The 72089-nt window shown below is 41.0% G+C and overlaps 1 protein-coding gene across 1 annotated transcript; it reads right to left on the bottom strand.

The window, feature by feature from the left end:
* Window positions 1–16619: 16619 nt before the first annotated feature.
* On the bottom strand, window positions 16620–68871 carry RNASEH2B (ribonuclease H2 subunit B). The gene is made up of 11 exons (XM_065412118.1): window positions 68757–68871; window positions 52553–52624; window positions 50348–50455; window positions 47151–47227; window positions 37114–37231; window positions 30345–30409; window positions 28447–28552; window positions 25072–25153; window positions 21899–21941; window positions 19417–19497; window positions 16620–17088 (listed from the first exon to the last, which is right to left on the bottom strand). Exons 1-11 carry the CDS (start codon window positions 68869–68871, stop codon window positions 16981–16983), a joined length of 975 nt encoding a protein of 324 aa, XP_065268190.1. The 3' UTR covers window positions 16620–16980.
* Window positions 68872–72089: the final 3218 nt, after the last annotated feature.

The raw sequence follows: 72089 nt of genomic DNA, 5'->3' as shown, positions 1-72089 counted from the left end.
AGGAGAGTGCTCGTCACAGCTCCCAAGGTGTGCTTCATTCCCACTGGAATCCAGAAATTCTAGGCCTTCATCCCTGTTATGCAAAGCACATTGGCCAAAGCAGCTGTTTGGTTAAGTAACTGCCTTATCAGAAATCTATTGAAATGATACTTGACTAGCAAGGTGTTACTGTAAATACAGTATTCTGTTCTCACCTCTCTTTAGAGAGCTGGACACTATGACCATGCTTTTAAAAAATGGGTGCATATCTTTACTCACCTCATTATAAACTGTCTGGTTTTCAGACCTGCTGAGCAGCCTCAGATCTCTCTGCAATCAATGGGAGCAGGCAACAAGCACCTTTGAAATCAGGCTAATTTTATTAACTTGTCGATAAGTTATTATTTGTATGACAGTAGCACGTTATGGCGCCAACAGAGCCCAAGGCCCCATTGTTCAAGGTGCTATACAAACATACAGTAAGAGTCTGTCCCTGCTCCGAAGAGCATATGGTCTAAATAGACAAGATCGAGAAAGGTGGGAGAAAGAAATTATTATTTATAGGTGAGGATTTGAGGCAGATAGGTGCTCAGTGGCTTGCCCAAATGCATACAGGATGTCTGTGGAGGTCAGCCATTGAATTCAGACTACCTGAATCTCAGGCAGGACTGTAATTACAAGACCAACGTTCTTTGCCGCTATGAATTTAGAAGCCTAACTTTTGGCAGCCAGTTTTGAAAACATGGGCTTATTTTTGGACACAAATTTCCTCAATATCTTCCCCTCTAGGAATATAGATTTCTAAACACTCCAATCTCCCCAAGGTTTGGGCTACAACATTAAATCCTGCAGCACAATGTTGGCTTAGCACTTTCAGGAGTAGCACAGGGGTTTTCTCCACCTTTACGGTCACTGCCTTTATGTTATGCTGTCTGAATGTTCGAACGCCTGACTTTGAGTTCTCCTGGCCCTTGCCACTGAATTATAAATATAGTCTAACACATCATTGTTCAGGTACAACTTCTGTATTCGTTTCAAGCTGCCTCCTTCGCTTCAGCTTAAGCTGTACATAGGCAAAAAAACAAAACAAAAAAACCATCTGAATGAGCTCATTTCCCCCCTCTCATCTCAGACATTCAGCCTGTTAGGCAGGGTTACTGGAATAAAGCAGGGAAGCTCTTTTTCCACAGCAAGCCATCTGGCTGACATAGACTCACATTGATGCTAATCTGTTGGTTTCGTTCTTTTTATTATTTTTTTTCCTGAGGAACACTTCATCTGCAGCTGTAAATTCAGACCTGCTCCCTCTGTGCACAGAGCATTCATTTTGCACACATATTTATTACCACATTATGCCCCATTGTAGGTGTCAGGAAATCATTGTTATCCTTGGTGCGTCTACGTTGTTCTAATGTCAGGGATGTACTTTCAAATGGAAATGAAGCAATTATGTTTCACATGGGGAAACCTGACAGATGCATAGATTTTTACACCACTGGCAATGTCGCTGTCACAAAAGCAGTCATTGCTCCCGGCGGACTGCCAAAGAAATATAATGTATTTCAAGAACAGGGGAAAAACGCAGGAGTAATTAAGTGTGCGATGAGAGTTCATAGATCATGTAGCTGTTTAACTTCAAAATGTGATAATGACATGACAACGAGATCACTTAAGTCATCCTTGTAAGGAGGCTTAAAGGAACCTATTAAAATACAGACAAATGCTTTCCATGACATCTTTGCCCCACTCCAATTTAAATGAACACGATCAAGTATGTTTAATATTTTTTCTCCTGTTAGGAATTTGTTTAAACAGGCTACAGTGCAAAAACAGGCGCTGTAGGCAATGCTGCACATCAGACTTATTAAATAACGCCTTTTCCTTTTATCATACATCTCTCGGCGTTGTAAGTTTCTCAGGGCAGGGAGCATTAATGTTATTTGTCTATAAAGGGCCATGCACAATTCTGGCACAGTATATAAAATAATTAGTGGGCTTTCCACTCAGCTGTATGTGTGTTTTTTTAATTGTAATGCGACACACACAGTATATGTTGGCTGAAATTCATTTCAAATCCTTCTGCTGTACAGTCTTCCCACTTGGTTATTTTTTTGTTTGTTACAGGGTTTTATTCAGCAATCTTTTGTGCAGCTCTCATGTGCCCTTGCTCAGTAGCCTCCTGCTGCTCCCAGGTTGTACCAGACCAACAGCAATACGATGCTGGCCGTCAGCGAATGCAGACATACGGGGTTCTTATCACTCCCCTATTGAATTCAATAGGAATTTTGGGCCCAAAGAATAGAATATATTTAAAAAGCTCTGCTTCTAAAATAAATATGTGAACCAACACAGACCAGTAAATGTGTGTGTATTAAAGCAGGCTTATGTGCACAATGATCAGGTTAAATGGAAAATTGTAAGTATTCTATAAAATTGATCTATTTAATAAATTTAGAGACACTCACATCCCATAGCACTATCCATGGGCGATGTACTCATTTAATGGGCATTTTATATGGGCAAATCCTGCAGTCCTCACTCAGGCAAAACCTCTCATTCTTTGTATTACAGTAGTACAGAGAGACCCAAGCAGAGATTGGGGCCCCATTATGTTAGGAATTGTAGAAACACAACAAAGCCCAGCCCCAAAGCCTTTACAGTTTTAATAGACAAGACAAAGGGTGGGAAAAAGGAAAGATTACTATTGCTGTTTTACAGCTGGGGCACAGAGAGTAAGTAACTCGCCCAAGGTCTCTCTGAAAGGCTGTAACGGAGACAGGAATTGAACACAGCCAGGTCCACTGGCCTACCCAGCCTCACCCTCTCTGAGTTTTGCCTGTAGAAGGGCTAAGACCTGACTCTGAAACCTTATAGGGATCAGGCCCAAATGGAGATTGGGTGCTCAGTACCTTGGCTCCTGTAGATAGAATTCTGCTATTATGAACTGTTTATTAGTAAAAGAAACACTTTCTGAAGTTCTAATTCATTCTAAAGCATTTCAGTATCACAAAGAACTACCAGTAATTATTATATTCAGGGCCTGTGGCAATCCATGATTTTATGGCTGTATAATTGTTTCTGGCTTCACTATATCTGGGATGCACACATCTCTGACCTTGTCTCCTTCAGTACTCCCTCCCTTCACCCTCCCAGTAATGCTAGCCTTGACACCCCATTTTATTCCTTCTCCTACTGTCACCTCCATGCCTTCTTCCTGGCTATCCCATGGAAGACCTGTAATCACTAAGCCACCATGTGCTTCCTTCTTACATTTGCTCTTAGTGTTTCACAGTAAACATGGATTTATGGAAAACAAATCCTGTCAAACTAACTTGATTTTTTAAAATTAGATTACAAATTTGGTTGATAAAAGTAATATATTGCCAAAATAGACTTCTGTATTAAGACATCTGTCTTAGTACTGCCCAACATTTTGATTAAGAAACTAGATGGATACAAAATCAACATGGCACCCATTGAATGGATTAAAAACTGGCTGACAGGTATCAAAATGTAATTGCAAACAAGCAATCACTCTTGGGGGTGGTGGTATTTCTAGCAGGGTTCTTGGCCCTACACTATTTTACATTTTTATCAATGATTTGGAAGAAAATATAAAATCATCACTGATAAAGTTTGCATATGACCCAAAGATTAGGGGGAGTGGTAAATAATGAAGAGGACAAGTCACTGCTACAGAACAATCTGGATTGCTTGGTAAACTGTGGGCAAGCAAACAATATGGCCAACTGTAAAGTTATACATATAGTAACAAAGACAGCAGACCATGTGACACTGTAGTCACACCCTATACACTACTGTAATAATCTTTGCACAAAATATGCCTTGTGTGTATCATTTGAAAATAAATAACTCACTGATCATTAATATTTGTGTGTGATGTATGTACATAATGGGTATTAAGGTTATGAACTAAAGTGTGTGTAAACCGGGTATGTCAGGGGAATTGTGAAACAGGGTCTATCCTAAACAAAGGAATGTGTGTTTACCTCTATTTACATATAAGCAGTAAACAGACATCAAGCTAACAAGGGAGTGGAGGCAAATGTCACACTAACAAGTGGGGGAGAAGACAACCAGAGCCATCCCTTGGGTATGGTGAATTGGGGCTACCATCCCAGGCCCCGCACTTTGTGGGGCCCCATGAGCAGGGAGGTGAGGTGGGAGGCAGGCGGGCGAGCGGGGTGAGGAGGCGAATGGGGAGGTGAGTGGCAGGTGGGGGGGGGGGGGAGAAGCCCCCCTACCAGAACCTCCCCCTCTCCTCCCCACAGCGCTTCCTGCCTGCCAGCGGGCCCCACCGATCAGCGCCTCCCCCTCCCTCTCACTGCTTACCACGGCTCAGATGTTTCGTGGCATCAGGAGGTGTGGGGGCGGGGGAGAGGGGCCAGGGTGCAGCGCACTCGGGGAAGGAGGCGGAACTGGCCAGGGAAGAGGTGGGGTAGGGGTGGGGCCTTGGGGGACGGGGTGGAGTGGGGGTGGGGGTGGGGCTGGGCAGCACCCCCTGGCAGATTAGAAACTGGGTGCCTATGTCCCAGGCCTTGCACGCCCTAGGGATGGCCCTGAAGACAGCACGGTGTCTACACCCAGCAGGAGAGAGAAGCTTAGTCTGGGTTTTACTTTACAGAAGAACCCATTTCAAAGGTTGACTGGTCTCTAAAGACGGGGCTGAAGTTCAAGTGATAAGCAACTGAATCAGCTGATTTATAACACAGTAATATTGTATTCAAAGCGTATGGAATGAGGTCTTTCTTCAAAGCTAGTGACATACTGGTGATTACTATCGATGTGAAATGTATGAACACCAGAGGAGGAATTATGAATACTCATTGATATTACATTTTAAAGCATGGGGCCAAACAAAGGAAGGGCCAGTTCCCTGTACAGGAGGGGCGGGGGCAGCTATTTACCTGTCTCTTATGTGAATTAAGCATGGTGGAATCAAACCAATGGAAGCTCCATTTACATACAGGGGGATGGGAAGCCCACAGGAAGGGAAGAACTGCATGAGGCCAGCTTCCTGGTGGACACAGCAAGCTGAGCACACCAGGAGGGCTTCCTGCCTCCTGAAGCAAAGTCACTGAAATTTGGGAGATACAAGCAAGGACTGAAGCCATCTTTGGCATCCATCACTAGACAGACACAGGAGGCCAGAGCTGTTGCAAACTGAGAAAGATGGGTCCTTCAACCAAGCAGGGTTGAATACTGGTGAGAAACCTGCTTAGGCAAAGATCTTTAACCTATGACGAAAATGGAAGCCAGGACCTTGTACTTCTGTGGAAGGTCCTGACTAAGGGAAAGTCAGCCAGGACTGGGGAGAAGAATGACTGATAAGAGAAACCATCTTGAACAAAGCCTGCATCATGCTAGATTGTTTTAGACTAAGTATATTTTGTTTTGTTTTACTTGTAACTTTCTATCTTCACTCCTTATACTTTAAACCTATGTATATTTGGTTAATACATTTATTTCATTTTTACCATAAACCAACTCTGTGGTGTGTTTAAAGGGAAGGGTATATTTACCCCCAATTAAGCTGTGATGCAGTTTGGTCTCTTTACAGGAGCAACAAACCTTAGTATGTCTCCGAGTTGTCCAGGAGAGGGCTGGACACTTCAGGGCACATGGTTTGGAGGAAATTTGGGACTGGGTGTGTGTTGTGGTCAACTGGCTGGTTGTAACCAAGGCTAAAGCCAAAGTGTGACTGGTTTGTTGCAAGCAGGCTGCTGGAGACAGAGCTGCTGGGCTAGGGCTGCAGGTTTACACAGATGCGCCGGGTGTGACCTGTGTGCTGGTAGGCTGGTTGTGAGAAGCCCATGTTGGGAGCTACAACAGCAAAGCATTGTGAGACACCCAGGGTTACAGGGCAGGCAGTGGTACAACCCCTCACCAATTTGGATTGCACCCCCAAACCCTGACCGGATCATGACACCATACTTACAGGATGGGGGAGTCTGCCCTGGGAAGCAGAAACTGAAAAGGACTGGTGGAGGGGGCCTGACAGGGTGAATAATCAGCTGAACATGAGCTCCCACTGTGATACTGTGGCCAAAAGGGCTAATGTGATCTTTGGATGTATAATAAGGGGAATACTGAGTAGGAGTAGGGAGGTATTTTACCTCTGTATTTGGCACTGGTGCAACCACTACTTGAATACTGTGTCCAGTTCTGGGGTCCACTATTCAAGAAGGATGTTGATAAACTGGAAAGGATTCACAGAGAGCTATGGGAATGAATAAAAGATTGGAAAAACCTGCCTTACCGTGAAGGACTCAAGCAGCTCAATCTGTTTAGCGTAACAAAGAGGCGGGTAAGGAGTGACTTGATCATGGTCTATAACACCTACCTGAGGAAAATAAATTTTATAATAGATGGCTCTTCAATCTAGCAACGATATAACAAGATCCAATGTCAGGAAGTTGAAGTGAGACAAATTCAGACTAGAAATAAGGTGTGAATTTTTGAGAGAGAGAAATTAACCATTGGAACAATTTACCAAGGGTTGTGGTGGATTTCCCATCGCTGGAAATCTTTAAATCAAGATGGGATATTTTTCTAAAATATGTGTTTGCGTTCAAACAGGAATTAATTCAGTCCTATTCAGGAGGACAGACTAGATGATCACAACGGTCCTTTCTGGCCTTATAGTCTATGAATCCACGAACCTACAACATGTGAGTTAATTCACAACCAACATAGAATTAGATATTTCTACAGCTCACTAGGGGATTTAGCCATACAGCTCCCAGTGACACCAGTGACAGTTATGTGGCCAATTCAGCCTTGAAAATCTCAACTATTACACACACACGTTTAGCAGAATGCGTGTACCAGCACATCCCAGATTGCCCATGTTTTAAGCCCCACTTTGTCACCCCTTTCTCTATTTTGTTCATTTACTACCCTTATGCATTATGTCATGTCTAAAATTAGACTGAAAGTTCTCTGGGGACAGGGATAGTGCCTCCTATCTGTTCTTTAAGGGGCCAAGCATGACTTGGTCAACTGTAAAAATAAACAGTGCCATAGAATCAGTCAAAAAGCTACAGAAAATGGCCAAGAAAGGCCTTAGAAGTGTAGTGGCCCCAATTATAGTAAAGAATCACTGGCAAACTCATTTATTTTGATTGGCTTATTGGTTTAAACTAGAACCCAACCATCTGTTCCAATAACATATTAAGTTCAAGCACAGGATAGTACAACTATTGTAATGAGTTATAGCTTTTTAAAAAGCAGTACTAACCTACTACCTAATGCTTTTCACATATTCTAGACATGAGATTGGAGGAATTGCCTACTGTGGTTTGATTGTTTCCTGATATAGTAAAATACATGGAAAAATTGAGGGCTGGAAGCGTGTTGGACTAGGAAGAATTCTATGGGGAGAACTGGATCTTGGATCACTTTTTATGCAACCGCCCCCAATCCTGCCTAGGACACCTCTCTTCTCATCCTCTCACTCCTTCTATTTCATCTCTCCTCTTGCTTTTCTTCTTCCCTTGCTGCATAAATGCTCCTGTCCCTGAATCACAACTTTTGGCAAGTTCTCCTGGTCACTGAACAGTGGCACTGAAAGGGAAACTTAAAAGAGTTAGTCTTAAAAAACAATCACAACTTGCCTTTGAAAGGAAAACCACACTAGACAATCATCCTACAGTTTGCCTCTTGGTCTAAGCTGTGCTTTCCAACCACTTGGCTAGCAAAAGAGAGACAGATGGCAATGGGCTACGTCAGCAGTTCTTTATTGTAATGAAGCCATTTCAGACTTTTCTACTGCACTCACTCCTTCTTCCCTGTTTTAATTTCCCTACAACTCTCAGTCATTGCCACCTAGTGACTTAGTATGGAATTGTAGCTTGGCATTTATTGATGCCTGTGTTGGAACAGCATAAGACAGGTAGGCTAAGGGTATGTCTTCACTACCCGCCGGATGGGCGGGCAGCGATCGATCCAGCGGGGATCAATTTATTGCATCTAGTCTAGACGTGATAAATCGACCCCTGAGCGCTCTCCCGTCGACTCCTGTACTCCAGCTCAGCAAGAGGCCCAAGCAGAGTTGACGGGGGAGTGGCAGCAGTCGACTCACTGCGGTGAAGACACCATGGTAATTCGATCTAAGTACGTCGACTTCAGCTACGTTATTCACGTAGCTGAAATTGCGTAACTTAGATCGATCCCCCCACCCAATGTAGACCAGGGCTAAGGCTGTGTTACACTACAGGTTATGTCGACATAACTTATGTCGCTCGGGGGGTGAATAAATCACCCCCCTGAGCGACATAAGTTATACCGACCTCAGCGCTGGTGTGGACAGCGTTATGTTGGTGGGAGAGCTTCTCCGGCCGACATAGCTTCTGTCGCTCGCGGGGACTGGAGTAGTTAAACTGATGGGAGAGCTCTCTCCTGTTGGCTTAGAGCAGCTACATTACAGAGCTTACAGCAGTGCAGCTGTATCAGTGCAGCTATGCCGTTGTAAACTCTCTAGTGTGGCCGTGCCCTAAGATTCTGCCCTGTGTTGTGCACCTGTGTTAGACGGATGGATGAGGGAGAAGCAGGCACAGAGAACTACTGTATCTACTGGAGTCCTTGCTAAATTCCAGACGTTGTGGTAGCATCCAGTAAACTCTGATCCCATGGACATGTTTGGCTAGCATGGCAGCAGTCAGGCCCTTTGCCCCTTATATATACTATATACTGCAACACATTATGACCCGGGAGATAACAGCAGTTATACTTGGTGTTTGCTAAAATCAAAATGATACAGTAGTAACTTCACTTATAAAGAACTGCGGCAACTTTTGGTTGTGGAAACAAACCGAGATATTAATCCTTCAGTAATCACATTCTAGATACAAGCCCAACCTGCAAACTTTGACTCTGGCTCTAGACCGAAACTTCCCAATCTTAAGGGTTGTTCAGGTCTGGGATATTGGGTCAGCCTCATCTATTGTGTGCCAGATTCTATCCCTCCCCACCCCACCCATACTATTTACAGCAGCAGAAAGGGGAGCTTATATTTCCTCATCATTTTAAAAAGGGCAAGAGATGATGTCTCCCAGCATCTCCAGTAGGGTTGCATGTCCTGTGCAGATGAAGTTTGGTAAAACTCAGGCTGAATTAATGCATTTTTAAGAAGTATTTTTAATTTCATTTGTAACATTGTGAGTTATTGCCATGCAGACCAATGACTCAGCAATGTACTGATTGTCTTATTGCTTAGTAATAAATCAAACTAGGGTAATTTTGGACTTTTTGTAGAGACCTATATATTGTTTGTCTTTTTATAAATAAATCAGACAGAATATGCCTACCCCTTCAATGATGCAAGTTTCAGTTACCGAAACTCAGCAATCATTTTGATCAGTTGCTGCCAGTTGGTTTAACAATAAAGAAAAATATTTAAAAACTAAAACATTGGTTATTTTTGGGGTCATTCAAATATTAATGAATCAGGTTGGAAATGTATTTACAGTCTCATACTGGGTCCCCACACAACAAAAAAACCATCACTTTTCAGCAAGATGGCTGTTTCCAGTAATAAGCACCAAAATGCCAATTACAACTAATAACTTATAAGTTTACAGCGAGAAGAATGTGTGCGAGTTCTATTCCTGACCCTGACTCATCATGCATGCCAACGGCAAGCTTGGGCCAAATTTTTCAAATCAGCCTCCGATTTTGGGTGACTCCATATTTGAATGGCCAGCTTGAGATAGCTTGTTTGTGGTGGTCTTAAGTGCTGAGCACCTACAACTTGAGCTGAAGTCACTGGGAGCTGCAGATGATCAACACCTTTGCAAAGCAGACCACAAGGTCTGTAACACTGAGAACCTGAAAACTGAGTAACCCAAAATTAGAGGGCAATTTTGAAAATGTGGCCCTTCCCTTCTCTATCCATTTCCCACATGTGTAAAATAGGGATAGTAGTTGCCTACCAACACAGGAGTATTATTTTAACTACAATACAATCTCTATTTTCCAAATGTCCTAGGGGACACTGAGTAAGTTCAGATAACTGAGGTTGTGGATAATCAAGGCAATTTTCAATGTAACAGACATTGGGAGACATGTCCTTGCTTTAGATAACAGAGTTTCAGAAAACTGAGCTTTGGATAAATGAGGTTGTATTATAGGCCTTCGTTATAGTGCTTTGAAGATGTAGAACAATGAAAACAAATTTTTTTGTTGTTGTTCCTACTGGGCTAAGCACAATGTGGGTGTTGTTTTCCTTTAATGTTATTGATAACACTGATTTCCTGCTCCATCCTTCATGGGAATAAATGCACATATCCTAAAGAAAAACATACACAGCTGAAAGATGCATAGGTGAAGAGATCTGAACCTTGTTTACTTTCTTGTTTGGTTCTTGTTAACACTAATTCAGAGATTTGACCACCAATGAACAATGACACCTTTGCTTAGCACCTTGTTCTCTGGTGTCTGAAAATGAAAATGGAGTAAATTAAGTCTCCTGACAGTTCCGATAAGTTCTTGTCAGCATTTAGCACATATTCATGGAGACACCAAAATAATGTTTTGGCAAACATACAGTTCATTCCCTATGTCTGATTAACAGTTCTTTGTTAAAGTCAGAGAAAAGAAACTGGCTACCACTACAGTACAATTCAGTATGTACACATACATACATTTTACTGGGTATATGGTGGTGATATCTATGTGATAAATTTCATGGATATCATATGACCTCTTCCCATCCATCCACCTCAGAGGCACTTATTCTAGCATTCCAAACCCCTGAGCAAATTCATAAATAGACAGATGCACACAATACGCAGGCATCAGTACAGAAAAGTACTTAAGCATGGGTCTAAGTGTATTACTGAATTTGCCATCGTGAACCTTTAGATTTGTACCCACTTACACCATGATTAATTTTTTCCCCTGTATATGTTAATAAACTTATTTTTTGACTCCACTCAGTTCAAGAATTGACCACTTGATTACCTAGCACAGACTAAAATATTAGTTTACTGTATTTTATTTTCCATGTGAAACTACTGCAATGACCAGCAAAGGCTATTCCATAAGTTTCCACGGGTAAGGATATTTCTTTGTCCTACTTAAATTAAAAATACAATCCAGCACACAAACTGAACCATACCCTTTAATGAAGTATCCTGTATTATTTATACATCTCATATTTTGAATATAAGTTAGCAAAAACAGAAAATGCAGTTTAGACTCTCATCAAATTGCTGAATCCTCCACACAAGAATACCTTGAAAACTATATTAAAATACACATTAACCAGCCATGACAAGTGACAGTGATCAGTGCTAACTAGTCCAGTGCAAAGCCAATAAAAGAGACAATATCAGTATAGGATTCTAAAAGGATCCCTGAGAGCATTCATAAAATAACTTATTTCATAGAAGAGTCTTAAACATTTAAGGGCTTAGTCCTTTCCAATCCTTCTTCCCTATTCAAAACTAGAGCTGGTCAGAAACTGAAACGAAAATTTAATAGTCTCCTCCCTCCCCTCCCCCTTTTATTGTTGAAATATAGTTTCCCAGAAATATCCCAATCAACTCTACTCAGAACTCTCATTGACTTCCCTGGGCATGACACATGATTGCAGAATTGGGCCAAAATATTTTCCCCCTCAACATTACATTTATTTGCAGTGTTGTTGTAGTCGTGTTGGTCCCAGGATATTAGAGAGACAAGGTGGATGAGGTAATAACTTTTAATGGACCAACTTTGGTAGGTGACAGAAACAAGCTTTCAAGTTTACAAAGAGCTCTTCTTCAGGTCTGAGAAAGGTACTCAGCATGTCACAGCTGGACACAAGGTACCAAGCTCAAGAGCGTGTCAAGTTTGTCCAATAAAAGATATTACCTCACCCACCTCGTCACTCTCATACACATATTTAGGCTTTATGTAAACATATAGGTCACCTGCTTAAGTGCTTTGGTCAATTGGGCCCATAGTTAAGATTCATAGAAATATATGGCCAGTCATTTTAAAACTGCTGTTAATTACTAGTTTACAACAGCTATACCGCAAAATTTCATGTTAACAGCAGTTTGGTAAAGGCAATCATTTTTGCGAACACATACCATATGCCTGATAGAAACAGTTACAGTGCATGTGACTAAGTAGTGGGTTTTGGACCACATAGGGCAGTTATGGCCTCTCATATAATCCCGCTGCTATTCTTGCACATACAATCTACGTTCTAAATATTCTCAGCAGGATAGTTTGGTTGAAACTCAGTCCCCTAAAATTTATCATGCATGCACAGAAATTAAGATTTTCTCATTATTTGTTGGCTTTCCACTGCCCCCATATAATCCAACAAAATGGACTAATCTGTAAAAAGGTAAAACCATCTGTTTAATTCTAGTATCATAAAATGCACATTTTCAGTATCTTATCCATTATAAAAATATTAGCTCTCAGCCTTATGATCATATTTTTATACTCCTGCCTTTATAACGAAAACACTGATTCAAGCCTAAACATTGTAGAATGATGCAAATCAAACTACTATAATTTCAGGAGGTTAGGGTGGAGCTTACTCACATAATAGATTTTTAATTTATTCCCAAATTCAGAATTTAGCAGCAAGGGAATTTTTTTGCCCAATTTTTAATGCTTTCCTATCAGTAATGAAAATTCTGCTTCCCAGCAGAGTTTGGAGCCTACAACATAAGAGACGCTCCTCAACAATGTACATAGATATGTAACCGAATCTTCTTAAAATTGAAATAGTCACCACTTAATCAGAAGTTTTATAAAAGAGTGAAAATTATTTAAAATCCTACAGAAACATGGCATTTTTTAGGAGCTGATTCTCAAACCTCTGGCCTTGATCCAGCAAAGTACTTAAGCATGTGCTTAATTTTATGCACGAATTTTATGGATATCACAAATGCAAACGTGTCAGTGGGACTGCTCATGAATTTCAAGTTAAGCATGCGAGTATGTGCCTTTGCTGGATCAGGGTCAGAGTGCTCAGCACCTTGTAGGCTTGAGCACTTGGGCCCTCACCAAGCAAAGCATTTAATCACATGAGCAGACTCACTGGACTACTCACATGCTTACATTTACACATGTGCTTAAAGTACCTTCCTGAAAAGGCCTTACAGAGCAATATTGTATTAGCTATAAAATTTGAAGCCGCATATAATTAACACACAGCTTGTTCAACAATGTTATCTGTTGACATTAACTGTTTCTTAAAGCTTAGGGGATGCCTTGTTCTAAGAATTCACTTTTAAAAAGCACATAAGAAAAAGTTTTTAAAAGCTGCTTTGAGAGTATGAAAAGTGATATAACCAAGCCTCATTATGTTCTTCATTTCTTCCTCTGACATCTTTTTACTGACATCTAGAGAGAAAAGAAAAAAACAAACAAACATCAATCTATTCAAATAAGAATCAATGCATTTTATTCTCTCTCTTAAAGAAGCTGGAGAAAGCCACAATCAAACTTCTGTATACAAACATCACTGAAGTTCCTTAAATTTCAGATCCAGATCCAAGCTTTGCTGTTTAAGCCCTCTTTTCCATGGAAAATAAAATAATCAAATAGTCACTTCCCAAATAGAGCTAGTTTTATTATTTTAGACTGCAGATTATGTGAAAGTCCAACCCTGAAAGATCCCTGAGAGCTATCATTTCCATCCACAGGATATTTTCCACACTCAGTGAGGTCACTCCATTTGTGATATGCAATCTTAAAAAATGCGGTCTATCCCAAACAACAGCCATAAAAACAGGGAAAAACATCAGATACTTACATGCAAATTTAGCAAAGACATGTTAATCCAGGGGGGAAAAAAAGTAAAACCACGTTTCTGTAGCAGTGCTGGGATACTGTTTAGTAACTAAACTAACCAAGCAAAAAATGTCACAGCAACACTTCATAATGACCATTCTGCTATTGCTGGCCTTTCATTGTTACTATATTTAAATCCTCACTGTGGTCGGAAACATTATTTTATGTATCTGGCACAATATGCTTTTTATAATTTCTTACAGCTTCGTGTTAAGGAAGTTTCAAAGTTGCAAAATGTATTTTATTCTTTCCTAAAGGGAAAGGATATTTAAAAAAAAAATCTTTTTTTTTTTTTTAACCTGAAAGCTCTACTGCTTTTGGAAACAGCTTGTCATGCATGAATTTCTGCTGGACCAAAGACATTCACTAATAAAATTACTATTGTTATAAGTTACTGCATGGCTGACAGCTGTAGTTGAGATGTGACATACTAATGCAGAATGCATCTGTGCTCACAGGAAGAACTCCAGACTTGCCCTGGCGAGCAGGGATGAATGTAGAATTCATGTACAGAAAATTGGTGCACTAGATAAGAAGTCAAGATAGATACTTTCCATCTGTAACAGACTTGTTCTGTCGGTGACCTATCCCCCACCCATTCAGAAGAGTTAATTTGACCTGCCTTTTTAAGAGCAAAGTTCACAACTCATTTAACTCATGTAAAGGTTTGCTTTTAAAACTGTATTTCATTGGCGCTCTGACTTTTAAAACTTCAAAGTGTAAAACCCAGAATCAGTGTTTGCTTTAGAAATCCACTCTCCATGCTTCTGCCCTTTCTTACATTTCTATCCTCAGCTTCTCCTATAACACCTTCCAATCTCTGTGTTCCATTCAAGCTTTCCTCCTGACCATTCTCTTCATTCACTCCCAACTCTGTGCCCTCTTCCTCACTGCCTTTTCAATGCTTGAAGCAGACTTCCAGTTAACATAACCCAAGCTTCGTCACGGTCTTCCAAAATACTTCTAAACCACCACAGATTGCTTGACGCATTCCAGTTATAATAGCCATAAAAGTTTGCTTTTCCCCACTTGGAACTCAAGGGTGGGATTTTCCTAAAGCACTCATCATTGGCCTAACTACTCCCACTGAAGTTAATTGGAATTCTACCATTGACTTCAATGGGAGCAGTTAGGGTAATAATGAGTGGTTTTGAAAACATCCTTAGACTCTAGGTCACAAATGTTTATGTTTAAAACTCTTACCAATTCACAAGAATGTTTCCTACAAGCTGATCTTTAGTATTCCATATGGTGCCACAATGCTGGAAATCACTTACACTCCCAGGATAGAAAATTAGTACAGCAAAGTGACAAGGGAGGTCTCAAAAGAGTTGCTTATAACTGACAGGAAGAACACAGACGTGATGACATCTGGTCTTAATTATTAAAAGTTGGTTAGTTGACAGATATTGACTTCAGAATGGTACAGGAACCTCTGCTGAATGGTCCGGTGTAAAAGGGCTGAAGACAGTTATAGACCAGAGTGATCAGAATGTCATGGCTCTGCATGGTTTTCTTTCTTTCTTTCAAACCCACCATGTTCTGAGATTTATCTTTCGCCTTGTTTCCTACAACTTATTTGTAAAGCAGTGAACAAATATAAACTATGATCAGATTAACATGGATTATATTGTACGTGTGTATGAATTATTTCTTTATTTCATTGTCATGTCAGTCCTTCCATCCCAACTTCCTTACACAGCAAAACAAAAGTTGGGGCACCCAAGAGTGGAATTTTAAAAAGCATCTAAATGACTTAGGAGCACAATTTCAATTAAAAATCAATGGGATTTGTGCTCCTAGAGTAGGACTGGGGGAAGTTTATTTACTGAAAAATGCAGAATGTGTGTTAAGTTTGCTGAACACTTTTGACTGAACTGAAAAAAATCAAAACATTTTGGTAATGTCAAAACAAAATGTTTAATTTCCACTCGAAAAATTGTTTTGATTTTAGGCATTGCAGAAAAGAGCTGGATCCACAAAATGGCTGGGGAGGAGAAGGTCCTTCTGCCTCACTTGGACACTTTAGCCAAGTGGCTCACGTGGGAGACTGGGTTCAATTTCCCTCTGTGCCTGATGCGGTGACCTTGAGTCTCCCCCATTACAGAAGAGCGCCCTAGCCACTAGGTTATGGGATATTCTGGTCTGCAGCTTTCTCAGTCTCTCCTGTTGAAGCTATTCCACTGTTTATAAAGTACATGAATAATCAATGAGCCAGAGAGAAAGACTACTGGCTGGTGGTTAGGGCACCCCCCTCCCCTTTTGCTTATTTGGATTTATTGAGATTTGGTCATTAGGCTTCTTTGAAAATCTCAGTCTTTGTCTTTAAATAAACATTTGGCAACTTATTTTGGTAAGAAGCTATGATTCTTGGAAACAAACAGTGAAAGACACACAGATTTTTTAGCAGATTTATCACACAACTTTTCAGTGATCCTATAATTTTTCAAGAAGGTGTAGAGGTGTATATACAGGGAAGCACTATGGGGGCATGTCTACACAGGGATAAGAGACTCACAGGCCAACCGCGGCTGGCCCAGGTCAGCTGACTCAGGCTTGTGGGCTAAAAATTTCTGTGTAGCTGTTCAGGCTCAGGCTGGAATCCAAGCTCTGGGATCCTGTGAGGGTGGAAGTTCCCAGAGTTCAGGCTCCAGCCTGAGCCCAAACGTCTACACAGCAATTTTTTAGCCCTGGAGCCCGAACCAGCTGACCCAGACCAGCCATGGGCTTTTTATCTCTGTGTAGACATACCCCAAGTGCCACAGCTTATCTAAAACTCAGCATACTTCTATGAATACAGAAAACACAACGAACATTTGTTTCATACATCAATTTATTATGCTATATTAGTTTTGTTATTTATTGCAATTACAACAAAAACAACGCAGGAATTCTGGTTGCAAAGATAACATGCCCTAAGCAGCTCTCACATCATGTGTTTTGACCAGGGCTAATAAGGAAACCTTAAGAAGCTGCTCTAGTCTGATTTTATACAACAACATGTAAATCTCAGAAATGTAACACACTCACTGAATCCAAAAATCCTGCTTCAAAATCCTCATTAGCTGACGGACTAAATAAACCAACAACAAAAAAACTCAGGGGACAAGGGTTAGCTTTAGAACAATAGTAACTACAAAAATAATTATGTACCAAAATATATGTTTTAGTTTCAAATCTTTATTTTGTTGCTTTAGTTTTTGCACTAAAGAAAGCAGACATGGTTTTCATTCCAGTCTTGTCAACTTTGGCCAGAGCTTTCTGAGCGGCAGACATCTTGCTAGTTGTCTGTTAAAGAAATGAGGTAAAAAGAGAAAAAAAGAAAAATTACTGAGCAAATCTACAGGAGGGGATGCTAATCTACAAACTCATACATACTGAAATCAATTAAAGGTTTGCTTGGTTTCTTAGTCTACAGTATGCCACAGGGAAAGATGATGTGGGATAAAATTGAAGGAAAAAAAACTTACAATACAATGTTGAGATTTTTCAATAGAAAATAGTTGTCATGAATTATCTAACCACAAAGACAGAGAATCTGTTAAAAGAACAAGGAAGCAAAATCTCTCTCCCTCCTGCAGAATGAGGTATCCTAACTCAAATGCTTACATTGGATAATCCTGGAGTGTACATTAACAGGAATAATGCATGCAACATAACAGATGCATACTGTACCCTGTGACTCATGATTATGTTGTCAGCAGGCTGAATTACAGCCTTGCATTACAGATAATGAATAATTCACACTGATTTACTATCGAAATCTTTTAGAACAGTGAAATAAAGGGAAAGAGAGGAAAGGACACGAACGATGAAAGAGGTAACCAAGATTTGAAAAGCATGTTGAGGCCACTGGGACAGCTTCCTAGAGACTGTTACACCTAACACACATTTTATGTGCCACATTTTATAGAGCTGACCTCTTTCCTTTCTTGCATTTTAAAATAGTATGCTTCACATCTCTAGCCTTTTTCCCTATTAAGAAATCTTTGCATTGACCTTTCCTTCTGATAGTCCTCCTACTGTAGGACTTCACAATTTCACTCAATTTGGGTTCAACTATGATGTTATGGACAGGATAATGATATGCAACCAACAGTAAGACTGTCTGCATTACTTACAGTGCAAACAAAAACACTGCCAAAGTATTTTAAAAGTGCAGTACACTGAACAGAACCCACGAGCCAATTCATCCTTCCCAGATGCTTTTAACTACATATTTTGTTATTTCAGAAGTAAATCAAATTTAATATTAAAGCTTTCTTCAGACTTTTTTTGTATCTTTGTGCCAAGATTCAAAACTGCATGTACATTGTATGGGAGTGGGGAAAAAATGGAGCTTTTGAGTCATTTATCACAAGAATTTAGGGGCACTCCTGTACCTACTTTTAAGGCTGTGGAACGCCCCCTTGGAATGACAAAATGGTAGACTCCATTGGACTTCCCTGAAAACTTGCATTGAAGCTGGTAAATTAGGCAGCTTGGTATTGATTTACTTTATTAACCCACACAAACAACTGCATCATACAACGTCTGTGGATAAATTAAGACCTGTTTGAAAATGTCTGGGAATTTAAATCAATGTTGCCTCCCTTGTCCCTTTTTTAAAATAATACAATAGCAAACTAATTGCACTACCATTTTCCATAATAAATAAATAAATAATAATAATCCTTTACATTGCTGTAGTAGCTTTCATCCAAGGGGCTCAGAAAGCTTCATAAACATTCACTAAGCCTTATAACATTTGTTAAGTAAGTGGCTATCTAAGGCCCACCACTAAAACCCAGTCACCTTTGCAGTTATTTAACATTACACTACAACCCTACACAACAGTTTAGGATGGGAAATTAAGACTTATCATGTCAAATGGAAACTGCAGGTAGAGTTTAAAGAAGCAGAATGTAATTGCTTTCACTAAATTTTTTCCAGGACTCTTGAATCAACACTTCTATGGTACCTCTTATGAAATGTGCCATGATAAATGGTGATAATATATGGTCACAACCTTCATTTTAAGCCTTTTTGATTGCTTCAAAATTTTCTGACCTGCCTTATTCACAAACAATTAAGTTTCTCAAAAAACTATTGACTGCTTTAGAAGATGTAGCAGGATCAATACATTAAGGGGGTAAAATACCAGGAAGAGTAAAAGGACAGTGCTGCCGTGAGAACAAATGGATATAAACTGACCAAGAGTAAATTTAGGCTGGAAATTAGAAGAAGGTTCCTAACCATCAGAGGAGTGAGGTTCGGGAACAGCCTTCCAACTGGAGTAGCAGAAACAAGGAACCTAACTGGTTTCAAGATGGAGCTTGATAAGTTTATGAACAGGATTATATGATGGGGTTGTCTGAGATAGCAGGGAACTGGACTCAATGACCCAGGAAGTCACTTTCAGTCTTTGGTTCTTATCAAGGTGAACCCACCTACAATACAGTATATTGATTTTTATTCAGAACATGTTGAATGTACTTTCCAAAAACATCTATTTTATATTTGCTTTTCTGACTAAGAGGCAAATTGCAAAAAAGGGGGCTCCTGTATAACTATTTGACCAGTATTAAAACACGCTTTAACAAAATGTGAGCATGCACACACATAAAGCACATGTACCTTTTTGTTCTTGAGATCACTGCTGTTAAACTTAGTATAGTCTTCTTCTGCTTCCACAGGTGCATCTGAGAATTTTCTTTTCTGAAATGTTAGAGTGATGAAGTTGCTCTGTCAACCACTACTGTGATGTACACACATTGAACGTTAACGCTGAAAAGGCCTGCGGGCTTTCTGGTGTAAGCTAGACACTGAAATGGCACAGGCAACTGAACAAGTAATATGCAATATTCATAACAGTCTCCTCAAGAAACAGGAGGATAAACAGTCTCTCTTCACTATTTAGAGAAGTTTGGTTAGTTTTGTAGGAAACACATTTTCTTCTCTTTTGCCCACAGAAGACTGATTTATAGAATCACTTACAAACACATCTGAATTTCCATCCTTTGCCTTTAGTTTTTAATTCAGAGACTATGTGACTCATCTTTATGGATTAGTGCTAGAAAGTATTATCTACTGGCCAAGGAACAGGGGACAAAACTCAAGTCCTCATGGTCTCTTGGGACTGGAAAGCACCAAGCAATCCTACACTGGGAACAATGTCTAATCTGTTTGTTGCATACAACCTCTCTTGGGATCCTTACCTTCCACAATCTGGTAACGTTCAGATGTTGACTTGTTTGACATACATTGACTTGTTTTTGCTCAATGCTCTCCAATTTTAGTTCAGTGACAATCTAAGAGCTTAACTGTTCAAGTTGCTAGCTATCCTTAACTACTATTGAAGTCAATGGAACTCAAGGGAGTTCAGCACTTGACATGATCAGGCCTTAAGAGTGCATGTTTTTTCCCTAAGCTGTGTGTATTTGGCATTTCACAAATGTAATGAGTGCTTTTTTTTTTAATTTTTTTTTATTTTCAGAGACAATTACCATTGCCTTAATATCCTGTGAAATCTGAGCTGCGGCCTTTCTAGTTTCTGTGCCAGAGTGAGTGATACTGCAAGTAACTTGAATGGTAACCATTCCATTTTAAATCCCTATTTTTCACTCTATTTATTGGCACTTGTGATCTCTCTCACTCTGGCACAAAAACCAGGTCTGCATCTTAGATTTCTCAGGCCCTTAGGACCAGATCCAACAGCAGCTTTTTTTTTTTAGTTCAATTGGAGTTGGAGCAGGCCCTTTGGGAGGTAGTTTTCTTAAATGCTGCACTATAAGAACATTTTTAAATGACAGCCTAACAATAAAAGATGATGTCCCTCTTTTGGAATCTTCATGTTTTTAACTTTCAGTAAAACTTTTGCAGTTCAGCTCTAAGTGATCTTAAGTATTTTGCGTGGCTATGTATTATGATCTGTCGGTACCAGACTTCCTACCCTGAAAAGATATAGTGATTACAATGCAAGTTTGGTGGTTACAATTAATGGGATGGTTGGCATATGTCACATGAAGAATTCAGACTTCCTCAAAAAAGCTTGTAATGGAAGAGTAAGCTTTGTAATATCCCCCAGCTAGTGGACATTTCTAGCTAAACTCTAAGGCTCCTCTGTCTCTCTCCCTTCGGACATTTATTTTAGATTATTATTTAACAAACAATTACTTTGTACTAGTAAGACACATACATCAGATCTGTCTTGATTTGTAGGAACCATACATTTTGTCCTTACAAACACCTGCTTTCACATAAAAGAAATTTTAAAATAAGCTAAAACAGAAGGTTTAAAGCAAATCAGATTTCACCTAATTTATGGCTTGGTCCTCTGAAGCAGTGAGATAAAACATATTAAAGTAGCATTTTAGGCCCTGAACCTACAAAGATTTACACATGTGCTCAACACACCGTGAGCAGCCATGTGGAAGTCAATGGGACCGCAGACATTATTTCACAGTCAAACTATTGAACAAAATTCTAAAAATGGCTTTAGCTGTAATCACACTGCTGATTATTTTTAGAAGTCACTAGACCTTTCTAAAAACAGATTCTCAGCACTATCCAAACAGCATAATAGACATTCATACATATTGTATAATCCACATCACAAGAAGGCTCAACAGAGTTAGTGTAACACCTAATGAATATCACTCGGCTCAAGACAGAATCAAAGGAATAAATTGTGGCCACAGTTACTTCCATGTGGTTGGATAGGTGTAACGTTTATGAAAAAGACATGAGGTCATATAGTTCCATCAACCTACCAACAAGAGAGGCTCAAATTTTTTGATTTTTCATTATAAAACAGTAAAAAATTATTGACAAAAATTGTTCCTGGTTTTTGACTAGCTACAAAGATGACTGAAATTTTGATGAATAAAAAATAGAAAAATATTTGGCAACATTTTTGTGATCCACCTCCCCCTATATTTCTGATCAGTGCTACTACAATGCAGGTTTGCTCCTTACTGCGGATTTTTTAATGCTTTGTCCAGTCTAGTTTTAATTGCCTCAAACATTTGAGAGAGACTAATCCACAACAAAACATATCTATCAAGAAGTTTTATTGTTATTCTATCTTAAAATTTTCCCTATCTTACTATTTTCCTACCTTTAGCGGGGGGTCTGCTTCTGGACTTGTAAGTTCTGGAAGCCTTCAGAATAAAAGATTTTAAGTTACAGTTTTCATATAGAAACAAATTAATATATTGGAATAAAACTTTTGAATACGTTAACTTCAAATTACATTACTCTCCCACAAAGAGGGCATCAATGCTAATCCCATCAGTCACCCTCAAAATATTTTCCACTTCATTTCATATTACTTTTATGACACACTAACGATGAGAGCCAAGTTTTCGAAAGAAGTGGCTAGCGGGGTGCCCATTAGGTTTAATCATCTTAGGTGACAACTGAAAGGGGCCTGAGTTTCAGAAAGTGTTGAGCAAACACCCTCTGAAAATCGGTCCCCTTTAATGGTGTCAAGTCAGACACCCAAAACTGAGGAAAACCCAAATCACTAGTTACTTCTGAAAAGCTTGGCTATGATCTGTGAAAGGATATTTTATGGACATTTTACACTTCTGAAGGGTAAACTGCTAGTACATTCCTAGGCCCTGATCCTACAATATGTTGCATGCAGACTGCACATGCACAGAGCCCCAGCAAAGCACCAGGGGATGCCACAGTCTTCTTGCAAACAATGAAGTGCAAGATCAGGGCCCTAATCCAGGATTACCTTCTGAATTCACCTAAGACACAATATAGGTTAGATTTTAAATTAAGCCCCAGAAAAATTGCGTTGGGATGGAGATAGCAGCTTATTGAGTGAGAATGGAGAGGCAGTGTAGCTTAATAGCTAGAGCACTACAGTGGAACCCAGGAGTTCTAGGTCCTATTCCTGGCACTGCAACTAGCCCACTGGGTGACTTGGGTAAGTAACTTCACCTCTCTCTGTCTCAGCATCTCCTCTATAAAATGGTGATAACAACAACGACCTTTGTAAAGCACTTTGAGATGAATGGATTAAAAGTGCTATGAAGGGCTAGGTATTATTATCATAATTATTAGTATATTTCTACTAGCAAAACATGCTGTTTACATTCACAACGCCAACCTAGATTTAATAAAGAGAGCTCCACTCCTCCTAAGAATGGCCATGCTGGGTCAGAACAATGGTCCATCTAGCCCAGTATCCTGTTTTTCGACAGTGGCCAGCGACAGATGCTTCAAAGAGAATGAACAAAACAGGGAAATTATTGAGTAATCCATCCTGTCAACCAGTCCTGGCTTCTGGCAGTCAGAGGTTTAGAGGCACCCAGAGCATGGGGAGGCGTCCTTGACCATCCTGGCGAATATCTATTGATGAACCTATCCCCCACGAACATACCTAATTCTTTTTTGAACCTGGTTATAGCTTTGACATTCACAAAATCACATGACAAACAATTCCAAAGGTTGACTGTGCGTTGTGTGAAGAAGTACTTCCTTTTGTTTGTTTTAAACTTGCTGCCTATTAATTTCATTTGGTTACCCTGGGTTCTTGTGTAATGTGAAGGGGTAAATAACACTTAATCACTTTCTCCAAACCCTTCATGATTTTATAGATCTCTATCATATCCCCCTTAGTCATCTGTCTTCTAAGCTGAACAGTCCCAGTCTTTTTTTAATCTCTCCTCATATGGAAGCTCTTCCATACCCCTAATCAATTTTATTGCCCTTCCCTGTACTTTTTTCTAATTCTAATATCTTTTTTGAGATAGAGTGACCAGAACTGCACATAGTGTTCAAGGTATGGGCATACCAGGTATTTATATAGTGACATGATATTTTCTATCCCTTTCCTAATGGTTCCTACCACTGTTAGCTTTTTGACTGCTGCCGCACTTCAGCAGATGTTTTCAGAGCACTATCCATGATGACGCCAAGATCTCTTTCTGAGTAGTGACAGCTAATTTAGACCCCATCATTTTGTACGTATAGTTGGGATTATGTTTTCCAAAATGCATTACTGTGCACTTATCAACACTGAATTTCATCTGCTATTTTGTTGCCCACACACCCAGTTTTCTGAGATCCTTTTGTAACTCTTCCCAGTCAGCTTTGAACTTAACTATCTTAAGTAATTTTGTATTGTCTGCAAATTTTGCCACATCACTGTTTACCCTCATTTCCTGATCATTTATGAATATGTTGAACTACACTGGTGCCAGAATAGATCCTTGGGGGACCCGCTATTTACTTCTCACTATAGTGAAAATCGACCATTTATTCGTACCCTTTGTTTCCTATCTTTTAACCAGTTACTAATCCATTGAAGAACTTTCCTCTTATCCCATGCCTGAAGAACCTTTGGTGAGGGACCTTGTTTCAAAGTCTTTCTAAAAGTCCAAGTACACTATGTCCACTGGATCACCTTTGCCCACATTTGTCGATACCTTCAAAGAATTCTAATAGTCATGATTTCTCTTTACAAAAGCTGTGTTGATTCCTCCCCAATATATCATGTTCATCTATGTATCTGACAATTCTGTTCTTTGCTATTGTTGGCACTGAAGTTAGGCTTACTGGACTGTAATTGCCATGATTGCCTCTGGAGATTTAAAAAAAAAATTGGCATTACATTAGCTGTCCTCCAGTCATCTGGTACAGAGGCTGATTTAAGTGATAGGTTACATACCATAGTTAATTGTTCAACAATTTCAGATCTGAGTTCGTCCAGAGCTCTTGGGTGAATACCATTTGGTCCTGTTACTTATTACTGTTTAGTTTATCAATTTGTTCCAGAACTTCCTCTACTGACACCTCAATTTGGAACAGTTCCTCAGATCTGTCAACTAAAAAGAACGGGTCAGGTGTGGGAATCTCCCTCACATCTATGCGATGAAGACTGATGCAAAGAATTCATTTAGGTTCTGGGCAATGGCTTTGTCTTCCTTAAGTGCTCCTTTAGCACCTTGATAACTCACTGGCCCCCCAATTGTTTGGCAGGCTTCCTGTTTCTGATAAACAGCAAAACATTTTTTTAAAGTAAGTTTTTGTGTCTTTTGCTAATTGCTTTTCAAATTCTTTTTTGGTCTGCCTACTTATACTTCTACATTTGACTTGCCAGAGTTTATGTTCCTTTCTATTTTCTTCAGTAGGATTTGACATTTAATAAGTGACAAACATATCTCTATCATTCACTGTAACTTAATGGTCAAAGTTACAGTATTCAATAGAAAAGGTCATTTGCAGAGCCATGTGTGTCATATAAAGCTAACAAATAATTAAAACAATACTTACTGTAAGTACTTAGATAGCTCAGCACTCAGATCTTCAGGAATATACTCTGATATTAAACCATGGGCATATCGTACATAGTCATCTGAAAGTTAAAAAAAAAAAAAAAAGTGATTCGGGGAAGAGAGAGTGCATCCATGTTATACAGTCACAGGACTTCTTTCCAATCCATGCTCTTGTATGTCACTATAACCCAGGATGATGAGCTAATGCTAAGAAACTACTAACAGACACGTGATCTTTCTCTTTGTTGAGTAGTTTATGTTATATGACACTTGTAGGTTTAATTAAAAAGCAAGGAGTTGCTATGCTTACTTTGTCAGCACAGATGTTATTAATCTCTGTGGCATGTACTTTAACAAACCTGTTTGCTTTCTGAGAACACTAAATATAATGTATTTTTTCTGCACAATTAATTTTAAAAAAATGCTGCAGAAGTAAAAAGCTGACTCAACAAAATGTGTAATCATTAATTTTAAAGCATCTGGATCCTACAATTATTTGGCAAGAGTTTCAGTACTAAAATATATTTCTGGCTTCAACTGAAAACAATTAGATGAGACAATGAGTCTATTTCAAAGCCTTGTACTTAATGTCAGTATTTTATGAAAAATGCCAAGGCATATCTAAACATCATTGGCAAGACAGGATAATTATCTGTGGAAATAAGAACTACTAGAAGCTGTTTTCAGGACAGGGAACTCTTGCTATAAAAGTTTTTCTGGAAATCAAACCTTTGGCAACATGAAGTCCTAAAACATCTCTTTTTCTGTCCCCCTCCCCACAAACAAGGCTTAGATCCTCCAAACTCTTCTTGATGTCAATGGGGCTATTAGAGAGTAACTTTACTCACATGCATAAATGTTTGCACAAGCAGACCCCAAGCCAATACCTTGCCTCTTAATTAGCCTTAAAATAGCCAAGCACTTCAACCCCACCCCCACTCTCCCCAGAACTATATGGAAGCATTTGGTAAACCAGCTCCCAGAGTAGCAAAGATGTATTTCTCCTGTGTCAGAGATGGTTTGTTACACACAGTTACATGAAGTTTTGTAATAGCACGAAGCAAATTGGTGCCAAAACAGATAAAATTAATAAACTGGCCCCAGTGTGCACATTTTAGCTATACTGGCACCAATTTCCTATGTGCTTTACAACAAAAAAAAGCAGATTTGTTTCTCAAGTATCTCCTCCTTCCTTAACCCCCTTTGGCATCCAAAACCATAAAGGAGCGGTCCAGATCCAACACTGATTCTGAACTTCACCCTTATACCCAATCTATACCTAAACAGAGATGTTCTTGTTATCTTGCTCTTCTTTTTATGGCACTGAATTGTTAGGTCAAGTCAGTTACTACAGCAATTCTTCTCTTCTGTCAGACCCAGATATGAGGCTGCATCACCCCCACCCTCCAGAAATCTTCACTGGCTTCCTTATTTATTTAAAAATCCAATACAGAGTTTTCCAAGGAGTTCCTGCTGCCACCCTAACCCATACCCTAACTCTTAACCTGCCACCATCTTTTCCGTTTATTCAGGCCATTTGCTTCTCTTCTCAAATGTCAGAGAATTTTGTATATCCCTTCCTTGTCTTCTCCCACACTGCTCTCACCATATGAAATAGCCTCCCTAATATATATATAGCCTCCCTAATATATATATAGCCTTCCTAATAGCAAATCTCATCTCAAATCCCATCTCTTCTCCCTGGGTTATATGACTCCCAACCTTCCTCTCTAATAAAACATTCAGATCCTAAATGCTAATCCTTCCTTGTTTCCCTGGTACTCATTCTCCCATTGGATGCCCTACAACACTTCTGCCTTACCAACAGATGCTACTTGGCGGTTATTACTGTAATCTACACAGCTGCATTTACAGGTAGACAGTGAAGATTTCTGCCATACTCTTGAATCAACAACTGTATGCAAAAATAAATTGCACTCTCTTATCACTGAATGATGATAAAAAATAAGTGTTGAGTAAGTTCCCTTTGACTTTCTGCCATTCCCTTTGCTACATACAGTAGTTATAGAGACTTTAGAACCTCCTCCAAAACTGATCTACCTTTAACTCACAATATTCCCTCCTTCAATGTAGTTCTTTTAAATCTAGACCCCTTTCAATGGCAAAACTATAATAAAGAATATACACACCTTCCTGTAAGGTAGGAGGATACAAGAGAAAACATTGTAGATTGAGACTAACAATAAATTTACCAAAGATAACGGTTAAATATAGTAAAGATGGACCTGATCTGACAGTTGCAATTTCCTTTTATTTATTTAATGTTTTTGGAAGTAATAAAAAGTTACTGTAAAGGCACACAAGTCTCTCAGCACCACCTCCTTTTTGAAACTACATATTATAATGCACCCCCTATAAAACTGTCTAGATGGCTCTTAAATCTCATTTATGCTTTTTCCTTTGATATCATTACTTGATAACTCGTTTTCCACATACTCAGTACTCAGAGTTCAAGAAGCCTGCCACGATTACCTGCTCCTTGTTCCCTTATTTTTAGATTGCATGCAGGCTTCTGAACCTCCTAGTAAAGTGAATCATCTCCTTTGCTTAATTTGCTCTAATTACTTCCTGAATTTGAAATTCTTCTCTTAAAATTTTGATATTTTTCTTCATCATAGTGCATATTCTGAAGGGCATATCTAGGATATTTCATAATCCAACCCCTCTGTGACATTGTCCTCAGGAAAAAAGGTGATCAAAATAATGGTGAAACTTTACAACTTAATGATTATGGTAATGACACTAACACTTTGGGTGGGGTTTTCAAAATCACCTAAATGATTTAGGAACACAAGTCGTAGTGACTTTCAGTAGGACTTGTGCGCACAAAGGCACTTTTGAAAATTCCCCTTTATATTGTGTGTATTCAATATATTATTAAATCATAATTTATATGATGTGAGTATATATAATATAACTATGCCTATACATACTGTATAGAGATAATTCATATCTATTATACAAGATAACACAAGATGCACATTCTCTCTCTCTCTGCATAATCATTGCACAGGAATATGATCCCAACTTGAGTATTTGTTCTCTGAGCACATCAATGAATAGGGATGGTTTGCTGAATTGGCGCCTCAATTAGATCTCACTAGAAGCTATTCAGAACCTTTCACCCTGTACATTTGGTGCATTATACAGTTACCATGTTTCAGAAACCACAGAACTCAAAACAGTCATGGCACCACTACAGTAACTACACTAAAAACATTTTGGGCAAGAAATATTTTTAAATGTTTACAAACCATTTAAAATTATTGTTAGATTCTAGCTGAGCATCTAAGCTGCAGGTATCTTATTACATAAAGATATATTTCGTTACAACTACACTTAGTTTTCTTACCTTCTTTAACATCTGTGATTTGTTTGCCGCTGATAAATGTAGCCGATTGTACCCTTCCACCCACACATACATTGCTGCTTTTAAGTACTTTCACTGTCTGGTTGACCTATAAGGAGCCACAGATTGAAATGTCTAAATCAACGTTGTTATGTACGTGTGTTAATACAGTGACAAAGCCCTTGTAATTTGGTTTAAAGCACATAAAATGCTCAAGTTATGAACTGTAATGAAACTTAATATACATCTGTAATGACTAGCATATGATCTCGAAAAATTAAGGATCCAGGGTGTTCCGGCCTGCTGCCTTTGAGACATGGCAGCTAGATTTGCAGCTCCACTGAGACGGGCTAGAATTTACAGTTGGAGCAGCCATGGATTTTACAGATGATTCATGCACCTGCTCAGAAAAGCAAGGGTTTTTCCATTTCTATTGGAATGGGAATGGAGTCCTGAACAGGAATGGAATGTAATCACCAGGATTCTGTAGGCCAGGGCATTGTCAGATTCAATATAAGAGAGATTGTCAATAGAGAAAGATCCGATTTTGTTTGGAGGTCACGGAATCCGTGACTTTAACAGACCTCCATGACTTCTTTTACTTCAGCCCACGGGGCTGGAGAAGCTGTCAGCTCCTGCCCAGGAGCAGCAGTGGGGCTGGAGTAGTGGTCGGTGATCACCCCCTGCCACAGGAGCAGCAGCTGGGCTGAGTCAGCCCCCGGGGCTGGAGAAGCTATCAGCCCCAACCCAGGAGCAGAGGCAGGGTGGGAGCAGCGGCCAGCCCCCCGCGGGGCTCCAACTGTTCGTTCCCCCCGACCAGGTATTTTTAGTAAAAGTCACAGACAGGTCACAGGCTTCCTTGAATTTTTGTTTATTGTCCATGACTTTTACTAAAAATACCCTGAGAAAATCTTAACCTTATCAATAGATCAAGAACAGTATAACAATATAACAGGCACCTGCAAAAACATAAATATTCAGCCATTGATGTGAAAATGAATATCAGAGATGTGAAACTATATAGGCTCCTCCAGTGATATTTTTCCCTTATACCAGTCTTGGAAAAATTCCACTCAACCCAGACCAGTACTTTCTTTAACAGGCAAAACACTATTGTTATCCCCACACCCCTTCCATGATCATGGCAAAAGGTGGGAAGTAGATTTTGTACTTGGGTTGGTAAATGTTAATGACAATTTTTCAAGGCTCCCTTACAACTTGTGATTGACATACATTTAATCATGTTCTCTGATGGATGCCGTTGCAGTAGATCTATTCTGATTAAAATAATCTGCTTCTTTGTGTACAGCAGCGTGGACAAGTAGAGCTTACCTGACAGTACAATTTCGTTTAGGCACAGAGAATGTGGGCAGGCTTGTTTCACGGGAGATGCATAGTTGCACGACCCCAACAGTATTAGGGGAGACAATGTAGAGAGGTCATGAGGAACAGAGCTGTTGCATCAAATCACAGCAGTGTTCAAAGTGTGCTTCCCTCCACGTTTGGCCAGCTCTGCTGGCTGCTATGGACTAGGGAGGGAGAAATGGTCATAGCCTTGCCTCCTTCCCATGCTTTAAGGCAAAGAGCAGTCCATGAGCTCAGGGACAGCATAGAAATAGCAATTGTAGCCTACCCTGGACCTTTCTGCGCCCGTGCAGGGACCAGCCACAGTCTGGTTATATCTAAGAGGGAATCTGCTAGAAATCTGCTATTTCCTTAACACTTTATATTTGTCACATTCTAAAGTATGACAGCTTTATTGATGTGTTTGCTCTTGTTCAATTGGATATGGACTTTGAATTTACTCACGTTTTGTGATTCAAATATAATGTGAAGAAACTTCTTATTATTTTAAATTTTGAACAAAAAAGTTCTTTAAAAGCAAAAGAGAAACATATTACCTTTTTCTTTAACCACGTCAATGTCTTCTCTTGGCTGTACTTATAAAATTTCTTATTGCCAATTTCTGGGATAAAACAAAACAGGGGAATAAAGTCATAATTGGTTTTCATTTTCAATACATTAAAAACTCAAAAGATGCACATAAGGCATGGAAGTTATTTCATAGTTTGCACATGTCATCAGGGTAATAATACTTAAAAATATTGGAAATGCGGAAAAACAACACAGCAAGCTGATGTTCACAAATCCATGCAACTTGATAATTATCTAATTTTCTCTAATTAACCCTAATCCAGCAAAGCACGTGCATTATTTAAGTATATGAATAGTCTCAGTCCCAATGGTTTCAAAAGTGGCTTCAATGAGACTATTTACACGATCAAAGTTGAGCACATGCTTAAGTGCTTTGCTGAATCCCTTTTGACACATGCCAACAGACGGTTACATTTATAAGTGATATGGTCACAGCTGTTTTTTCGTCTCAGGTTCAGTTCCCAGTCAATTTGTTGTTAAGCCTCATGTCTTAAACCTGGACTTTGTAAACAGATGCATCTGGCAGCAAAGGCAGAAAAAAGAATGATTTACAAAAAATATTTTACTGTCCTTCCAAGCATTCTCCCCCAAAGACTCATAGGAAGGTGGATAGCAACATTTTCTTTTTCATCACCTCCTTCTGCTTCGAAATAATTTAACATAAATGTCAAAGCAAACAAGTTGTAGTTCTTAAAAAAAAGTGAAACGCAAATTATTTGGGGAAGGTTATCTTATCTATTATTTGTTAAGCACAATATAAATTAATTATGATATATGTATTAAAAATATTTTCCATGTCTGCAACTATGAGAGCATAAACATTCATTGCTGATGAATGATTAGTTATCTGGGTGTGCTGGGGCAAACGCGAGAGGAAATTACAAAGGTTTCAGGAAAATTTCAGCATAGAACTGCACACTAAATTAATAGTGCATAAAGTCAGGAAATTGAATGAAATGTTTAATAAGATGATATAGGAGACTTTAGAACACACAACAGTTCATTCTTGCTCTTTAACAGGTATTTCAATAGGGTTTAATAACCTATATAACATTACCATAAATACTTACATCTGTTTTAAGTAATTTAAAAGGTCTGATACCATACTCCAGCACTAGGTTCATGGAGTTTCTTTCCCTCCCTGCAAACAACCAACAATGCTTTATTTATGGTTCCTTCCGCATTTCCTTCTTTGAGGTGTATCTTGGCTCTTTCACATTGCATACAAATATCTAATTGTTATGTACTTTTTGTGTGTGCATAGCAGGGGGTGGTGAGGGGCTGGGGGAATGTTACATACAAGATATAGTTTAATTTCACCTAGACCATTGTAGAAGAATAAAAAAGGAAATACTTTTACATAGCAAAAAAGAAAAGAAAACTCCAAATACTATCCTTCATTTTATAACTGATCCATTGCAGATAAAGTAGTTGGCTGCGATATTGTTGGCTACAGCCTTTTGGGACTCAAAAAAAAGTTTTTAAATGGGTCTTAAAAGAAAATAAGTTTGATAGAAGCAGAAAAGGGATACATGAACCTGTTGCTCAAAGAAACTAACATGATTTAGGTCCAAGAATATAATGTACAATTTTTGGATTTCCCTTATCTGAGAAAGTTCGAGGAGAGGACATCCTCTTGCCATCCTCCCCCAATCCATGTTGAAAAATAGTTCAAGAGCAGATTTCCAGGCAGAATCCCCAAACAGCATGAATCAGAGTGACTCAGTTAGGGAAGGAAATGTAGAATTGTGAAGCCATTTTCATTAAAACATATGAAAAATAATTACATTGAACCCTTCAGAGATCACTTTGTTTGAAAGTACTTTATGCACTTGACAGTTTGTACTATTAAATACTAGGAACTGACAATATTTGAGACCTCTGAAGAATTGAAATGAGTTGTGAAAGTCACAAACTGCTGACAAAAGGATTCAATACTGGAACATGGATTTTACATGTAATGCACATTTGATATTGGTGAGAGTTAGCGACTATGTTTGATAATATGAGAATATATTGGAAAGGCTTTTGTTCCCTAATGTGTCTGGTGCCTATAAAACTGGTCTGAGACATCTGGAAAGATTGGGTTTGAGAAATACAAATGGAATATAAGTGGTTCTACAATTAAATAATATGTTCAGCAATTGGATAATCGCTATGTATACTTGGAAGTTTCCCTGATGTATTGTTGAGCAAACTGCCTAAAGCACATTTTAACATCTATTTTCTCAGTGTTTTCCATAACTCAGAAACTCATATGGCCCCTTTTTTCCTACCTTCTGGGAATACAAGCTTGGCAATATTATTTAGCTATTCTAATCAGGTAAGTTTTCTTGGCTCTTCATATTAATCACATCAGACAAGATCACAGTGCAACTTTTGCCTTGCAAAACGAAACAAAGAGTAACACTCACAAACTGAAGTTCATAACCCTTCATTAATCCTTTTCTATCATAGTCTCTCCCTCATACATGAACTTATTATGAAACAATCCCCCTCACCTAGATCTAGTGAACAGAAAGAAGTAATTTCCTCTACCAACGAAGCAGGTGAATGCAAGTTCAGAGTGGTTTTTACACAGAAACAGAACTCTGACTGCTTCAGTGCCCTGGCTGCTGGGTGCCAGGCAGGGGGACTTCTTAATGTTAGCCCAGCAAGTGTAAACTATCAGTGCTCTAGGTTCAGAATTTACTACCCAGATTCCCAGTGCTAGTTATGCTTTTTTTTTTATTTGTTAAGCACTGCCACCATGTTCTGCCACTTCTTGCCCCAAGGAGCTTACTCTCAAATAAGGTAGAGTACACAGAGCAATGAGAGGCCTTAGTAGAGAAGCACTAGATTCTTTAAAAAATGCATTAGTCATAATACCAATAGTTCTTGTGAATACTAGAGAAAGTAAATCTTTAAGAGTGATTTGAATGACAAGTGAGTAGTGGGTTGGTGGAAAGGAAACGTGAGACGCGATGAACAGCCCCGAGTGTATTTGTTACATATTAATGTGTGTGGTGCTGTAAAAGAGAAAAAATAGCTAAAATTCTTGCTCCAAGATACAATCCATAAAACAGACACAAATGGGACAAGCAGCACTTGGAGACCCAGAAATGGTTATGACTAAGAACATTGTATAAAAACCACTGAATTAAAGTCAATCACATTTTTACATATTTCAAAACAAAATATAAAGATGCTGGCTTTCAGAGTTTGTTGCCAGTTGCTGAAATGGCTATACATTATATAAAATTATATGCATACATATTTTATGTATAAACAAAAGTAAATAATTCCCATTTGTCTAAAGGAATAAAGGCGCTTCCCAGAGGTTGCTTTGTTGTACTATAACTGCATATATTATTTACAGAACTAACACTGAGATAAGGTTAAGAAAGAAGAACTTTTTATGGTAACCACTATTATATTTTTGCTAAGAAATAATATATATATATATATTTATATATATTTTTTTTCCTAAGGGCTACATTGTGATTTATACTAGGCATCCATGCAAGGGAATAACCCACTCCTCCTTATTACCCCTATACAGACTTTCTAGTCTGGGTGGCTCAGGAGTAAACCAGGTTATTCCCTCAGTGGAGTAGGTGGATAGAACCTTGGCTTCTCCTCCTCCACTCGCTGACCAGCATGGGGGTGGGGCTGAGGAGACTGTAATTTACTTTTGGTACAAACCAGCAGTAAAATTACTACCACTCCAGAGCAAGGAGGAAGCAGGGAGAAACAGTGACCCGGAGGCATATCTGTGTGTCACACTGCCTTCTAGGGTTACTCATGGGGTAGCGCAGATTTTGCGCCACCCCTTTGTCTAGGCTTTTGTGCCCAAACTCACAATCTAGCTCTAAAGTAAACAGTCATTCATATCTGCTAAAACTATGTGCAACGTGAGCCTTTCTGAAGAGTTAGTTTTGAAACCAAACAAAATAATCTGCAACTCAGAACGGTAAATCTGAGCGCTGACCTGGGACCCAATCCTGTGAGATGCTGTGCACCTTCAACTACCACTGAAAGGCCTCTACAGACAAGACTTCCTGCTTTCATCCTTTGACGTGTGTATCATTTCTTTAGTTGTTTACCCTCTTTCGCAAGCTAAGCACAGGTTTCCAGCCAGGCCCACAGCTGGGTTACTTTATTTGTTGTACGTGTAACTGGGAATAGTAAGGACACTTTCTCCTTTCTTAATGAAAGTTTACTTTGTGTCCCAGAATTTCTTTCATCTATGTCGCCAGGCTGAGGCTAAGGAAGATAGAAATCTAATTTCCTTCCACCCTTGCTTTATAATTAAATCCTCTCATTTCTGGCAGCAGCCAGTATCCATTCAGTATTCCTGGTCACAACAAATAGGTAGTAACAGTGTTATCAGTATGTTCTCTTTTGGTCCTGCTTTCTCACTGCAATAAAGGTGACTATTTTCAATGGAAGCATGTCCTACTTTATGTTCAAATGAAGCTTTTTAGGAAGAAATGGCTGAACACATGCAACACAACCCTTACCTATAAGGACACAACATCATCTCATATTGTGAGAATATATCTGGTTCCCTAAAAGTTCAACATGCCTCTCCAGGTTACTGTTAAGTTACATGAAACAATAAGTGATACAAGTTTTAGTATTTTTCTTCTGTTTGTGGTGCTTATTGTTCCATTGTTACTTTTCAATTCTTTGGTAGTTATCCTTGTAACACTGCCTAAATCTTCCCTCCCAAAGCTGTCAATGACAACTGCAGCCTGCCATTGCTACAGGAATTGGTTCAAACAAGCCTTCTTGTTCGCATACCTTAGCGCCTTGTAGGTGCTCTACACAGCATAGAAATAGAAAAACTGGTTGATTTTTTTTTAATGGAAAAAGAAGGCCAATGTGGAAGATTCTGTTTTCTCTAACTTCTGTATCCTTCTTGAATGATTACCTCTCCATTCAGTCAGGAGGTCAGCACAGAAGGGGGCCCCTATCTGAAAGACAGGACCCTTCGGGATTTTTACAAGTCTTAAATTTTCAGACGATATTGCTATGAATTATGAAGGCTCTTTTCCATGTCTGCCAAGCTTGTGCTATGAAAAAAGCCATGCATTTAAATGTATCTAACAAACAGTTAGGGCCATATGTTGTCCTCAACTGACACACGAACTCCCAATAATATCAATGGGAATTCTGTGTAAAGATCAAGGACAGTATGTGTATAACCTTGACAGATGGAGTTGATTCAGGTTTTCTTTAATACAGTTTATCACCTCATTCTACCAACACCCCTTTCAGAACAAAGCTAGCAATAGCAGACAACTGCTGACTTTTTTAAAATAAATTTTTCTTTTTACTTAATTTTAACACCACATCATAAGCTTGTGCAAAACTATAGGCACTTGTGTTGTCTCTTCTCCTTTCCTGAAATGCCTCTCACAGCCCATCCCAGCTTGGGCCTGCTTACTCTCCATATACTGCGCTTGTAATTCACAGGGGACACTGGTGCCACTGCTCCTTAGTGGACCATCCAACTGGCAAAAGAGTCACTCCAAGACCCATGTGATGCTTACCAACAGAAAAAGAGATATTGCTCACAGGATAAGGGAACCACTCGGATTCCTTTTACAACTTTAATGATATATCATTTTTGATGCCACCAAATGGTGGAACGGTATGTTACTAATTTAGAGCTGCAGTATATAATTTCAGCCAAGTGCAACACCTTTTAAAATACTGAAATAAAGATCACTTATAAAAGGAAGCCCCATCATTCCTTAAACAACCACTGAAGTGCAGTTCTACTCTGAGCCAATGACATTGAGGGGGTTACATGTTTATTGTCTCAATGTTTTTCAGATCAAACATTTATAAATGAAAAGCTGGTTGTTTTACTTGCCAACCCTGCAAACTCAACCTGGAATGTAAACACAAGCTAGGTTCTTTCTATCACACATATCACCCAAAGTAACAGAGCGTCTACATGCTCAATTAGGCCTTCAGCAATACCTGTGCAACTGCAATATACAAGTGTAACTGAGTAAACAATTCTGTTGCTGATGCAAAAGAAGGAATAAAATCCAGCTCATTCACATGTAATTTGGCAAAAACAGCCCAACTAACCAGAATAAAAGCAATAAAAAATTTTTTATTGCTAAGATCAACAGATATAACTCACAAAATGATGAGCATGGTGGTGCTATTATTACGTAGTCACTTTTCAGCGTAAACTTGCACTTTTAAAAATCTTCAAGTATTCCAGTAGAGTACAGTTTTGATTAATCTTTAGTAAGACCCCTCCTCTACTGAGAAAGCACTCTTGCTGATCCCTGATTTCACTGTAGTTGTGGTGGTTATAGTTGCAGTCATAGAAATGCACAGCCACATACATACACAGTTAAAAAATAAAATTAAAAAATAGAGCCGAACCTGAGATACAAGTTATAAACAAAAGAGAAAGGTTTAATTTGCCAAACATGGCAATTACTTTATGGAGGGAAAACTTTTTGCAAATTTAGGAGAATGATCAACCACATGAATGGATTCCAATAATAAAATGCAGCAGGACATGTGGCAGATTACATTGGCACATCAAAGATGCTTGGTGAAACAAGACGTAAAAGCCAGTGCCTAGTGCTGTTGGCTTAGCATCAGAGTGGCTTCTAGTCCCACTGTGCAGAGGTCAACTGAAACAAATAAATACACCCTTCAGAACCAAACATTAGCTGAAGAATTAGTCGGTTAGCTAAATTAACATCCCAAATCTTGTACCTTTTTCTTCTATCACATGATGTAGTGAGTCCATAACTCTTGCACACTGTAGCAACATCGTACAGCTAGAAAATTCTGAATCAACCACAACTTGATCCAGTGGTTGGAACTTTCCTTTCTGAAAAAAAAAAATCAAAGGGATTATAGAAACATTACTGTCAACAATAGCAAAAATATAATAAACCATTAAATGTTTTATGGCTAATGCCTTAAACCAAGGATTACAAAGGCTGGATTGCTAGTAGTACCACGACATATTCTGTTTACAGAGCAACAAACTATAAAGAAATATTTCAAAACCGTAAATACTTACAAAGTACTGAACTTTTCAATTAGTGTGCTTAAAAAGGTCCAGTTGTAAAACATCATGGAGACAAACAAATGCAAAGTACAGAGGGTTTACTTTGGAAGATGACAGCATGTTACAGTAGTTAATGTGTACCAACAGCTTTTCTAGACACAACCTGCTGGATTAAATTCAGCATCATAACTTTCATTCAAATTTTGCTTTTTCACTTTCCATAAAGAGGAATCTCAGAGGAGCAGTGCATCTTAAGGAACATAGTGCTAACCTTTCATCTCTGGAAAGTGAGTTCCAGTTTGGCCTAAAGTCTTACATAAAGTGGTTTTGGCACAGCTTAAATAGCACTGTACACAACAGAACCATCAAACAAATCTCGCCTTTGCCAGACATTACAATGCATAATTATTCAGCACAGTTTGGCACAATTGGCAGCTTTCCCTTTGGAAATCTCCCTGAGCACATCAGTACAAAGGCTCAGTTAGCTCTCCATCCTTAGAGTGAATGGTCTCTAAGGGCCAAAGCTGAAGTCATTATGCTGGTCAGGGTGACAAAAAAACACTTGCGTAAACCGCATTCATTATTAGAGAATAATCTCATTGAAGCAATCAGAGAATTCATAAAATAACCAACTGAAATGTACAAGGTGCAAAACAAAACAAAGGATTTCTATTTGTTTCTAGTGCAGAAAAAAGTAGAGATAATCAAAATAAGAAAACGATTACAAGAATAAAACAATACATTTATATTAAAATTAATCTGTGGATAAGGTTTTCAAAAGGCTACTAAATCTGAATGAAGTGTGGTACATGGAAAGCCATTGAAGGTATTCTTCTATAACTGTTTATAAGAATGTGGACTACTATAAAGACTGTGATGGACTACAATACTATAAAGCATACATATTTATGGTTACCCTATCATAAAACGATGAAACATTTCCAACACAATATAGGTTAAATTACTGGTTAGAAATATCAAGCAGGTGTTGACTGCTAAAAGAACATGCATAACAGATTTTGTATCCTCAATCCACAACTTAAAAGCATAAAGAAAATAATTCCCTCCCATCCATATACTTTTTCTTCATTGAAACAGTAACAGGGAATCTTAGAGGGAGAAACAAGAAATAGGTACTAAAGGAAAGAGAAGCCTTTCAGATAAGTAACCTGAATTTACTGCCTCCATTTGGCATGATTGAAGAGTGGCATTTAAATTCTTCCAGTTAGATAAGCTAGTGTCCTTTGGCTCATGGACAAGAGATTACATTAACTAATTAAATGCATTTTTCTATTCTTCCTGATGTATTGTACTTTTAAATTGCACATGAGAATTTGCAGAGCCATGTGATCAATTCATTTATTATCTGCCTTGGATTACTTAAGCATACCTTTGCCCATAATCTGCCATTCCAGGATTTATCTACATTCTAACCCCTGTAACTACTTCAAACAGCCACCTTTTTCCTTTAAGATCAACCTGCCATAGAAATGTTTCCTCCTCCTCCCCACAAACATGTGGGTTCTCCACAAAAGTTGCATCTACCTCTGGCTCAGGACAGGCACTATTCAGTCCTACACAAACAGCAGCTTATTAGTTCAAACTCCAGTATCTCCCAGCTCTACAGGCCTAGACTCAGGTGCTTTATGATGACAGGAAAGAGGAGATTCTCTGTTTCCAGATGGGAACCAGCATTCACTTCTGGCCCTGCAGGGCTGCAACATAAATTACTTTAAAATGGTAGTATTTTAAAGTTATTTTAGGTCATGTCTGGAGGTTTTTCACATATATTAATTTTAATTTTTCTCCCTCTTTGAGCCCTTGCAGTGTGGTGTGACACTGACAGACTGATCAATTGGTGTATGACCCATAACTCCTCAACAGAAGGTATTGAAATGATAAACAGGATCACTCCCTGTAGACAGTTATCAAAGCCATATTAAGTAGACTAGAAACTCTGATATGTTTGCTTATACTGTTTGAAAACCAAGAATAGATTATAATTGTATTTGTGTGTGTTTACTTATATCTTGTTAGAAGTTTAACAATGTGATCTAATTCACTTGTACATGCTAAAATTCTGTTCCTGTCTTTAATGATTCATTACTGTATTCTATTGATTCGGAGATCAAAAAGGGATTAGATGGGACTTTTAGTGTAATAATATTATTGGTTCATTTTTCTTTGAAACTTGTAAATTCCACATAAGTAAACTACCTGTGAACTATTTGAATGGTTAATTGCCTTATGCTAATGAATACAACTAGTTACCAGGAAACAGAGATCAGCTTCAAAAACAATATACATTAGCTATTCTCATCCAAGAAAGACCCTGCTGTGACCATGGCTTGTTCAGCTATAAGAGAAGACTTGGGCCTGATCCCTATCTTATCTCAGTTCTGCTTAAACTTTGACAAGGAAAGTCTAAGCCCACAGGACTGAGGTCTCCAGGTTACTCTGGATCCATCCTGAAATTCTAATGGAAGAATTTGAACAAGCTCTGCACATGGACTGCCTATAGGACTATAACCTATTGAACTGATTCTAGAACAGTGTTTCTCAAACTGGGGTCGCCGCTTGTGTAGGGAAAGCCCCTGGCGGGCCGGGGCGGTTTGTTTACCTGCCCCGTCCGCAGGTCCGGCCGATCGCGGCTCCCACTGGCCGCGGTTCGCTGATCCAGGCCAATGGGAGCTGCTGGAAGCAGCGCGGGCCGAGGGACTTACTGGCCGACGCTTCCAGCAGCCCCCATTGGCCTGCAGCGGTGAACTGCGGCCAGTGGGAGCCGCGATTGGCTGGACCTGCGGACGGGGCAGGTAAATAAACCGGCCCGGCTCGCCAGGGGCTCTCTCTACACAAGTGGCGACCCCAGTTTGAGAAACACTGTTCTAGAAGAACTTTTGCAGATCAGCAGCCTCACCATCTCTGCTATGAAACAGACATAAGAACTTTACTCATATCTGTATGTATATTGATCTTTTAACCATAACAATTCTCTTTTCTCTTTTTATTAATAAATCTTAGATTTAGTTAATAAGAATTGGCTGTAAGTGTGGGTGAGATATGAAATATTCATTGACCTGGTGGGCAATGCATCTGCTCTCTTGGGATTGGTAGCACTTTATATATGGTGAATAAGGTTTTTAGTAACCGTCACTATATTAGACTTGGCTGTCTGGGTGGAAGCCAAAGGCTGGATTGCTTAAAGGGGACCGTATTTTGGTTTCTTGGTAACCAGTAAGGTATTACAGAAGTTGTTTGGTTACTGGTTTGGTGAAATCTAGTTATAGAATAAAAAGACAGTTACCTTTTCTGTAACTGGTGTTCTTCAAGATGTGTTGCTCATGTCCATTCCACAATAGGTGTGCGTGCTTGCCACGTGCACCGGTGCTGTAAGTTTTTCCCCTAGCAGTACCCGTAGGGGAGCGCCACTAGCGGCCCCTGGAGTGGCACCGCATGGTGCGGTATAAGGGGCGCTGCGTGCTCCCACCACCCTCACTTACTTCTTGCCAGACAACTCCGACAGTGAGGAAGAAGGGCGGGATATGGAATGGACATGAGCAACAAATCTCAAAGAACACCAGTTATGGAAAAGGTAACTGTCTTTTCTTCTTCGAGTGATTGCTCATGTGCATTCCAAAATAGATGATTCCAAGCTATATCTGTTGGAGGTGGGTAGGAGTTCACAGACACTCGGGACGGAGCACTGTTCTGCCGAACCTGGCGTCCTCCCTAGTCTGGGAGACGATCGCATAATGCGAAGTGAATGTGTGGACCAAAGACCATGTGGCAGCGCTACAAATGTCCTGGATAGGGACGTGAGCCAGAAAGGTGGCCAATGAGGCTTGCGCCCGTGTCGAGTGCGCCCTCACAATCGGTGGTGGGGGAACTCCCGCCAGGTCGTAACAAGTACGGATACACAAAGCGATCCAGTTGGAGAGCCGCTGAGTGGAGATCGGCCGACCTTTCATGCATTTGGCCGTGGCGATGAACAGTTGCAAAGACTTCCTGAATGGTTTTGTTCGTTCCAGGTAAAAGACTAGAGCCCCATCTCACATCTAGCATGTGGAGGCAGCGCTCCTCACTAGACGTGTGGGGCTTGGAACAGAGCACCGGAAGGAAAATGTCCTGGCTCATATGATAGGCGGAGACCACCTTAGGGAGGAACGAAGGGTGTGGTCGGAGCTGCACCTTATCTTTATGAAATACATGTACGGGGGTTCAGCGGTCAGGGCCAAGAGCTCCGAGACCCTCCTAGCGGACGTGATTGCCACAAGAAAGGCTACTTTCCATGAGAGATGGGACCAGAAGCATGTAGCAAGAGGCTCAAATGGAGGCCCTGTCAGCCTGGCCAAAACCAAGCTCAGGTCCCACTGAGGGACTGGGGGTCTAACGTAAGGAAAGAGGCGATCCAAGCCCTTAAGGAATCGACGGGTCATGGCGTGAGAAAATACTGTGTGGCCCTGCACTGGCGGGTGGAAGGCCGACATCGCTGTCAGGTGCACTTTGACAGATGAGGGCGCTAGGCCTTGGGCTCTCAGATGAAGGAGGTAATCCAGTATAAGCTGGAGCAGAGCAGCCACTGGTGAGATGCCGCGATCCGCGGCCCACCGGGAGAACCTAGACCATTTTGCCAGGTAGGCCTGACGCATGGAGGGCCTCTTGCTTTCCAGGAGGACTCGCTGGACGCCCTCTGAGCAGGTCCTCTCCCTGTGGCCTAGCCACTGAGCAACCATGCCGTGAGGTGGAGGGCTGCCAGGTTGGGGTGGAGGAGGCGACCTTGGTCCCGAGAGAGAAGGTCTGGGCGGGTTGGCAGCGGCCATGGGGGGCCATGGACAGGCTCGTAAGAGTCCCATACCAGTGCTGCCTGGGCCATGCTAGGGCGATCATGAGGACGCGAGCCCTGTCTGTCTTGACTTTTTCTAGGACCTTGCTGATCAGCGGAATTGGATGAAAAGCATATAGAAGCTGACCCGACCAGGACAGAAGGAAGGCGTCGGAAATCGCGCCCTTGCCCAGGCCCCTCTTGGAGCAGAACCGAGGGCACCAGCGGTTCTGCCTGGTTGCGAAGAGATCCACCTGAGGCGTGCCCCACGTTTGTTGGGAGGAGAAGTCCTGGCTCAGGCGATCCGCACGAGAGTTCCAGATACCCAGTAAGTGGTGGGCTTCCAGGCTGATATTGTGGGCTATATAGAAGTCCCATTCCTGGAAGAGGGCCCCACCTTGCCTGTTGATGTAGAACATCGAGGCCGTGTTGTCCGTGAGAACTCTGACTACCCTGCCCGTAAGGCACGAGCAGAAGGCCACGCAGGCCAGACCGAATGCCCTGAGTTCTTTGACGTTTATGTGCAGGGCTAGGTCCTGTGTGGACCACAGGCCTTGGGTCTGGAGGTTTTCCACGTGGGCTTCCCACCCCAAGTCTGACGCATCAGACACCAATCCTATAGTTGGGGGGCAGCTCCTGAACAGGACCCCTCGGAGCATGTTCTCTGGGGTGGCCCATCAACGGAGGGAGGCTAGAACGGGTTCGGGCTCGGTGAGGACCTTGTCCAGCCTGTCTCTGGACTGGGAGAACGTCGAGGTCAGCCAGAACTGAAGGGGCTGCATCCTGAGTCTGACGTGATGTACCATGTATGTACACACTGACATGTGACCAAGGAGTTGGAGGCACGCCCTGGCAGCTGTCACAGGAAATCTCATGATCACTCAGATGAGCTCCCTCAAGGTTTCGAACCTGTCCGGCAGGAGGGAAGCTCCGGCCGATGCCGCGTCGAGAATCACGCCAATGAACATCTGCTATTGTGTGGCCAGGGAGGTTGAAGTGTTCTCCTACAGGTTTTTGTATATTGCCATATCCCTGGGGGGAGGGATAGCTCAGTGGTTTGAGCATTGGCCTCCTAAACCCAGGGTTGTGAGTTCAATCCTTGAGGGGGCCACTTAGGGACCTGGGGCAAAATCAGTACTTGGTCCTGCTAGTGAAGGCAGGGGGCTGGACTCGATGACCTTTCAAGGTCCCTTCCAGTTCTAGGATAATAGGATATATATATACGTATATTCACTACGCAAGAGGATAAATGGACACAAGTCAGATATCAGGAATGGCAATATACAAAAACCTGTAGGAGAACACTTCAACCTCCCTGGCCACACAATAGCAGATGTAAAGGTAGCCATCTTATAGCAAAAAAACTTCAGGACCAGACTCCAAAGAGAAACTGCTGAGCTCCAGTTCATTTGCAAATTTGACACCATCAGATCAGGATTAAACAAAGACTGTGAATGGCTATCCAACTACAGAAGCAGTTTCTCCGCCCTTGGTGTTCACACCTCAACTGCTAGCAGAGCACCTCACCCTCCCTGATTGAACTAACCTCGTTATCTCCACACTGATTTATACCTGCCTCTGGAAATTTCCATTACTTGCGTCTGATGAAGTGGGCATTCATCCACGAAAGCTTATGCTCCAATACTTCTGTTAGTCTTAAAGGGGCCACAGGACCCTCTGTTGCTTTTTACAGATTCAGACTAACACGGCTACCCCCTATTACTTGCACTTGCTGTGGCACTGTTGGAACAGGCTGCCCCGCCGGACTTGCCCGGTCCACCAGCTGTCGGCTCCGAGGGGAGGCCGGGCTGGCATACGAATGGCGGCTATCCCGGGATGGGGACGAGTAACGGTGCCGTGAACTGTGCCAGGCTCGAGACCTTGAGTCTGGTGTAGAGGAGCGGGAGTACCGTCTGTAATGGCTGCTCTGCGAACGGCTCCGTCGGGCAGATCCGCGACAGCCGGTTGCTAGCGATCTACGCCTGAAGCTGCGGGAGGGGTGCCGTGCTGGGGACCTCAACTGGGATGGAGAGCGTGAGCGGCATCAACATCGGTACCGGGAGGGGCTACAGCGGCTTCTCGGAGTCGGCGTCTGTCCCAGTCCCGGTGGGGCACGCTCTGATCTTGAGGCCTGCACTTCCTCGATGTGGAGCGGTGCCTGGATTCCCTGCTGCTCAGCACCCAACGAGACAATCTGGTGGGGGTTGATGGGGACCAGCGTGGGCTGCGGGGGTGGGGGGTATGTGTGTGGTCACTCTGTGGAGAACGGCGTCGGGAACCTTCCCTCGACGATGAGCGGTACCGCCCGGGTGGCGACTGTGGCGGTCCGAGTGCTGGCTTGCCTCTGGACCAGGGAGCCGCTGGGGTCGGTGCAGCTGGTACCGGGAGAGACATTATGTCTCAAGCCGCCTGCAGGGCCTCCGGCGTGGAGGGCACCCATATGTGGCCACTGGCGTCCGCGGAGGCCGGCTCAGAGTGGGCTGGGCTACTCCGCTCAACTTGAGTCAGAGGCCGCGAGGTCGAGGGGGATCGAGAGCTGCCCAACGTGGGTCTAGTCTTGCCCCCAGCCTTGCCCCGGTGCCTTGACAGAGAAGATCTCTTCTTCGTCTTCTTAGAGTGTCCTGTGGATGGGGAGCAGTGCTGGCTGGTGGAGGGCACTGCTGGGTTGCCGCGCGCATCGATGCTGCGGTGCTCGGTGCCGACTCGGACTGGCATAGCGGTGTCAGGGCCGACTCCATCAATATGGCTCGGAGCCGTATGTCCCGCTCCTTCTTGGTCCAAGGCTTAAATGATCTGCAAATCTTGCAGCGGTTGCTGAGGTGGATTTCCCCAAGACAGCGTAAACAGCTAGTGTGTTAGCTTATGCTCTAATAAATTTGTTAGTCTCTAAGGTGCAGCTAGTGTGTGGATCACTTACAGGTATAGGCCGTTTACAAGTGTTGCATGACTTAAAGCCTGGGGCGCGGGGCATGCCCCGACCCCAGCGCACTTTTTTACTCTATCTATATAACTTTTTTTTTTTTTTTTTTTAAACACACACAGGTACTAACTATCTACGAACTAAACGACAGTCCAAACAGGGAAAGCTACAGCTGAGAGTTGGAGTACAGCAGTTCCAAGGAACCTTCACTGGAGGCAAGAAAGAACTGAGAGTGAGGGAAGCGCGCAGTGCCCCTTATACCGTGCCATGGCGGCACCACTCCAGGGGTCGCTAGGGGCGCTTCCCTATGGGTACTGCTAGGGGAAAAACTTCCGGCACTGGTGCATGTGGCAAGCACACACACCTATTGTGGAATGCACATGAGCAATCACTCGAAGAAGAACCACCAGTTTTGGGGATTGTCTGCCCTATTCTTTGCAGTTTGCCCTGAATAAGCATTCTCAGTGTAGCCCCTCCAAGCACCACAGTCACAGGGACTCATAGGCCTCAATCTCTAGGAACAAAGAATGTAGGCCATCCTTATAGAATGGGGGGATCTATCCAGGGAAGCAGTGACACTGAAAAAGATTTGAGAGTCATGTTGGAAAATCAGCTGATTGTGAGCTCCCAGTACAACCCTGTGGCAAAAAGGGCTAATGCAATCCTTGGATGCATAAACAGGGGAATCTTGAGTGTAGAGAGGCTATTTTACCTATGTATTTGGCACTGGTGTGACTGCTGCCGGAATACTATATCCCGTTCTGGTGCCATCAATTCAAGCGGGATGTTGATAAACTGGAGAAGGTTCAGAAAAGAGCCACAGGAATAATTAGAGGATTATAAAACATGCCTTACAGAGATAGAGTCAAGGATGTCAATCTATTTATCTTAACGAAGTGAAGGTTAAGGGGTGACTTGATTAAGTCTATAAGTACCTACACAGGAACAAATATTTGATAATGATCTCTTCAATCTAGCAGAGAAAGGTGTAACAACTCAGTGGCTGGAAGTTGAAGCTAAACAAATTCAGACTGGAAATAAGGTTTACATTTTTAACAGTGACAGTAGTTAACCATTGGAACAATTTACGAAAGGTCATGATGGAGTCTCCATCACTGACAATTTTTAAATCAAGAATGGATATTTTCTAAAAGATATGCTCTAGACATTTTTTCAGGGATGTTCTATGGCCCATGTTATACAAGAGGTGGACTAGTCGATCACAATGGTTCCTTCTGACCTTGGAATCTATGAATTCCACAAAGTCCTAAGCAACCTGGCCCCAATCCAGCAAAGTACTTAAGCATGCGTTTAAGTGCTTTGTTCGACTGGCGCCAAAAAAATGTAACTCAAATGTTAGGGGGAAATCTTGTGCTGAGCAGTCACAAAACGGATTTTTCCAATGCTTATAATTCAGCTTGTTTTGTTAATTTTTATATTTAGTTAGGCAAACTGGCTTAGAGGTAAGTCCTCAGTAAGGACTACACATGTGGAAATTTCAACTTGTAAAGGTCAACCATTTTTAAACTCATCAATGTGCAAAGCAGCATCTTCACATTTTTCTAGAGTGGTAAAAGTATTTTTGTTTCCCTCACCTTTCATAATTAAAAATGGATGAATGAATTCATCTCAAACTTTCCAAAATATTCACCTTTGGAATGAGACCAAAAATGAAACATTTCAGATGAAATTGAAAATTTTTCAGATAATTATGATCAGAGAGAGAAATATAAGGCTTATGATCAAAATCAAAATGTAACCTTAACTATAACATCCTTTACTGACAATCCACTACATCTTTGATTACCAAACAACAGTGGCAAAAATGACAACAACCTGTCTGGGACATGTATTTATGCTCCAGTGAAATATAATTTAACATTCATTTAGCGTGGGAGTCCCACTTTAAAGAATTAAAATAACTTTTAGAGAAAATAAAGTAATAAATAGCTGTTTCCCCTAAAATTTCTAATGCCAGAATCAAGGACACTTACCTCTTTCTCTGCCTTTATGAGGTAGAAAAGCACCAGAAATAAAGGATCCACTGGTGTTGCAAACAATAGGCGTCCATCTATGGACAGAAAGATGAAAGAACATTTTATTCTCAGAAACATAACATAGGCAGCTTGATTATTTCCTTTTAATTTTACTGATGGGGCTGCAGCATTTTCATGGAGCAGTTAAGTAAATTCTGTTATTTTGTTTTATAAATGCCTTAATATAAAAGGGCTCAATTCTCAATTGTGCCTAAGCCACGTTCAAATACAGCGGGACAGGTGTCTTGATAGGAAGCTGACTGTAGCTCAATGATTCTGCTCTCCCCCTAGTCCTGGCATAAGTTAAAGCTGCAGGAGTCTAGCTTCAATGAATGCTACAGGAGAAATCCCTTCCATCAGCAGAGAATCAGGCATAATGAGGCCTCGCTCTGCTGTGGCCCCTTCCCCACTTACATCAGGCAGCAAGCTCTGCAGTAGGAAGCAGAAGATGAGTTGTAGCTGAAATCTGCATGCTTTACAAAGGCCAGAGATTCCCTCTGCATGGGGGAATTCTCTGTTGGTTTCTTATGTGACACAAAGTGAACTTAGTAGACCAGAGAATATGGTCCAGTGCGTATGTTTAATAATATATACCATTTGCAGGATGGGGCCTTCGTTTAACAGAGCCTTCAATATAGATAATTGGAAACAACAATGTAACATGAAAGCAATTCATTAGATAAGATCAACCATTTGACATTAGAAAACCAAAAATGAGTGCAGATATTTGGACTTGACAGCTAGAGAGAGGTTTTTGTTTTAATTCACTAATAGGGAATGAAATTTTAACATACTTTTCCCATTTTGTATTTCCTAAATCTTGCCAAACCAAGATCAGGTTATTGGTGAATCATTTGGCTTACAACTAATAATTCATTTTTCATATTTCAAAAAGTGTTGATTTTCCAATGGAAGACCTAACAACAGAACCAACAGGCCCAATGGTAAATTATAATTTGTGATGTCTTTAATTAATTTGCATATTTATTTCCAAATCTTCTCCATTTTAGAGTAAGATCGCTAAATAAGTATGAAACCTCATTCCCCAAGTTCTGTCTTACAGTCATCTATTCCTTGTCATTGGTACCTTTTAATCTGATGGCTGGAAGGTACCATCATAGCACTGAGAAAGCAATTTTTTTTTTAAAAGAAGCTTTTTTGTATTTTGGGGACATAGAATACTAAATGTATTTCTATTTCTCTACACACTAATTTGTTCCCATAAAAACAACATTTCCAGTAGCAATGAGTCTAGTAATGCATTACTGTCACTTGAAAAATATGAGAAAAATCCAAACAATGAGATCATCATTAAATATTGAAAAATAAATTATAAAAAGGCAGAAAGACAGACAGGCCTTTGGAAGGCAACAGGGAACTCAGGATATGTCTACACTACAAGTGCTACAATGGCAGAGCTGCAGTGGTGTACTCAATCCACCCCCTTGAGAGCCAGTAGCTAGTTTGACAGAATTCTTCAGTCAACCTATCAGTGTCTAAACCGAGGCTTTGGTAGGCTTACTTTTTCACACTCCTGACTAACGTAGCTAAGTCAATCTATGTTTTAGGTGTAGATCAGGTCTGTTTCTGGAACAGCTGAAGATGGAGCATGCTGTGAAGGTGACATGCTGGCTATCAAAGGGAGGTAATGTTACACTTTTCAAACAGCAGCTTCTGTAGTCTAGATCATTAAGAGCCACAACAAATATGTTACTGCTTGAGAGGCAGTTCAACCCATCCTCCAGGTTGTGCATTTGCATCAGCAGTGGGATATAAAGAAAAAACAGGCCAACAAGAGAAGATAACATGAATTACAGGGAATTGGAGCAAGCTCCTCTTTCAGGGGATGCAGGAAATCAAGAATGAGAGATTCCATGACACAAGTATCGATATGTCAGACAAATGGGAGAAAAGACAGGGAAACTCCACTCAGGAACCTGAAAGGCTCACTAACAAAACTAGGTTGAACACGGACCCATTTTACAGGAAGTGCAAAACTAATGAATTTCAGACTTATACATAGCTAGAATACTCAAACAAAAACAAAAAGCTGGAGAATTATCATCAGAAGAACAACTTTTTCAGAGGTACAGGAGTTAATTTTATACATGCCCCTGCAGCACTCAAAGAAATTAGGAACACCTTTCCAGGCTTCTAAACAAAATGCAGGTGAAGGTTCCTGAGGACAGCTATTTCTCAGGGGCCAAGGCAGAAGGTGGGAGGAGAAGGGGACATAGAAAATTCAACATAATCAGCAGCATGAAGCATGCACACTCCCTTGGCTCAACACCCATCCACAGCAAGTCAAAGCTTACAGCAGCATTACTTGCAATCTGGTTATTCCTATATGCACCTGTGCAAAGGAAATTTAGAATTAAACACACACCTAGGGATAATGCAATTAAAGAAGATATACAGTTTTTAGAAAATTGTGTGTTCCCTGTCATTAAATGATACTTTTTCTAGAAAAAAAATATCAAATAAAATAGGATGCAGTAATTGACTGGGCAAGAAACTTTTCTCTAGTGACATCCTCATTGATAAAAACATTGTTAGATCCTTGGTGAGATGGTACAGAAAGCTGTCTGCCTTCTATTTAAAAAGATAGACTAGGATGAGGAGAGGGCTGTGAATAAACAGGGGAACTTGCTCCAGGTTATGAAATTCCTAAATACCAGCCTCAGAAAAAGAACCATCGGCTTGAGATCCCAAAGCTTTTCTGGGAACCAGAATGATAGGTGAAAGGAAGAGGGACCAAATGTTTCAATGCCTGAAACTATATTTCATTGCTAAAATAAGTGGGTCCATTTATGCTTTTTTCCGTCAAATTAAAATATACATACGTTCCCTGGGGACTTGTCAGGTTGATTGACAAGGAAAGCTAAATATTTCGTGGCACTTGAGTTTACTACAATTTGATTTTTTTCAAGACACATGAACATCTGTCTAATTGAGGCTGCCAAAGGCAGTCTTCTAAGAGACCACAAAGCCCCACCCCTGGCTAAATCCAGATGGCATGTGAGTGCCTCAGAAGGTGGAGATACTGTGTGACTGGACTCTACAATTAGGAGACACAACAGTAAATTTACGGGGGGAAAATGTATGAATATTAGTTACACTTAGGGGTAAGGGAGAGGAAACACTATGTTACTCACCATGTTGAACAGTCTGACCTATAAACCAAGAACGATATTCTTCATGAAAAGCTTTTACTTCAAACAGCTGCTGTGCACTGCTATTGAATAAGTAGAGGGCAGCTTCCCCTGTTAAAAGAAATCTGGTTTGTATTTGCAAGCTTTCATGAAAATCAAAAGACCATCCAATATGTCTGAAGAATGTGCCTATTATATACATAAACATACATACATTCTACATACACTGTAACTACAAAGAAAGCTTAGACAAAGAAAACTATTATATACAGATGTTCGTTTACCAGCTCTATAATCCCTACTCAATTTTGAATCAATAAATAAGAAGTGTGAATAGTTCATCTTACAGTGCAAAGCCTTTGATTCAAACCCAAATCAGATCACACAAGAAATTAGCTTTTGTATGTATGGGAGGGGGTGGTGATAGCGAGAATTTCGCTCTTCTTTCTTTGTGTCTGTCTCTGAGTTATCTGACTCAGGGATAGAGAATGAGAGTCCCGACTCTTTTAAGTGCCATTTTGTTGTTTGTCATTTATTTTTGTGTGTTGGTACAGATGTAGGGAGAGTATGGGTTAAATGAATTAGGTGAATGAAGGAGCCGAACTAGTGGGTTTCATTAGAAACTTGAAATCTTGGAGATGACAGAAATGCTTTGTTTTAGGCCCCTTCGCAAAATCCCCCTGCTTCTCACTGGTTCACATGGACAAAGTGGAATGGATCATTTTTATGCCCCCCCATATTAGTTTTGATTACGAAATGCCAAATATATTGTGAACAAGGCTGACAATCTCCATTACTATAATGGAAAGTCACCAAGACTTTGCTTTGGAAGTTGTATGATTTTGCAGACTTGATTAGTTCTGGCTGAGCACTCAAGAACACACCAACATTGCATGGGTGTTCATATAATATTTGGAGACAACAATTTATTTATTAAAACACAAATATTCTAAAAAGATGCTAAAAGGGTGTTTTCTTCTCTTCCTATTTCAGACTCTGCACTCATACATAAGGTTACATAACCAAAAGTTTGCGCATTACAGATCTTTAAATAGGCTTCCTGTAATTCTATAGTAAGTTACCCAGCTTCGGTGTCAACAACTACACCTAAAGCTTTTTCTCTAAAAGCCTTACCCACACACTTTTCATTCTACAAGTTAAATAGATCACTTCCTTCCCTGGTAAAATATAAATTCTTATCCACCTTTTTTCAATTCTGGTGACAAATTGCAAAGCCAATTCAGTACAGCAGATGGAAGTTGTGCATTGCTTTATATTTTGAAGCTAAATTCTGAATATTTTTAAACAGAATTAATAAACTCTCTTTCCATTCTGCATCTCTTATCTTTCACTAATCTCTTCCTTTAGGCACAAAGCAGAAACTAGCTGATTATCTGCACCTGTAATTAAGTTTCTCTGATGTGTTTTAATGCCATAAACATGAGTGGTGACATTTTAAAAAACCCAGTGATCCTACTGAAAGCAAATGAATTTATGAAGGGAGCGAAGAAACAACCTGAACCAGATTTTTTCAAACTACTTTAAATGTGAAGATTTTCTGTTTAAATAAACTAAACAGGGTTTAATACTGTATACTTTAATGAAAAGAAAGTCTTAGACAAAGGCAGCTTTAAGATACTCTAGCTATACAACCAAAGAAGAAAATGATTGTTTTGGAGATTGGAGGGAGGTTCATTAAATTTTCTACATTATTTGTTTTTCCAATATGTTTCTAATTAAAGGTAAATCATCATCTACTGACAAGAAAAGAGATACCACACTTTGGACTAAGTAAAAAGAAAATTGTAGTTAAAAATGAAAAGGCTCAAAAGTTTGGCAAGTGTAATAAAAGCCTCTTCTAACTGAATGTTTATTTTATAGCATAAGGTGACTAGCGGAAGAATCTAAATTTGGATTTATAAGAAAGGCCTGTGGATCCCCAAAAAACTAATGCATTTAAAAGATACATTTGAAATATACCACTTTTTTGTGCTGCCAATATTTCTGATGAACAGTTCCACCAATTAAAATTACAAAATACATCCTAAATGTTTGAACTGAATTAACTACATGACATCCTCAGCAAAATCTCTGGCACATGAGATTAACACTATCATCATTTCAGTTTGCAAAATATTAATCCTCTGGTAGAGATAAGGAAAGAATTAACCATAATATTAACAATGTCCTTAACTATTGCAAACTTGCCTGTACTTGGATTACGCAGTCTTGTAAATAAAGGTCCACCATCAGGTTTCATAGGAAGATCAGTAACAGGCTCTGAAAAGAATTATAAAATTATAAATTGAGAGATCTTTCCCACCCCATCATACTTCACCAACATACTTGTCTGTATTAATTGGATTTACCTTTCAGATAATAGTAATTTCCCCCCGAAAGCCACACAGTATGTCCATTACATCAGAACACAAGAATGGCCATCCTGGACAAGAACAATGGCCACCTAGCCCAGTATCCTGTCTTATGACAGTGGCAAGTGCCAGTGCTTCAGAGAAAATGGACAGAACAGGGCAATTTCCAATCATCCATCCCCCCTGTCATCCATTCCCAGCTTTTGGAAATTGGAGGTTTAGGGACACCCAGAGCGTGGGGTTGCATCCCTAATATATCTTATATATGCTAATATATCCAAATATATTTCTAATATATCTTTTTTGAGATGGGGTGACCAAAACTGTACGTAGTACAGTACGTAGTGGGTGTTCATGGATTTATACAGTGGCATTATGATATTTTCAGTTTTGTTTTCTATCCCTTTCCTAATGGTTCCTAACATTATGTTAGCTTTTTGTTTTTGTTTTTTTTGGACTGCTGCTGCACACTCAGTGGATGTTTTCAGAGAACTAGCCATAGTGCCACCACAATCTCTTTCTTATGCGGTAACAACTCATTTAGACATCATTGTTTCGTATGTATAGTTGGAATTATGTTTTCAAAAATGCAGTACTTTGCCCTCATCAACACTGAATTTCATTTGCCATTTTGTCACAGTCACACAGTTCTGTGAGATCCCTTTGTAACTCTTCACAGTCAGATTTGGACTTAACGATCTTAAGTAATTTTGTATCATCGGCAAATTTTGCCACCTCACCATTTACCCCCTTTCCCAAATCATTTATAAGTATGTTGAACAGTACTGGTCTCAGCACAGATCCTTTGGGGACCCTCCTATTTACCTCTCTCCATTTATTCCTACCCTTTGAGTATGCCTACGCTACCATTAAAAACCCACAGCTGGCCTGTACCAGCTGACTCAGGCTCACGGGGCTTGGATTAAAGGGCTGTTTAATTGTGGTGTAGAGATTCAGGCCTGAGCCTGAACATCTACACCACAATTAAACAGCCCCTTAGTCTGAGTCCTGGGAGCCTGAGTTAGCTGGCACGGACCAGCCATGAGTGTCTAACTGCACTGTAGAGATACCCCTTGATTCCTAGCTTTCAACCAGTTACTGATCCATGAGAGGACCTTCCCTCTTATCCCATGACTGCATACTCTGCTTAAGGGCCTTTGGTGAGGGACCTTGTCAAAGGCTTTCTGAAAGTCCAAGTACACTATATCCAGCACCCTTGTCCATATTTGTTGACACTTTCAAAGAATTCTATTAGATTGGTGAGGCAGCATTTGCCTTTATAAAAGCCAACACATTGTATTCATCTATGTACTTGATAATTTTTTTCTGACCTACAGATTCAACCAATTTCCTGGTACTCAAGTTAGTCTTACTGGACTGTAATTGCCAGGATCACCTCTGGGGACTTTGTTAAAAATTGGTGTTCCATTAGCTACCCTCCAGTTATCTGATACAGAGGCTGATTTAAGTTATAGGTATCTTATAGATTTCAATTATCCCCATATTGACTGGGAACATTTCACTTCAGGACGAAATGCAGAGATAAAATTTCTCGATACTTTAAATGACTGCTTCATGGAGCAGCTGGTACGGGAACCCACAAGGGGAGAGGCGACTCTAGATTTAATCCTGAGTGGAGCGCAGGAGCTGGTCCAAGAGGTAACTATAGCGGGACTGCTTGGAAATAGTGACCATAATACAATAGCATTCAACATCCCTGTGGTGGGAAGAACACCTCAACTGCCCAACACTGTGGCCTTTAATTTCAAAAGGGGGAACTATACAAAAATGAGGGGGTTAGTTAGACAAAAGTTAAAAGGTTCAGTGACTAAAGTGAAATCCCTGCAAGTTGCGTGGGCCCTTTTTAAAGACACCATAATAGAGGCTCAACTTCAATGTATACCCCAAATTAAGAAAAACAGTAAAAGAACTAAAAAAGAGCCACCGTGGCTTAACAACCATGTAAAAGAAGCAGTGAAAGATAAAAAGACTTCCTTTAAAAAGTGGAAGTCAAATCCTAGTGAGGCAAATAGAAAGGAGCACAAACACTGCCAACTTAAGTGCAAGAGTGTAATAAGAAAAGCCAAAGAGGAGTTTGAAGAACGGCTAGCCAAAAACTCCAAAGGTAATAACAAAATGTTTTTTAAGTACATCAGAAGCAGGAAGCCTGCTAAACAACCAGTGGGGCCCCTTGACGATGAAAATACAAAAGGAGCGCTTAAAGATGATAAAGTCATTGCGGAGAAACTAAATGGATTCTTTGCTTCAGTCTTCACGGCTGAGGATGTTAGGGAGATTCCCAAACCTGAGCTGGCTTTTGTAGGTGACAAATCTGAGGAACTGTCACAGATTGAAGTATCACTAGAGGAGGTTTTGGAATTAATTGATAAACTCAACATTAACAAGTCACCGGGACCAGATGGCATTCACCCAAGAGTTCTGAAAGAACTCAAATGTGAAGTTGCGGAACTATTAACTAAGGTTTGTAACCTGTCCTTTAAATCGGCTTCGGTACCCAATGACTGGAAGTTAGCTAATGTAACGCCAATATTTAAAAAGGGCTCTAGGGGTGATCCCGGCAATTACAGACCGGTAAGTCTAACGTCGGTACCGGGCAAATTAGTTGAAACAATAGTAAAGAACAAAATTGTCAGACACATAGAAAAACATAAACTCTTGAGCAATAGTCAACATGGTTTCTGTAAAGGGAAATCGTGTCTTACTAATCTATTAGAGTTCTTTGAAGGGGTCAACAAACATGTGGACAAGGGGGATCCGGTGGACATAGTGTACTTAGATTTCCAGAAAGCCTTTGATAAGGTCCCTCACCAAAGGCTCTTACGTAAATTAAGCTGTCATGGGATAAAAGGGAAGGTCCTTTCATGGATTGAGAACTGGTTAAAGGACAGGGAACAAAGGGTAGGAATTAATGGTAAATTCTCAGAATGGAGAGGGGTAACTAGTGGTGTTCCCCAAGGGTCAGTCCTAGGACCTATCCTATTCAATTTATTCATAAATGATCTGGAGAAAGGGGTAAACAGTGAGGTGGCAAAGTTTGCAGATGATACTAAACTACTCAAGATAGTTAAGACCAAAGCAGATTGTGAAGAACTTCAAAAAGATCTCACAAAACTAAGTGATTGGGCAACAAAATGGCAAATGAAATTTAATGTGGATAAATGTAAAGTAATGCACATTGGAAAAAATAACCCCAACTATACATACAACATGATGGGGACTAATTTAGCTACAACGAGTCAGGAAAAAGATCTTGGCGTCATCGTGGATAGTTCTCTAAAGATGTCCACGCAGTGTGCAGAGGCGGTCAAAAAAGCAAACAGGATGTTAGGAATCATTAAAAAGGGGATAGAGAATAAGACTAAGAATATATTATTGCCCTTATATAAATCCATGGTTCGCCCACATCTCGAATACTGTGTACAGATGTGGTCTCCTCACCTCAAAAAAGATATTCTAGCACTAGAAAAGGTTCAGAAAAGAGCAACTAAAATGATTAAGGGTTTAGAGAGGGTCCCATATGAGGAAAGATTAAAGAGGCTAGGACTCTTCAGTTTGGAAAAGAGAAGACTAAGGGGGGACATGATAGAGGTATATAAAATCATGAGTGATGTTGAGAAAGTGGATAAGGAAAAGTTATTTACTTATTCCCATAATACAAGAACTAGGGGTCACCAAAAGAAATTAATAGGCAGCAGGTTTAAAACAAATAAAAGGAAGTTCTTCTTCACGCAGCGCACAGTCAACTTGTGGAACTCCTTACCTGAGGAGGTTGTGAAGGCTAGGACTATAACAATGTTTAAAAGGGGACTGGATAAATTCATGGTGGCTAAGTCCATAAATGGCTATTAGCCAGGATGGGTAAGAATGGTGTCCCTAGCCTCTGTTCGTCAGAGGATGGAGATGGATGGCAGGAGAGAGATCACTTGATCATTGCCTGTTAGGTTCACTCCCTCTGGGGCACCTGGCATTGGCCACTGTCGGTAGACAGATACTGGGCTAGATGGACCTTTGGTCTGACCCAGTACGGCCTTTCTTATGTTCTTATGTTCTTATCACAGGTAGTAGTTCTGCAATTTCATATCTGAGTTTCTTCAGAACTCTTGGGTGAATACCAACTAGTCCTGTTTAATTTATCTATTTATTCCAAAACCTCCTCTATTGACTTCTCAAGCTGTGAAAGTTCCTCAGATTTGTCACCTAAAATAATGGCTTAGGTGCAAGGATGTCCCTCACATCCAATACAGTGAAGACCAATACAAAGAATTCATTTAGCTTCTCCGTAACAGCCTTGTCTTCCTACAGTGCTCCTTTAGCACCTTGATCGTCCAGTGGCCCCAATGACTGTTTGGTAGGCTTCTTGCTTTCAATGTACTTTAAAAAATATTGGTTGTTAGTTTTTGTGTCTTTTTCTAGTTGCTCTTCAGATTCTTTCTTGACCTGCCCTAGTTTACACTTGACTTGCCAGAGTTTATGCTCCTTTCTATTTTCCTCACCCGACTTCCAATTTTTGAAGGATGCCTTTTTGCCTTTAACCACCTCTTTTACTCTGCTGTTAAACCATTGTGGCATTTTTTGGGTCTCTTACTGTCTTTTATATTATAGTCACTATTACTGAGCAATTCAGTTATATTCACCTGTTGGACCAGATCCTGTGTATCACTTAGGACTAAAACAAGAATTGGCTCTCCCTTTGTGGATTCCAGGACAAGCTGTTCCAACAAGCAGTTATTTATGATGTCTAGAAATTTTATCTGTGTCCCTTCCTGAGGTGACATATACCCAGTCAATATGAGGATAGTTGAAATCCCCCATCATTAATTTATTTTCTGTCTTTGTAGCCCGTCTAATCTCCCTGAGGATTTCACAATCACTATCACCATCCTGGTCAGGGAGCCGGTAGTATATTCCTACTACTTACTATACTCTTATTGTTCAAGCATTGAATTTCTATCCATAGAGATTCTGTGGTACACTTTGATCCATTTAAGCTGTTTACTTTAACTGACTCTAGGCTTTCTTTCACATACAATGCCATGTCCCCACCAGCATGACCTACTCTGTCATTTCTTACATTGACTAGAAGTAATTTTAATTAGAAATCAGTTATGCTTGAAAATCAGGTTGGCGTGCAGACGGGGAGAACGTTGCAAGGGTGCTGTCTTGCAGAAATGGATACCAAACCAACTTGGTCTTGAACATTAAGAAACCCCTATTTATGTGGAACACATTCTTTAGTATTCTCTCCTGTATAAGAAGTCAGGGTAAGAAAGCATTACTTTTGTGGAAAGGGCATCAGATATAAGAGAAAAAGACCACATTTTACAAACCTTGTGAAAGGCATAGAGATCTTTACTTACAAAGGTAACTGGATTGCCTTTTTTTGAGGTTTTCAGTCCCACACTCAGTGAAAAAGATAATGTTGTTGCTAACTTAATGGGCTTTCTTAAAAAGAAATATCAAAGCAGCTTTGTTGTTTCCAGGAAAACTAAGAATTAAAATGTGTCTTTTGTCTTAAGGTCTAAGACCCATAATTGGTTAAAAAAATTGGAGAATAAAAGTAAAGGCCAAACCAAAGATGCAGCAAGAGGTCTCTTGTTAAATCCTAAAGGAAGATGGTGGATTATTTGCCACAATATACAAGAATAGATTTTATAAACTCTGCCCCAAGGAGTTTCTTTTATATGAGCAAAAAACAAGTTAGCGAGAGTGTGCAAGGTCTTTTGATTAGAAATTATGCCTTTCAATTAATTATACTGCATCTAGACACTGTACCAAGATGGAGGCAGATAGACAAAACCGCTCACCCAGTAAAGGTGGGTGTATTAGCAATAGATAAACTAGACAATTGTTCATCTAGCACAGCATTTAAGAATATGCCATTACAGATTTACACAAATATATAGTGCCTTTATAACCCTAACAAATGAGGTAATTAAGAGGTAAACACAATGTCTTTATGGGGCTGTTTAAATAAATGTCAAAACTGGTTTTATGCAGTATTGTTGTAGCTGTGTTACTCCCAGGATATTAGAGAGACAAGGTGGATGAGGTCATATCACTTATTGCAGTGGCTCTCAACCTTTCCAGACTACTGTACCCCTTTCAGGAGTCTGATTTGTCTTGCGTACCCCCAAGTTTCACCTCTCTTAAAAACTACTTGCTTATAAAATCAGACATAAATACAAGTGTCACAGCACACTGTTACTGAAAAATTGCTTACTTTCTCATTTTTACCATATAATTATAAATCAACTGGAATATAAATATTGTACTTACATTTCAGTGTATAGTATATAGAGCAGTATAAACAAGTCATTGTCTGTATGAAATTTTAGTTGGTACTGACTTCGCAAGTGCTTTTTACGTAGCCTGTTGTAAAACTAGGCAAATATCTAGATAAGTTGATGTACCCCCTGGAAGACCTCTGTGTAAACCCAGGGATACACATACCCTAGGTTGAGAACCACTGTCTTATTGGACCAACTTCTACTGGTGAGAGAGACAAGCTTTTGAGCTTTTTTTTTATTGGTTCAATAAAAGAATATTACCTCATCCACCTTGTCTCTCTAAAATTGGTTTTGGTATATATCATTTAAGATATAGTCTACAGTAATCTATGCAGTATTCATCAAGTAACACCAAACAGTTTTAAAAAAATACTTTGAGATGGACATGTCATTTTCACTGAAGTCTGCAAAGTGAATTTCACAACTTACTCTATCCTGAAGCTGATTTAAGAGAGGCTATAAAAGCTTTGAAAATGTGCAGCACAGCAGGTATGCTAAAGGGTAATCCCAGCATCCTTATTTTCTATCCTCATGCATTCCCTCACATGAAAGCCTCTCCCACTTTAACACAGGCCAAGTCTAAAATAATACCAGAACAAACAATTAAAGCTTTTTAAAAGTGTCCAGACTTCTTTCACATTTAACAAAAACACTCAGGTCATCTGATGACTTTCACTTGCCCGACTCATTCCTAAAATCTTGGGGGAAACCGTATCACATTTCCTGGAGGTCAGACATACAACCAAATTCCATATATATAATGGTTATTGTTACATGAATAAATTGGAAAGGAACATAAAACCCCACCAAGCTACATGAAGCAATTATGGATGGCCCAAAAATCTATTTTTATAAGCAAATTTTAAAAATGAATACTCTGTTTAACAGTCTGGTATCAAAGGATATGGAATTCTCGGCAAAAAGAGGCCATTAAAGTTGGCATTAAAAGAATATTGAGGCCTTTTCTTCAAAAAGAAAGGCTAATTAAAAAGTCTCGAAATACAAAGTTAAGATTTCATTTAAAAACAGATATTAAAACATATGAATTTATCTAGTTTACAGTCATCTACATAAATTGTATTTTCTTCCATTCCCTGCAGTACTGCAGGCCCACGTAGCCTTTGCACATTGTTTATAACATGGGAACATTTTGATGAAGTCCTTTTGATAGATATTTTAATAAAGGCTTTAAATAAAGATAGAGTGACAGAGATACTAATACTGCAGATATTTTAGATCTAATAATCTCACTTCATTTATGTACCTCATGGAGTCAAGGAACTCTGAAGTATATGGCTTTAATTCAGTACCAATGACTCTATGGTACATAAGTGTGATGCCCTACCACTCTGTACCCGGGCTTATAAGTAATACAGACCTTTTAGAAGGGCTGAATAAGATTACATAGGACTTATGACACTTTACATCATCCAAGGGTTTTACAAAGTTTAATTAATAATCCATATGAAGTATGCATTAGTTCCAATCAACAAAGGAATAAACTCAGCTACACAGAGGATAAGTGACTTGGTAGAGGTCAGAAAGTCAGTCAAGTATCAGAGACAGGACTATAAACTTGATTTCTTGACTCCCAGTCCCATATTGCATCTTCACAAAAACCCTCAACTACTTCAGCAAACAGGCACTTTTGCACAGACTCACATTCTGCACGAGCATCCATTGCATCTTCTTTGAAAATTTTGCCTTTGCATTCGATTTCTCAACTATGTTTAAACATCAGAAAGTGTTGGAGAGCTTACACTTCTGGCTTTTTTCAAAACAAATCTATAATACTATCTTCAAAAATTGAGTGAGGACTTCGCCAATGCTTACTGTCAATGCCCTAATGGATCAGTCTGGCAATCACTGATACACTGTTTGGTGCTCTCCAGCAAAGGGCTAAATTCAGAAGCGATGTTTAAGGTGGTACAAGGTGGACTCCTCAAACTTACACCACCTTGTGCATCGCCTGTGAATTGTAAGGTGCAGTCACGGGATAAACACGAGTTATCTTGAGTGAAACTTCAGACAGAAACAACTACCAGATGGTTTGGTTAGTCTTTTGCCCCTATTCCCAAGTGGAATGACTGCTTTTGCATATCAGGACCACTATAGCCCTCCTCTGGCTTCACCCTGTTCAGACATAATTAACCTCTTTTAGAGCAACTCACAAGGAGCAAGTCTAAAACTTGTCTACAGAGAAATAGCACTAATTCAGCAATTGGTGTAGCTGTACCCATGCTGAACCCTAGGTGTACATAAGGGCATGCCAGGGTTTGCACCCACTGAAGTACGGGTAAACCCTCATTAGCCCAAGCAAGGTTAAATCCCAACTAGCTTAACTGAAGCAAACCCCAGTTTCTCCTTGTCTACACTTAAGGGTCAACATTGGTGCAGGTACACCAACTGCTGAATCAGCACTATTCCTGAGCGTAGACAATGCCTTGCTCACTCAGGAGCCAGAATATAGGAAACAAAAGTAGGGGAGAGTCTCACATCTCTTTTTGGTTACTTTACTTGTGACACTCCCCACAGCTTATGAGTTACATCAAAGTAGTCTTCCTTATACTTAGTGGGCCATACTCAGAGATGACATATTAGAATGGGTGCAAATTACCTGTTGGTAAAAGGTCTTAAGTGTAAGGGAATCTAAGCTGGTGTAATGTACACACTGGGGGAAGCAGAGGTAAATTGTGCCAACAAAGCCTCTCTCTAAACTCCCCACTGAATGGCCTGGACACTGAATCCACTCACTTTTTAAGGTGACTTTAATATTAATATATATTCTGCAATGTTTTTATGTAATATGTACAAAGTTCTATTTGATTTTTTTTAAACCTACTTGTTCAGGGAATGTTATTGAAGAGACAGATAAATATAAAAGGCCAAATGTCTCTCTGAATTTCAAATTCTAAGCAATTCCTGGATCCTGTTTTATAACAGTCTACTACTGTGTTTTGCTCTGTGGCAGATGAACAAATTGGGTTAAACGTCTTTTATTTTAGGTTAAACAGAAATGAACAAAAACAAATGTTTTAAAAGGTAGGGTCTTAACATGCTGCTCCTGGGGGAATTCTGTGTCACTGCACAATGCAGAATTTTGCAGAAATGAACGCTGTCTGCACAGAATTTCCTTTCCCCCACAGAAATGGGCTGTAGTGCTGCTAGCTTCCACTAGGAACCACTGGACTGGCAGAGCTTGCACATAGAAGACACTTCTGGGGGGAGGGAGAGGGAACTAGAGGGTTCCTGGAAGCTGCAGTTCCCAGCATTCCGAGGGAAAGAGGGCAGCACGCAGGAAACTCTGCGCAAGCCTGGGACAGAGCATCAGGCTGTTTCTCCCTCTGGATCCCTGGGCTCTGTGGGGGAAGGGTGTCTGGGCATGGCGGGGCCCCCCAGCTGAGCTCGGGGAGGGGAGATGGGTATCTGGGCCAGGGGGAGAGATGGGGTGCAGGATCTGGGCTGGGGGGGGCTTTTCAGCTGGCAGGGCCGGCTCCAGGGTTTTTGCTGCCCCAAGCAGCCACCCCCTTTGCAAAACAAAAAACAAACAAAAAAGCCGCGATCGCGATCTGCGGCACTTCGGTAGGAGGTCCTTCGCTCCGAGCAGGAATGAGGGACCCACTGCCGAATTGCCGCCAAAGAGCCGGACGTGCCGCCCCTCTCTGGTGTGGCCGCCCCAAGCACCTGCTTGGTAAGCTGGTGCCTGGAGCCGGCCCTGGCAGCTGGGCTCTGGGGAGGAGGGGGTTTGGGTGTATTGGGTAGGGGGGGCCAAAGGTGGGCTCTGGGGTGAGGGGTTGTGGGTGTCTGGCCCCCCAGCTGGGATCTGGAGGGGGAGGTAAAGGGGACAGAGCATAGGGGTTTCTTTAACTCTCTACTCCCGGGGGAATTTTTGTGCGTCTGTATTGTTACAGACATACTTGCTGACAGGTATTTTGAAATAAATTACCAAAGTAATTGGAACTGGCATGATTATGTAGTGTTATTTTGACAAATAAAATTCCCAGAATTTTTAAATTTTTGGAACAGAATGCTCCTAGGAGTAATGACATGTAATAGAATAAATATAATTTGTCTATGTAAGTTGTTAAAATAAATTACATTTTACATACTATGTGTCCTAGAGCTTATTTTAATATGACTACTTTTCCAATATGATCCAGAGTTTTCAAGCTGGTCACTCCCTCTCTTATTCCTTGGGCTCATGTGAAAGCCCCACATATTCAGTTATGCTTGCTGATGCCCTATGGCAGGGGTGGCCAACCTGTGGCTCCAGGGACACATGAAGCTCTTCAGAAGTTAATATGCGGCTCCTTGTATAGGCACCGACTTCGGGGCTGGAGCTACAGGCGCCAACTTTCCAATGTGCCAGGGGGTGCTCACTGCTCAACCCCTGGCTCTGCCACAGACCCTGCCCCCACTCCACCCCCTCCCCTGAGCCTGCAGTGCCCTCGCTCCTCCCCCCCAGAGCCTCTTGCATGCCATGAAACAGATGATTGGGAGGTGCTGGGAGGGAGGCGAAGGCACTGATTGGCAGGGCTGCTGGTGGGTGGGAGATGCTGGGAACAGGTGGGGGGAACTGCTGGGGGGCTGCTGACATATTACTGTGGCTCTTTGGCAATGTACATTGGTAAATTCTGGCTCCTTCTCAGGCTCAGGTTGGCCACCCCTGCCCTATGGGTTGGTAGCACTGTCTCAATCTGATAATCTGGTAAGTAACATTTGCTCAGAAAACATGCCAAGTATCCTGCAGATGAAAAAGTAAAGCCACAACATAACTGTTCCTTTCATTATTAAACAATGAAAACAGGCTTTTTCTTTGCTCATGTGATTAGTTCAACTGAAGACTTAGAAATTGCACCGCTCAGCCTTCCAATTTAACTATTTGGCATTCCACTGATTTCTGTTGCAAGTACTGACAGTATCTTGCCCTTTCCAATGCTGCATCACAGTGATCAGCCGGGGGAAAGCATGTCACCATTAATTGAAGTGCAAAAGTTTCAGATTAAGATTTATTATCAGTCTGAATGGCTGCATCTGATGAAGTGGGTTCTAGCTCATGAAAGCTTATGCCCAAATAAATGTTAGTCTCTAAGGTGCCACAAGGACTCCTCGTTGTTTTATCAGTCTTAATGGTGAGTCAGGAGATGGATAATGGAATAACAGAGCTTTTTATTTCTAGCTGTTTTCAATCCAATCTGCCATTAGCAACTAAAAATCATGCGAGGGCTGTTCAATGGTCTCTGTGACATTAATACAATACTAATTCTCGGTACAATGGGACTAGTCACATGAGAAAAGTTGTGCGTGTGGTTAAGTGTTTGCAGGGTCAGACCCTAACTTTGTAGCACTCTATTTCACAGTTTTCAGTATAACAAGCTGCTGCCATGTTGCTTGGGGCTTGATGGATATCAAGATACACATGATTTAGGTAGAGTTTCAGTTTCATTTCTGAATACTTGCTGACAAGTCCCTTAATTTCAGTTTCCCTTCTCTGTCTGGATTGATTCCAAGACATCTGCTTCTTTGCAGAATTAGCCCATCATCTCCATTAACGTTAAAAAAAGGCACAATCAAAGCAAGACGAACTATTCATGTCCAGGTGAAAATAATGCTACTGAATATATAGGGTGGTACATGATATCAACACCCATGTGAGCTATTCTAATGTTAAGATTACTCATGCGAGCAGCTATAGGTGTGACTTAGTGTTTGTAGGATTGGATCCTTTGGATGTACCTACTTTCCAAGAAGAAAAAGTAACAAATAGCTCTTTCGTGCTTCTTGTTGTAACAGTAAAACAAATCTTTTCTCTCCATAAGTTTCCCTGCATAAAAATCAGAAACTTGTTACTTACCTACCCCACAAAGGAGTTGCAAGAATTTAACTTCCTCAAAAAACAGACTATTCTGTTGGAAATTTGGAAAGCAAAGTCAAATTTTGCAAGTATAGCCATAAGTGAATTTTACAGAAATTCTGACAAAACACTTCTGAAATATGGGACTTCAAAAAGGGATATTCACCTTTCTGTAATTTATCAAAAACACTATAAAAAAATTAAATTTATTATATTCAATGGTCTTCATTTAGACTCAACTATTAGACCAATTAGACTATTTCTGATTATGTCAGCAGCAAAACCTTGGAGCTATTTGCTGTGGACTTTTGAAACTCAATATGTGCTTTCAGGTTCTACTGAATTTAATAAACTTTCCTATACATTTGATGAACTTTATAAACTTTGCTGGAGCTGTGCTGGCAAAGTTGGCAGCTTTGCCAGTGCAGCTGTTCCCACAACAGGAGCACTCTGCTGGTATATTATACCTATACTATACCAGTAAAGCCCCCCAGTGCACACATAGCCTCTGTAAGGAAACCTGTTTGAGTTCATGGAAGTTACAAGCTCTGGCTCCAATCCTGAAAATGCTGATGTGAGAGATTAACATTTTGCACAGAACTGACTGCTCACATGCATAAAGTTAAGTGTGTTAAAATTAATAGGACAGAGGCATTTGTGGGCAAAGCCAACTGTTTGAATACAGTACTTAACTCTAAACTGAAGTTTGCATAGATGTCAAAGAAAGAAGTGGATCCCCATCCTATACTGGAATTCAGGAAATCTGGGTTCTATTCCTGGTTCTGCCACTAACCTGGTAGGTGCCCTCACTTCACCTCGCACTGTACCTCAGTTTTCCCAGCTGTAAAATGAGGAGAATGATACTGACATCCCTTGTAAACTGCTTTGAGATATGCAGATGAAATGCATGATATAAGAGCTAGTGGTTATTATTAGGGCTGTCAAGTGATTAAAAAAATTAATCATGATTAATTGCACTGTTAAACAACAATAGAATATAATTTATTTTAAATATTTTTGGATGTTTACTACATTTTCAAATATATTAATTTCAATTACAACACAGAATACAAAGCATACAGTGCTCACTTTATATTTATTTTTTATTACAAATATTTACACTGTAAAAAACAGAAGAAATAGTATTTTTCAATTCAACTCATACAAGTATTGTAGTGCAATCTCTTTACCATGAAAGTTGAACTTACAATGTAGAATTATGTAAAAAAAAGAACTGCATTCAAAAATAAAACAATGTAAACTTTAGAGTCTAGAAGTCCACTCAGTCCTACTTCTTGGTCAGACAAACAAAGTTGGTTACAATTTGCAGGAGATAATGCTGCCTGCTTTTTGTTTACAATGTCACCTGAAAGTGACATGGCACTGTTGTAGCCAGCATTGCAAGATATTTACATCCCAGATGTGCTAAAAATTCATATGTCCCTTCATGCTTCAACCACCATTCCAGAGGACCTGGTTCCATGCTGATGATGGGTTCTGCTTGATAACGATCCAAAGCAGTGCAGACCGACATGTTCATTTTCTTCATCTGAGTCAGATGCCACCAGCAGAAGGTTGATTTTCTTTTTTGGTGGTTTGGGTTCTGTAGTTTCTGCATCAGAGTGCAAGTAAATGTAAAGAGTGCAGAATGCAAGTAAAACAGAATAGGAGATATTCAATTCTCCCCCCAAGGAGTACAGTCACAAATTTAATTGAAGCATTATTTTTTTAATTAGCATCATCGGCATGTCCTCTGAAATGGTGGCCAAAGCATGGAAGGGGCATACGAATGTTTAGCATATCTGGCATGTAAATACCTTGCAACGCTGGCTACAAAAGTGCCATAATGAACGCCTGTTCTCACTTTCAGGTGACATTGTAAATAAGAAGCAGGCAGCAGTATCTCCTGTCAATGTAAACAAACTTGTTTGTCTTGGCGATTGGCAGAATAAGAAGTAGGACTGAGTGGGCTCTAAAGTTTTACACTGTTTTGTTTTTGAGTGTTGTTATGTAACCAAAAAAAAAAATCTGCATTTGTAAGTTACACTTTCAGGATAAAGAGATTGCACTTTAGTACTTGTATGACATGAACTGAAATATACTATTTCTTTTATCATTTTTACAGTGCATATATTTGTAATCAGAAATAATAATATAAAGTAAGCACTTTGTATTCTGTGTTGTAACTGAAATCAATATTTAAAATGTAGAAAAACATCCAAAAATATTTAGTAAATTTCAATTGGTAGTCTATTGTTATAAGTGCAATTAATTGTGATAAATTTTTTGAACTGTGATTAATTTTTTTGAGTTAATCGCATGAGTTAACTGTGATTAATTGACAGCCCTAGTTATTATTACTATCAGCAGCAGCATCTTGTACACTCTGCATGTCAGATCCAAGAGTGTGGAACAGAAAAGCTAAGAATGGAGCCAGGGAGGAATCAGCAAATCCAGAAGAAAATAGGGTTGAGAAATGCATCTTTTCTCAGTTTTCTACAGTTTGTGCACATTCTCTCTCACTCGGCCACCTTCATTTAAAAATTAACCAATTTTTTGTTTGGAGATTACTGAAGGTAAGAATCAGATGGTATTTTTAATCCAGACACTGCAAAAAATTACTAGTAATGCAATTTTACATTTACAAAACACACTGAATGACAGTTGTGGAGTGGAGGGAAATACAAGCCAGAGAGGATTTCAGTTTTTAAAGCCCTCATCTGAAACATTCTTCCATCAGATACAGGGAATTCTGTTTATTTATCCAATAAGGATGAAGGGTTGAGTAGATCCCTGATCAGGTTTAGAACTTTGTGTTTCAGAGGGGTCTAAGTGTTTCAAAGCTGATGTTTATGTCTCTATGCCATTCCCTTTAGAAAACAGAAGACAGAATAAACTGTGAAGTAGGTGAGGCTCCTTCACTAAAGATTGTCAAAAACAGGTGAGATCAAGCACCTGTGGGAGTACTCTAGAAATAATATTTTGCACTTGTAGAGCACTTTCTCTCCAAGGATCTCACAGCAATTTACTAATTCTAATGAGTTAAACCCTGTGATATCCCAGTGATGTAGGAAAATATTGAGTCAAGACTGAGAAGCAGAATGGTGAACTCTGTAAGACTTTGCTTAAGGTTACACACAGGCAGCTCTGGTAGATCATCCAGCTACTTAGCAAGATAGGGGTTGGCTGGATATACAACGAGGTCTTGACTAGGGTGCAAATCAGCCAAGGAAATCTAAGTACACCTCTACCCCGATATAACGCGACACGATATAAGACAAATTCGGATATAATGCTGTAAAGCAGCGCTCCAGGGGGGCGGGGCTGCATGCTCTGGCAGATCAAAGCAAGTTCGATATACCGCGATTTCACCTATAACGCAGTAAGATTTTTTGGCTCCCGAGGACAGTGTTATATTGGGGTAGAGGTGGATTTGATAAGGGAAGATCTCTCTCTCCTTCTGCAACATCAGTAGCCTTTGAGATGCATCTAGCTCACTGGTGAGAGGGAAGGGGCAGCAGATATAGACCATCAAAACCTGCCTTAATCCACCCCCTGCAGCTGCCCCCTTGACTGTAATACAGCTGCAAAGAAATTAACCTTCTACAATGAGTAGCCCCTCAACCCCCGCTGGGTCCTGCTCCCTGGGACTGGACGGGGCACAAGGGGAGCCTGAGCGGACCAGGGAGATCAAATCTCACTGCTCTGAGGTCGTGCCCCTCCTGGCCGAGATGGGTCACAGGGCTCCAGTCTCCCCTGGGGCGCTAGTGGGGGATGGGACATGGGGCGCTGAGGGAGGTCCAATCTCCCCCGGCGGCGCTGAGGGGAGACGGGGAGACGGGGCTCCAGCTCTCCGCGGGGCCCGGGGGGGGGGTTACCTGGTGCAACCAGCACCCACTGGTCGGGGTGCGAGTCCGCCGGGCGCCGCCGCCCGCTACCCAGCATGGTCCGGGACCCCCGCGCTCTCGGCGCTGCCCGCCTCGGCCTCCGCATCCGAATAACGGCGGGGCCGGGGCGGGCGCGCGGGGCGGGGGACCGCGTGCGCAGCGCCCTCCCGCCACTGCCGCCCCAGGCCCGGCGGGGGCCCGAGAGCCCGGGGGGAGGCGGGGGCCGCGCGATGTGCGCGTGGGGGTCACGGGGGAGCCCAGTCGCTCGCGCGGCAGCCAGGGAACCCCTGGCTGGGGTTTGCCGCGCACCCCCGCACCAGCGCCGCCAAATGGTACGAGCCCGGGGGGGGGGGGGCGGGACCGGACACACTGCGGCGCCTCGCGCTCGCTCCCTCTGCGCGGCGGGGCTGATTCCCCTCCCCCTGAGCCCTTCACCCGGTGTTAGGCGCTGCCATGCTCCGCCTTCAGCTGAGGGACGGACTGACGTGCCCGCACCACACACACGGCCTTGCCCGCCTACCCCCCGGCCCCAGGGGAGTAACAGCAAGAAACTCCTAGAGCGTTAAATTCACACCCGCCAGAGCCTGGACATGGGAGCGCCGAGGTTCTCCGCATCTCGCATTCAGCCGTGCCCAGGACTTGGGCCGGGTATTGCGGTCCTGGAGCGGGGCCGCATTGTGCTGCCCAGACTCAACACAAAGACGATCCCGGCCCCAAAGAGCCGATCCACACTACTGTTAATAGCATCTGTTAAGGCGGGCATTAAATAGCAGCGCAGCGCGCGTTGTTTGCCATCATACAACGTTATAAAAAAAAACCCCAAACAGCAGCAGCACAGGACAAGCAAAGGCCAGGACATTCCAAATGGCTACGTTCATGTCACAGAAAATAATGCCCTGATGTTTGGCTATATACATTTATACCCTTAAAATTATGTTAACCTACGTTCATTTTAATTTTCCTTTATTTTTATTTTTTTGACCTAAAGAGGGATAGGGACATAGGAAAAGCCAAGAACCATATTATGGCATCTGCTGTAAAGCAGAAATCACTGGAAAGTTCTGGCCTGATATGGTTCCACGGTTATTCTTTTTAGGACCTTACAAACTACCCATGCTACCGGATTTACAAAATTCACCAGCAGAGTTTATAAACCCCCCTGTTTGTGTTTGCCGTGATTATAAAATCCACTGGAGCTGACTGTGTTGGTAATCTCTGCCAGAACATCTATGGGTATGTCTACACTACGGGATTAATCCGAATTTACAGAATTCGAATTTTGGAAACAGATTGTATACAGTCAAATTTATGCGGCCACACTAAGCACATTAATTCGGCGGTGTGCGTCCATGTACCGGGGCTAGCATCGATTTCCGGAGCGTTGCACTGTGGGTAGTTATCCTATAGCTATCCCATAGTTCCCGCAGTCTCCCCCGCCCATTGGAATTCTGGGTTGAGATCCCAGTGCCTGATGGGGCAAAAAATATTGTCGCAGGTAGTTCTGGGTACAGCCTCACCCCTCCCTCCATGAAAGCAACGGCAGACAACCGTTTCACGCCTTTTTTCCTGGGTGAACACTGCAGACGCCATACCACGGCAAGCATGGAGCCCACTCAGCTCAAGACAGCAGTCATGAACATTGTAAACACCTCGTGCATTATCGTGCAGTTTATGCTGAACCAGGACCAGAAAAACGAGGCACTTTCATGGAACTTTGTGACTTGCTTTCCCCTGCCCTGAAGCGCCAGAATACCAAGATGAGAGCAGCCCTTACAGTTGAGAAGCGAGTGGCGATAGCCCTGTGGAAGCTTGCAATGCCAGACAGCTACCGGTCAGTCGGGAATCAATTTGGAGTGGGCAAATCTACTGTGGGGGCTGCTGTGATGCAAGTAGCCAAAGCAATCACTGAGCTGCTGCTACGAAAGGTAGTGACTCTGGGAAATGTGCAGGTCATAGTGGATGGCTTTGCTGCAATGGGATTCCCTAACTGTGGTGGGGCGATAGATGGAACCCATATCCCTATCTTGGCACCGGAGCACCAGGGTACCCAGTACATAAACCGCAAGGGGTACTTTTCAATGGTGCTGCAAGCACTGGTGGATCACAAGGGACGTTTCACCAACATCAACGTGGGCTGGCCGGGAAGGGTTCATGATGCTCGCGTCTTCAGGAACACTACTCTGTTTAAACGGCTGCAGCAAGGGACTTACTTCCTGGACCAGAAAATAACCGTTGGGGATGTTGAAATGCCTATAGTTATCCTTGGGGACCCAGCCTACCCCTTAATGCCATGGCTCATGAAGCCATACACAGGCAGCCTGGACAGGAGTCAGGAGCTGTTCAACTACAGGCTGAGTAAGTGCAGAATGGTGGTAGAATGTGCATTTGGCCGTTTAAAAGGTCGCTGGCGCACATTACTGACTCGCTCAGACCTCAGCCAAACCAATATCCCCATTGTTATTGCTGCTTGCTGTGTGCTCCACAATCTCTGTGAAAGTAAGGGGGAGACCTTTATGGTGGGGTGGGAGGCTGAGGCAAATCGCCTGGCTGCTGATTACGCGCAGCCAGACACCAGGGCGATTAGAAGAGCACACCAGGAAGCATGGTGCATCAGAGAAGCTTTGAAAACCAGTTTCATGACTGGCCAGGCTACCGTGTGAAAGTTCTGTTTGTTTCTCCTTGATGAAAACCCGCCCCCTTTATTGACTCATTCTCTGTAAGCAACCCACCCTCCCCCTTCGATCACAGCTTGCTTTCGAAGGAAATAAAGTCACTATCATTTAAAAATCATGTATTCTTTATTAATTGATTATAAAAAGAGGGAGAGAACTGACAAGGTAGCCCGGGTGGGGTTTGGGAGGAGGATCGGAGGGAAGTAAAAGGCCACTGAAAAAATTCAATATAATGACAGCCTTTTGGTTGGGCTGTCCACTGGGGTGGAGTGGGAGGGTGCACGGAGCCTCCCTCCCCCCCGCGTTCTTATACGTCTGGGTGAGGAGGCTATGGAACATGGTGATGGGGGAGGGTGGTTATACAGGGGCTGCAGTGGCAGTCTGTGATCCTGCTGCCGTTCCTGAAGCTCCACCAGACGCCGGAGCATGTCTGTTTGCTCACGCAACAGTCCCAGCGTTGCATCCTGCCTCCTCTGATCTTCCTGCCGCCACCTCTCATCTCGAGCGTCTCTCCTCTCCTCACGTTGGTCCCTTCTGTCCTCACGTTGGTCCCTTCTGTCCTCACGTTCACTGGCATCTTTCCTGTACTTTGATACCGTGTCCTTCCACTCATTCAGATGGGCTCTTTCATTGCGGGTGGATTCCATGATTT

Source organism: Emys orbicularis, chromosome 1, assembly GCF_028017835.1.
Source record: "Emys orbicularis isolate rEmyOrb1 chromosome 1, rEmyOrb1.hap1, whole genome shotgun sequence".
NCBI classification, from domain to species: Eukaryota; Metazoa; Chordata; order Testudines; family Emydidae; genus Emys; species Emys orbicularis.
This window is presented reverse-complemented; position numbering and strand designations above follow the sequence as displayed.

What these genes read in the sequence shown, in the direction of transcription:
- RNASEH2B (XM_065412118.1), bottom strand. Translation starts at nt 68,871, where the DNA reads ATGCGGAGGCCGAGGCGGGCAGCGCCGAGAGCGCGGGGGTCCCGGACC. An exon ending in TGACGTGGTTAAAGAAAAAG is followed by an intron (nt 28,553 to 30,344) that starts GTAATATGTTTC and finishes GGCTCCTTATAG; the next exon opens with GTCAACCAGACAGTGAAAGT. An exon ending in GAGCTATCTAAGTACTTACA is followed by an intron (nt 21,942 to 25,071) that starts GTAAGTATTGTT and finishes TTTATTCTGAAG; the next exon opens with GCTTCCAGAACTTACAAGTC.